At 47.1% G+C, this 71,937-nt stretch overlaps 2 protein-coding genes across 2 annotated transcripts; both read right to left on the bottom strand.

The window, feature by feature from the left end:
• Positions 1–19,426: 19,426 nt before the first annotated feature.
• LOC144607515 (uncharacterized) lies at positions 19,427–49,686 on the bottom strand. Its single transcript, XM_078424416.1, has 21 exons — positions 49,554–49,686; positions 48,587–48,884; positions 47,852–48,012; positions 46,943–47,222; positions 46,490–46,650; positions 45,537–45,816; positions 44,781–44,941; positions 43,905–44,184; positions 42,942–43,102; positions 41,702–41,981; positions 39,147–39,434; positions 36,043–36,203; positions 32,682–32,961; positions 31,728–31,888; positions 28,877–29,156; positions 27,916–28,076; positions 26,794–27,073; positions 22,575–22,735; positions 20,555–20,834; positions 19,596–19,756; positions 19,427–19,455 (listed from the first exon to the last, which is right to left on the bottom strand). Exons 1-21 carry the CDS (start codon positions 49,684–49,686, stop codon positions 19,427–19,429), a joined length of 4,437 nt encoding a protein of 1,478 aa, XP_078280542.1.
• Positions 49,687–49,822: 136 nt separating this feature from the next.
• Positions 49,823–63,065, bottom strand: LOC144607509 (uncharacterized). The gene is made up of 10 exons (XM_078424402.1): positions 62,959–63,065; positions 61,691–61,851; positions 59,762–60,041; positions 58,101–58,261; positions 56,759–57,038; positions 55,706–55,833; positions 53,341–53,488; positions 51,463–51,530; positions 50,300–50,579; positions 49,823–49,892 (listed from the first exon to the last, which is right to left on the bottom strand). Exons 1-10 carry the CDS (start codon positions 63,063–63,065, stop codon positions 49,823–49,825), a joined length of 1,683 nt encoding a protein of 560 aa, XP_078280528.1.
• Between the last annotated feature and the right edge of the window lie 8,872 nt (positions 63,066–71,937).

Here is a 71,937-nt window from a genome sequence, read left to right as displayed (position 1 = left end):
AGAGCCAGTGGATGTAGTGTACCTGGACTTCCAGAAAGTCTTTGATAAGGTTCCACACAGCGGATTGGTGGACAAAATTAGACCACATGGTATTGGGGGTAGGGTATTGACTTGGATAGCGAATTGGTTGGCAGACAGGAAGCAAGGAGAAGGAATAAGCGGACCCTTCTTAGAATGGCAGGCAGTGACGAGTGGAGTGCAGCAAGGCTCGGTGCTGGGGTCGCAGCTATTTACAATATATATTAATGATTTGGATGATTGAACTAAAAGTAACATAGGTGAATTTGCAGATGACACAAAGTTGGGTGGCAGTGTGAACTGCGAAGAGGACGTTAGGAGGTTACAGGGTGACTTGAGTGAGGGGGCAGATGCATGGCAGATGCGGTATAATGTAGATAAATGTAAGGTTATCCTGTGCACCTTCACAGACTCCTCTGACACGCTGCTCAAATTTGCGGATGACACAACCCTGATTGGACTGATCCAGGATGGGGAGGAATCTGCCTACAGACGGGAAGTGACACAGCTGGAGTCCTGGTGCTCTCGCAACAACCTGTAGCTCAATACTCTTAAGACAGTAGAACTGATTGTAGACTTTCGAACAGATCCCCCTCCCCTCCCCCCCACTCACCATCAACAACAACATAGTCACATCTGTGGAGTCATTTAAGTTCCTTGGAACCATCATCTCCAGGGACCCTAAATAGGGGGGGGGGGGGCACCAGCGACTCCACAGTCAAAAAGGCGCAACAGAGGATGTACGTCCTGTTGCAACTAAGGAAACACAATCTGCCGCCGGCAATGATGGTCCAATTCTATACTGCGATCGGTCAGTCCGTCCTCACCTTTTCCACCATGGACTGGTTTGGCTCGGCAACCAAGCACGACAACCGGATGCTGCAACGGATCGTTCGCACAGCTGAGAAGGTTGTTGGTTGCAACCTCCCCCCATTGACGAACTGTACACTGCAAGGGCCAGGAAGCGAGCGGGCAAGACCATCTCTGACCCCTCTCACCCTGGCCACAAACGCTTTGAAGCACTTCCGTCTGGAAGGCGACTCCGGACAGTCAAAGCAGCCACAGCCAGACATAAAAACAGCTTTTTTTTCCACGAGTGATAGTTCTACTCAATAACCAAAGTCTGTAGTCTCTTTTTTGCTCTGGTTAATTTTCACGCGCATGTTCAGACCGTAATGGTGTATGCTCATAGTTTTGATGTGTTATGCTTTATTCATAATTGTTAACTGTATGTTTGTGTTGTCGTTCGTGAGCGGAGCACCAAGGCACATTCTTTGTATGTGCATACTTGGCCAATAATCTTATTCATTCATTCATTCATTCATTCATTCATTCATTCATTCATTCATTCATTCATTCATTCATTTGGCGGCAAAACAAAGGAGGCAGATTATTATCTCAATGGTGTCAGATTAGTTAAAGGTGAAGTGCAGCGAGACCTGGGTGTCGTTGGACACCAGTCACAGAAAGTAAACATGTAGGTACAGCAGGCAGTGAAGAAAGCTAATGCACGCTGTCCTTCATAATGAGTATAGGAATAAAGAGGTTCTTCTGCAGTTGTATAGGGCCCTGGTGAGAACACATCGGGAGTATTGTGTGCAGTTTTGGTCTCCTAATTTGAGGGAAATGTAGGTCTTCTATCAAGGTTTGGTTCAGCACTGTATTTCAGTAATGTTCCCATTGCTTTACTATGGTCATGTGAATGGAGGTGCAGTGAACTCCTTCGTCTCTACTATCAAATTATACTGTTGCATCAGTACAATTCAGTCGTAGCCAACAGCCAAAGTAGAAAAATCAATAAATTTCATGGTATGAGCGCTGATTGAAAATGATCAGCCATGACCACAATGAATGGTGGTGCGGGCTCGAGGGGTCGAATGGCCTGCTCCCGCGCCTATTGTCTATTGTCTATTGTTACAGAATTTTGGATTTACGGTCATAGAAAATAAGTTTAAGCACCGTACTGACGCGTTAAAAGATTTGGATTGCACTGCTACTCATGATAGGACCTTTCAATATTCTGATAGCAAGGTGATACTCTTCAATCGTGTTTCATTATGTGTGCATTTAAGAGAGACTTGGACTTAGCTCTCTGGGATAACGGATTCAAGGGATATGGGAGAAAGTAGGAAAGGGGTACTCATTTTGGATGATCAGCCATGATCACGTTGAATGGCGGTGCTGGCTCTCATGGTGGAATGACCTACTCCTGCAACTATTTTCTATGTTTCTATTTAATCGCGACGAATGTAGGCCTTCTATCAAGGTTTGGATGAACAATGTTTTTCATTCATATTCGTACTGCTGTCGTGTGGTGAAGTGAAGCAAGATGCATCGAAATCTCTTAGTAATATGCTATCAAATCATACTATATATCAGTGCAATGGAGCCCCACATAAGAGCAATAGGTAAAGTAGAATTAAGACAACTGATTGCATAATATGTAGTGACAGTATTATATCAATAGCGTGCCACGAGCAACTCAAGGGAGGATCGCCCAGTAGTCTGTGAATGAGGAAATATACTTGATGCGTGTTTTAGTAGGTGGGTATTTTGTTGGTGCCTGGCTAGTGTTAATCAGCATAAAGTCTCCGGACGAAATAGATGACGGCGCGTGCAGCGAGTGTGACAGCGATAAACAGACAGGCTCATGTTCGAAAAAGTCGAAGCTCTAAGACTGGCGAGTAAACTAACAAGGAAAAATAGCAGATCGTTGGCAGAGGCGGTACGGGGTTTCAGTAAGCTCTAAGACTGGCGAGTAAACTAAAAAGGGCAAATAGCAGATCGTTGGCAGAGGCGGTACGGGGTTTCAGTAAGGTAGGGTTAGGGTTAGGTACACTCAGATTTCATCATCAGGAGACATGCTCAACTAGGCTGTGGGGTAGTGTACCATCAGAACCTCAACGGGAAGTTCAGCCTACCTTTTCCATGGTAGTACGGGAGTACTGAACCAAATATCTCAACCTCACACAGGTTCAAAATTTTATCCGGGCCTGGGATGACGACGTTCACATATCGACCGACAGACCCAACACAATTGAAGGTGAGTGTCGTCCCAGAAACCGATTCAACGATTCCACAGCTGAAATTATGAGGATTTAAAGGTGAAACGTTAATCTGTCGATCATGCGGATCCGGAAACGTGCTAAAGGTTATCGCAGGCCTGTGCGGGTGAACTGGAGACGTGATCATGATTTAAACCGGAGAGAGACACAACAATCTGGAGTAACTCGGCGCGGCAGACACCATTGCCGGAGAAAAGAAATAGGTGACGAGACTTTCCTTCAGCATGGTTTCTATCTGAGAAAGGGTTTCAACCGGCCCCGGGGTTATGTGGGGCACCCACATTTCACCCGGAGTTCGTATCCACTTGCTCGCGTCCCGAACAGATGGTTCGGAGCCGAAGACGATGCGAAAAGCTTGATAGCGTTGTGGCTCCGACCCCATCTCTGCGGGAAAGGAATATATGACGTTTCCGGTCCAGACCCTTCCTCAGACTGAATCCATTCTGAAGGAAGATCTTGGCCCGAGACGTCTCCTATTTCGGTTCTCCAGCAGTAGTGTCCGACCCGCGGAGTTACTCCAGATGTTTGGGTCCCTCTTGCGTTTGAATCAGGATCTGCATTTCTTTCCGACACGCAGGTGGCATGGACTAGATAGAGACGGCATTCACTCATAGGCATTGGTTACTTGAACATTGCCACTGCAATCCGAAAGTTCAATATTACATAACATGAATTAACTTCAATTACAGATTTATGCACTTCCTTTTACTAACCGCCATCGCTAAATCGATACGGCAGCAGCCCGTGCCTTTGGATAAGGGACTGCGGCACTGTAGCATTGTCTTGTGTATCTGGACCAGAGGAGCACAATTTTAATTTTATCTGCAGTGAAACCACACCATCTCGCTTTTTTCCCCCCACTCATGTTATCTTTGCTCGAGTAACAAGGGAATATGTAGAAGAAGACATCGCAGGTGAATAGATTCTGAGATTGCTTATGAACACTTACAGTCTGTTGAAATTGCCATCGTACTCCAGCGAGTCCCCGATACGGATCTCGGCTCCTTGGAGCTGCTCCGGGCAGCAGTCTGCTCTGTTGGTGATTCTTACATCTGACACGTTGTAGCTTTCCTTTAGATCCACTCTCCACCAAGGGTTCAAGGATTTCCTGGTGCGCGCGCATGAACCATTCCTGAAGTCGCTGTCGCTGTTCCCGTCATTGGCTCGCTCAGCAACTGCGCCTTCATCCGTGCTGGACTGGGTCGGACTTGCTCCCAACGCCACGTTTCCTGCGGGGACGGAAACATCTCACTGGGCCGAGAAGCAGGATGTATTTAAGAACGAGTTTGATGTGGCTCTCAGAGATAACAGATTCAAGGGATATGGGGGAAAGCAGGAACGGGGTCCTCAGTTTGGTTGATCAAACATCATCAAAGTGAATGGCGGTGCTGGTTCGAAGGGCGCAATGGCCGACTCCTGCGCCGATTTCCTACGTTTCTATTTAATAGCGACTAATGTAGGACTTCTTTCAGGGTTTGGATTAGCAGTGTATTTCATTCATATTCGTATTGCTTTAGTGTTGCGGTGAAGAGAGATGCATCGACATCTCTTAATAATATACAACCAAATCACAATGTATACGAGTGCAACGGTGCCACACACAAGCGCAACGGGCAAAGTCGAAACAAAACAAGAGATTGCATAATATGGTGTTACAATATTATATTTATAGGGCTACAGAAAATAAGTCGAAGTACCGCGCTGAGGCAGGTTAAAATGTTGCGATTGCACTACAACTCAAGGGAGGATCGTGCAGTACTCTGGTAACGGGAAGATAGGTTTCAAGTGTGTTTTAATAGGCGTGTATTTTGTTGGTGCATGGCTAGTGTTCATTGGCTTAAAGTATCCGGACGACATGGACGATGGCGTGTGCACCGAGTATGACAAGCATTTTATGAACAGACAGGCTCCTGTTCGGACAAGGCAAGATCCAAGACAGACGTGTAAACTAACAATGCGAAATAGCAGATCTTTGACAGTGACGGTACGGGGTTTCAATAAGATGGTTATGCTGAGCCTTCATCAGCAGGGGAATCGCTCAGCTAAGCTGTGATGCAGTGCACCACCAGAGCCTCAACGGGAAGTTCAGCCTACCTTTTCCATGTAAGTACGCGAGGTCTGAACCAAATATCTCAACCTCGCACAGGGTCAAAGTTTTATCCGTGCCTGGGATGATGACGTTCACATATCGACCGACAGACCCCCCACAATTGAAGGTGAATCTCGTCCCAGAAACCGATTCAACGATTCCACAGCTGAAATTATGAAGATTTATAGCTGAGACGCCACTCTGTCGATCATGCGGTCCAGGAAGCGCGCTAAATGTTATCACAGGCCTGTGCGGGTGAACTGGCGACTGGTCACAGCGATATGTGGGGCTCCCACGTTACCTGCGGCATCGCACGTACGTGCACTTGCACGTGTTCAGAACAGATGGCTCTGAGCAGAAGACGATCCAGATACATAGGTAGCTTTGCGGCTCCGACCCCATCTCTGGGGCAAAGGAATATGTGACCTTTCTGGTGGAGACCCTTCTCCAGACGGAATACAATCTGAAGGATGGTCTCGGCCCAAGACGTCACCTATATTCTTTACTCCGTGTCTGACCCGCGGAGTCACTCCAGATTTTTGTGTCGCTCTTCTGTTTTAAGCAGGATCTGCATATTCTTCCGACATATTCTTCCACACATTGAGCGGATAGAGACTGCATGATCTCTTACTCATAGACATTGGTTACTTGACATTGGTTACCTGCTATCCGATTGTTCAATAGTACATAACTTGAGTTAACTTCAAATACAGATTTATGTACCTCCTTTTATTAACCCCCATCGCCAAAGCGATCCGGCAGCAGCTCGTGCCATTGGATAAATGGACTACGGCTCTATATCATTGTCTGACGTATCTGGACCAGAGGAGTAAAATTTTAATTTTATCTGGAATGAAACCATTCGTAACCTGCAGCATCTCTCTTTTTTACCCAATCATGTTATCTTTACTCCTGTAACAGGGAAATATGTAGAAGAAGACACCGCCGGTGAATGTATTCTGCGATTGCTTATGGAAACTTACAGTCTGTTGAAATTGCCATCGAACTCCAGCGAGTCCCCGATACGGATCTCGGCTCCTTGGAGCTGGTCTGAGCAGCAGTCTGCTCTGTTGGTGATTCTTACATCTGACACGTTGTAGCTTTCCTTTAGATCCACTCTCCACCAAGGATTCGCGGATTTCCTGGTGCGCGCGCAAGAACCATGCCTGAAGTCGCTGTCGCTGTCACCGTCATTGGCTCGCTCAGAAACTGCCCCTTCATCTGTGCTGGACTGGGTCGGACTTCCTCCCAACGCTACGTTTTCTGTGGGGACGGAAACATCTCACTGGGCCGAAAGGCAAGATATATTTAAGAACGATATGGGCAGAAAGGAGGAACGGGGTACCCATTTTGGATGATCAGCCATAATCAAAGTGAATGGCGGTGCTGGCTCGAAGGGCTCCCGCACGTATTTCCTACGTTTCTATTTAATACCGACGAATGTAGGCCGTCCATCAGGGTTTGGATCAGCAGTGTATTTCATTCATACTCGTATTGCTTTCGTGTGGTGGTGAACATAGATGCAACGAAATCCCTTAGAAATATACAATCAAATCACACGGTACACCAGTGCAATGGAGTCACAAAGAAGAGTAACTGGTAAAGGAGAATTAAAACAACAGATTGCATAATATGGTGTTACAGTATTTTATCAATAGAGCAATAGAAAATAAGTCTAAGTACCGCGCTGAGGCAGGTTGAAATATCGCGATTGCACTACAACTGAAGGGAGAATCGTGCAACGCGGAGATACGCTTCAAGTGTGTTTTAATAGGTGTGTAATTTGTTTGTGCCTGGTTAGTGTTCATCAGTATAACGTCTCCGGACGAAACGGATGGTGGCTTCTGCACTGAATGGAATAAGTATTTCCTGAACAGGCAGGCTCCTGTTCGGACAAGGCGAAGCTCCATGACTGGCGCGTAAACCAACAATGCGAAATAGCAGATCGTTGGCAGTGACGGTACGGGGTTTCAGTAAGTTGGTTATACTGAGATTCGTCTGCAGGAGAATCGCTCATCTATGCTGTGAGGCAGTGCACCACCAGAGCCTCAACGGGAAGTTCAACCTACCTTTTCCATGTAAGTACTCGAGTTCTGAACCAAATATCTCAACCTCGCACAGGGTCAAAATTTTATCCGCGCCCGGGATGATGACGTTCACATATCGACCGACGGACCCCCCACAATTGAAGGTGAATGTCGTCGCAGAAACCGATTCAACGATTCCACAGCTGAAATTATGAGGATTTAAAGTTGAGACGTCAATCTGTCTAACATGCGAACCAGGCAGCGTGCTAAAGGTTATCAGAGGCCTGTGCGGATGAACTGGTGACAGGTCCCGGGGAAATGTGGGGCTCCCTCATCGCCGGTGGCATCGTATCCACTTGCACGTGTTCCGAACAGATGGCTCAGAGCAGAAAACGATCCGGATACACAGGTAGCCTTGCGGCTCCGATCACATCACTCGGCCAAGGGAATATGTGACCTTTCGGGTCGAGACGTGTCTTCAGTCTCAATACCATCTGAAGGCAAGCCTCGGCCCGAGATGTCACCTATTTCTTTTCTCTAGCAACTGCGCTTGACCCGCGCTATTACTCCAGCTTTTCGTGTCTATCTTCGGTTTAAAACAGGATCTGCAATCCCTTCTGACACGTTGGTAGCATGGACTGGATAAAGACTGCATGACTGCAAGGGCGGCACGGTAGCGCAGCGGTAGAGTTGCTGCTTTACAGCGAATGCAGCGCCGGAGACTCAGGTTCGATCCTGACTACGGGTGCTGCACTGTAAGGAGTTTGTACGTTCTCCCCGTGACCTGCGTGGGTTTACTCCGAGATCTTCGGTTTCCTCCCACACTCCAAAGACGTACAGGTATGTAGGTTAATTGGCTGGGTAAATGTAAAAATTGTCCCTAGTGGGTGTAGGATAGTGTTAATGTACGGGGATCACTGGGCGACACGGACTTGGAGGGCCGAAAAGGCCTGTTTCCGGCTGTATGTATATGATATGATATGATATATGATCTCTCACTCAGGCATTAGTTACTTGAACATTGCCACTGCTATCCGATTGGGAGGAGTTGGCTGCGCCTAACGGCTGCGGCTCTCTGGCAGTCTGTTGTCTTTTTTTCTTTTTTTTTGTTTGTGTCGGTGTTGGGATGGTTTTTGTTTCTGTTTTTGGCTGTGTATGTGTGGTGGGGGTGTGTGGTGGGGGTGTGGGGTGGGGTGGGGGGGTGGGGCGGGGGGAAACCTTTATTTTATTAGGTCTCTTCCCCGGGGCGCGGCTCGGCTGCGGGCCTTAACATTGCCGGCGCAGCTCGGCTGCGGGACGTTTCAGTGCCCGGTGCGGCTCGGCTGCGGGCCTTAACATTGCCGGCGCAGCTCGGCTGCGGGACGTTTCAGTGCCCGGTGCGGCTCGGCTGCGGGCCTTAACATTGCCGGCGCAGCTCGGCCGCGGGACGTTTCAGTGCCCGGTGCGGCTCGGCCGCTGGACTTAACATCGCCCGGTGCGGCCGCGGGACGTTTCAGTGCCCGGTGCGGCTCGGCCGCGGGACGTTTCAGTGCCCGGTGCGGCTCGGCCGCTGGACTTAACATCGCCCGGTGTGGCCGCGGGACGTTTCAGTGCCCGGTGTGGCCGCGGGACGTTTCAGTGCCCGGTGCGGCTCGGCCGCGGGACGTTTCAATGCCCGGTGCGGCTTGGCCGCTGGACTTAACATCGCCCGGTGTGGCCGCGGGACGTTTCAGTGCCCGGTGCGGCTTGGCCGTTGGACTTAACATCGTCAGCGCTGTTCGGCCGCGGGACGTTTCAGTGCCCGGTACGGCTCGGCCGTTGGACTTAACATCGCCCGGTGTGGCCGCGGGACGTTTCGGTGCCCGGGGCGGCTCGGCCGGGGGGCCTTCCATCCCCTTGCGGGGACTGTGCGTGTCGTTTGCCTCGGTAGGGGTCGAGCTGCCTGTCCGTGGGTGCGGGGGGAAGAGAGGGGAAGTTTTGTTGCCTCCATCACAGTGAGAGGGTGTTTGGAGTCACTGTGATGGATGTTTGTGTTGGGGTCGGGTGTCCTGTGTTCTTTTCTTTTTGCTGTATTTTGTGTGACTGCTGAAATTTCGCTCGGTGTTGTGCCGAGTGACAATAAAGTGTTGTTATGTTATGTTATGTTATGTTATGTTATTATTACATAACTTGAATTAACTTCAATTACTGATTTCTGTGCCTCCTTTTATTAACTCCTATCGCTAAAGCGACACGGCAACAGCTTGTGCCATTGGATAAATGGACTACGGCTCTGTAGCATTGTCTTATGCAGCGTATGCATCTATTATCTGCAATGAATCCATTCGTAACCTGCATCATCTCTCTGTTTTCATTGCTCCAGTAACAGTGGAATTTGTAGAAGACGAAAGTGCACGTGAGTAGATTTTGCGATTGCTGCTGAACACTTACAGTCGGTTGAAATTGCCATCGTAATCCAGCGAGTCCCCGATGCGGATCTCGGCTGCTTGGAGCTGGTCCGAGCAGCAGTCTGCTCTGGTGGTGATTCTTACATCTGACACGTTGTAGCTTTCCTTTAGATCCACTCTCCACCAAGGGTTCTTAGATTTCTTGGTGCGCGCGCATGAACCATGCCTGAAGTCGCTGTCGCTGTTCCCGTCATTGGCTCGCTCAGCAGCTGCCCCTTCATTCGTGCTGGACTGGGTCGGACTTGCTCCCAACGCCACATTTTCTGTGGGGGCGGAAATATCTCAATGGGGCGGAAACATCTCACTGGGCCGAAAAGCAAGATGTATTTAAGAACCGGCTAGATATGGCTCTCAGGGATAACGGATTCGAGGATTCGAGCCAGCAGCAGCAGCAATCAGCAGCAGCAGCAATCAGCAGTAGCAGCAGCAGCAAGCAGCAGTAGCAGCAGCAAGCAGCAGCAAGCTGTGTTGCTTGGGAAGTAGTGTGTGGGGATTGTGTGGGGATAGTAAGGAGTAAGACCTGTGTGATCTCCCGGACTAGTTTCGATCGCCTAGCTTGGGGTCGGAGAGGAATTTCCCGGATTTTTTCCCAAATTGGCCTGGGTTTTTTATCCGGTTTTTCGCCTCTCCCAGGAGACCACTCAGTTCTTTTGGATGGGCGGTTGGAGCGGTTGGAGTAGCGGCCGGGCGGTAGGTTTAGTAACCGAGCGCGGGGCTTTGTTTGGAGAGTATGACTGCCAGGGCAGTTTTTTGTTCTGGGTGTCAGATGTGGGGAATCTGGGAGTCTGATAGTCTTCCAGACATCCACATCTGCGCCAGGTGTGACGAGATGGGGCTCCTAAGGGACCGTATTAGGAACCTGGAGCGGCAGATTGATGACCTCCGTCTGATCAGGGAGAGTGAGGAGGTTATAGATAGGAGTTACAGGGAGGTGGTCACTCCTAGACCACGGGAGGTAGACAAGTGGGTCACTGTTAGGGGGGGCAAGGAACAGAGGCAGGGACTAGGGAGTACACCGGTGGCTGTACCCCTTGGAAATAAGTACTCCTGTTTAAGTACTGTTAGGGGGGACAGCCTACCTGGGGGCAACGACGGTGCCCGGGCCTCTGGCAAGGAGTCCGGCCCTGTTGCTCAGAAGGGTAGGGAAAGAAAGAGGAGAGCAGTAGTAATAGGGGACTCTATAGTGAGGGGGTCAGATAGGCGTTTCTGTGGACGCAGTCGGGAGACCCGGATGGTGGTTTGCCTCCCTGGTGCCGGTGTCCGGGATGTGTCTGAGCGTGTCCAGGATATCCTGAAAGGGGAGGGAGAGGAGCCAGAGGTCGTGGTACATATAGGTACCAACAATATAGGTAGGATAAGGGAAGAGGTCCTGAAAGGAAAATTCAGGGGGCTAGGAAGAGAGTTAAAAAAAAGGACTTCCAAAGTAATAATCTCAGGCTTACTGCCTGTGCCACGCGATGGTGAGAATAGGAATGGAGTGAGGTGGAGGATAAATACGTGGCTGAGGAACTGGTGCAGGGACCAGGGTTTCAAGTTTCTGTATCATTGGGACCTCTTCTGGGGGAAGTATGACCTGTACAAAAAGGACGGGTTGCATCTGAACCCGAGGGGAACCAATATCCTGGCGGGGAGATTTGCTAAAATAACTGCGGAGACTTTGAACTAGTACGGTTGGGGGGAGGGACTCAAACACAGATAGCTAATAGGCAGTGTGTGAGGCAGGAGGCAGAAAAGGGAAACACTCAGACCCAATATGTAGGAGAGAAGGAAGGGAAAAGAAATAAACTGAGAATAAGAAATGATGGGTCCCTTAAATGTGTATATTTTAATGCTAGGAGCATTGTAAGAAAGGTGGATGAGCTTAGAGCCTGGATTGACATCTGGAAGTATGATGTTGTGGCGATCAGTGAAACATGGTTGCAGGAGGGTTGCGATTGGCAATTAAATATTCCAGGATTTCATTGTTTCAGATGTGATAGAATCGGAGGGGCAAGAGGTGGGGGTGTTGCATTGCTTGTCAGGGAGGATATCACAGCAGTGCTTTGGCAGGACAGACTAGAAGGCTCGATTAAGGAGGCTGTTTGGGTGGAACTCAGAAATGAGAAAGGTTTAGCAACACTTATAGGGGTGTATTATAGACCGCCAAATAGGGAACGAGAATTGGAAGAGCAAATATGTAAGGAGATAGCAGATATTAGTAGTAAGCACAGAGTGGTGATTGTGGGTGATTTCAATTTTCCGTATATAGACTGGGAATCACATTCTGTTAAAGGGCTGGATGGTTTGGAGTTTGTAAAATGTGTGCAGGATAGTTTTTTGCAGCAATACGTAGAGGTGCCTACCAGAGAAGGGGCAGTGTTGGACCTCCTGTTAGGAAATGAGATGGGTCAGGTGACGGAGGTATGTGTTGAGGAGCACTTTGGGTCTAGTGATCATAATGCCATTAGTTTCAATATCATTATGGAGAAGGTCAAATCTGGACCAAGGGTTGAGATTTTGGATTGGAGAAAGGCTAATTTTGAGGAGATGAGAAAGGATTTAAAAAGAGTGAAATGGAAATTGTTGTTTTATGAAAAGGATATAATAGAGAAATGGAGGATATTTAAAGGTGAAATTTTGAGAGTACAGAGTCTTTATGTCCCTGTTCGGTGGAAAGGAAAGAATAATAATTTGAAAGAGCCGTGGTTTTCCAGGGAAATTGGACACTTGGTTCGGAAAAAGAGGGAGATATACAATAAATATAAGCGGCAGGGAGTAAATGAGGTTCTTGAGGAATATAAAGAATGTAAAAGGAATCTTAAAAAGGAAATTAGAAAAGCGAAAAAAAGATATGAGGCTGCTTTGGCAAGTAATGTAAAAGTAAACCCCAAGGGGTTCTACAGATATGTCAATAGCAAAAGGATAGTGAGGGATAAAATTGGTCCATTAGAGAGTCAGAGTGGACAGCTATGTGCTGAGTCGGAAGAAATGGGGGAGATATTAAACAATTTCTTTTCTTCGGTATTTACCGAGGAGAAGGATATTGAATTATGTGAGGTAAGCGAAACAAGTAGAGTAGTGATGGAAATTAGGAGGATTAAAGAAGAGGAGGTACGGACACTTTTGAAGAATATAAAAGTGGATAAGTCTCCAGGTCCTGATAGGATATTCCCTAGGACATTGAGGGAAGTTAGTGCAGAAATAGCAGGGGCTATGACGGAAATATTTCAAACGTCATTAGCAACAGGGATGGTGCCGGAAGATTGGCGCATTGCGCATGTTGTGCCTTTGTTTAAAAAAGGTTCTAAAAGTAAACCTAGCAATTATAGACCTATTAATTTGACATCTGTGGTGGGAAAATTAATGGAAAAGATACTTAGGGACAATATATATAATTATTTGGACAAACAAGGCCTGATTAGAAACAGTCAACATGGATTTGTGCCTGGAAGGTCATGTTTGACTAATCTTCTTGAATTTTTTGAAGAGGTTACCAGGGAAATTGATAAGGGCAAGGCTGTGGATGTTGTCTATATGGACTTCAGTAAGGCATTTGACAAGGTTCCACATGGAAGGTTGATTAAGAAGGTTAAATCGTTGGGTATTAATAGTGAGGTTGCAAGATGGATTCAACAATGGCTGAATGGGAGATACCAGAGGGTAACGGTTGACAATTGTATGTCAGGTTGGAGGCCAGTGTCTAGTGGAGTGCCCCAAGGATCTGTGTTGGGTCCACTGTTGTTTGTCATTTACATTAATGATCTGGATGATGGTGTGGCAAATTGGATTAGTAAATATGCACATGATACTAAGATAGGTGGAGTAGTTGATAGTGAGGTAGATTTTCAAAGCCTACAGAGAGACTTGGGCCTTTTGGAAGGGTGGGCTGAAAGATGGCAGATGGAGTTTAATGCTGATAAGTGTGAGGTGCTGCATTTTGGTAGGACCAATCAAAATAGGACGTACAGGGTAAATGGTAGGGAATTGAGGAATGCAGTGGAACAGAGGGATCTGGGAATAACTGTGCATTGTTCCCTGAAGGTGGAATCTCATGTGGATAGGGTGGTGAAGAAGGCGTTTGGTATGCTTGCCTTTATAAATCAGAGCATCGAGTATAGAAGTTGGGATGTAATGTTGAAATTGTACAGGGCATTGGTGAGGCCGAATCTGGAGTATGGTGTGCAGTTCTGGTCGCCAAATTATAGGAAGGATGTCGACAAAATGGAGAGGGTACTGAGGCGATTTACTAGAATGTTGCCTGGGTTTCAGCACTTAGGCTACAGAGAGAGGTTGAACAGGTTGGGTCTTTATTCTTTGGAGCGTAGAAGGTTGAGGGGGGACTTGATAGAGGTTTTTAAAATGTTGAGAGGGACGGACAGAGTTGACGTGGGTAGGCTTTTCCCTTTGAGAGTGGGGAAGATTCCAACAAGGGGACATAGCTTCAGAATTGAGGGACAAAGGTTTAGGAGTAATATGAGGGGGAACTTCTTTACTCAGAGGGTTGTGGCTGTATGGAATGGGCTTCCGGTGGAAGTGGTGGAGGCTGGCTCGATTTTATTATTTAAGAGTAAATTGCAATAGGTATATGGATAGGAGGGGATTGGAGGGTTATGGTCTGAGTGCAGGTAGATGAGACTAGGTCAGGGAGAATGGTCGGCGTGGACTGGTAGGGCCGGACAGGCCTGTTTCCATGCTGTAGTTGTTATATGTTATATGTTATATGAAAGCGGGAACTGTGCATGAATTTTCGATGATCGGTCATGATCAAAGTGAATGGCGGAGCTGGCTCGAATGGCGCAATGGCCGAATCCTGCACCTATTCTCTACGTTTCCGTTTAATACCGTCGAATGCAGGCCTTCTATCAAGGTTTGGATCAGCAGTGTATTTCATTCATATTCGTATTGCTTTCGTGTAATGAAGTGAAGAGAGATGCATCGAAATCTCTTTGTGATATACAATCAAATCACTTTGTACACCAGTGCAATGGAGCCACTCGCTAGAGCAACGGGTAGAGTAAAATTAAAACAACAGATTGCATAATATGCTGTTACAGTATTATATCTACAGAGCTATAGAAAATAAGTCGTGGTAGCACGCTGAGGCAGGATAAAACATCGTGAATCCCCTACAACGCAAGGAAGGATCGTGCCGTGGTCTGATAATGGGGAGATACGCTTCAAGCGTGTTTTAATAGGTTTGTGTTTTGTTGGTGCCTGGCTGGTGTTCATGAGCATAAAGGCACTGGACGAAATGGATTATGGCGTGTGCACCGAGTATGACAAGTCTTTCAGGAACTGACAGGCTCCTGTTCGGACAAGGCGAAGGTCCAAGAATGGCGTGGAAACTAACAATGCGACAGAGCAGGTCGTTGACAGTGACGGTACGGGGTTTCAGTAAGGTGGTTATGCTGAGGTTCAACAGCAGGGGAATCGCTCAGCTATGCTGTGAGGAAGTGCACCACCAGAGCCTCAGCGGGCAGTTCAGCCTACCTTTTCCATGTAAGTACTCGAGTTCTGAACCAAATATCTCAACCTCGCACAGGGTCAAAATTTTATCCGCGCCTGGGATGATGACGTTCACATATCGACCGGAAGACCCAGCACAATTGAAGGTGAATGTCGTTCCAGAAACCGATTCCACGATTCCACAGCTGAAATTATGATGATTTAAAGGTGAGACGCCACTCTGTCGATCACGTGTATCAGGAAGCGCGCTACGGGTTATCACAGGTCTTTACGAGTAAACTGGCGACAGGTCACGGGGATATGTGGGGCTCCCACGTTACCTGCGGCATTGTATCAAATTACACGTGTTCCGAGCAGATTGCTCGGAGCAGAAGACGATCCCGATACATAGGTATCACAAAATGCTGGAGTAAATCAACAGGTCAGGCAATATCTCAGGACAGAAGGAATCAGTGGCGTTTCGGGTCGAGACCCTTCTTCAGACTGATGTCCGTGGGGGCGGACAAAGAAAGGATACAGGTGGAGACAGGAAGACAGAGGGAGAACTGGGAAGGGGAGGGGAAGAGAGGGACAGATGAACTATCTAAATTTGGAGAACTCAATGTTCATACCGCTGGGCTGCAAGCTGCCCAAGCGATATATGAGGTGCTGTTCCTCCAATTTCCGGTGGGCCTCACTATGGCACTAGAGGAGGCCCATGACAGAAAGTTCAGACTGCGAGTGGGAGGAGGAGTTGAAGTGCTCAGCCACCGGGAGATCAGGTTGGTTAAGGCTGACTGAGCGAAGTTGTGGAGCGAAACGATCGCTGAGCCTGTGTTTGGTCTCGCTGATAGAGAGACGTTGGCACCTAGAGCAGCGGCTACAATAGATGAGGTTGGAGGAGGTGCAGGTGAACCTCTGTCTCACCTGGAAAGACTGCTTGGGTCCTTGGATGGAGTTGAGGGGGGAGGTAAAGAGACAGGTGTTGCATCTCCTGCGGTTGCAGGGGAAAGTGCCCGGGGAGGGGGTGGTTTGGGTAGGAAGGGACGAGTGGACCAGGAAGTTACGGAGGGAACGGTCTCTGCTGAACGCAGAAAGGGGAGGCGATGGGAAGATGTGGCCAGTAGTGGGGTCCCGTTGGAGGTGACGGAAATGTTGGAGGATGATTTGTTGGATACGCTGGCTGATGGGGTGGAAGGTGTGGACGAGGGGGATTCTGTCCTTGTTACGAATTGGGGAGGGGGAGCAAGAGCGGAGCTGCGGGATGTATAGAAGGCCCTAATGAGAGCCTCGTCTATAACAGAACATTGAGTTTCCTGGTTCCCTGAAGAATGAGGACATCTCTGATGCCCTAGTGTGAAACACTTCATCCCGTGCGCAGATGAGGCGTAGACGGAGGAATTGAGAGTAGGGGATAGACTCCTTGCTGGAGACAACGTGGGAATATACAAAATGCTGGAGTAACTCAGCAGGCATCTGCAGTTATTTCCCGCTACTCTGATACATAGATAGCTTTGCGGCTCCGATCCGATCGCTGGGGTAAAGGAATATGTGACCTTTCGGATGGACACTTCTTCGGACTGAATACAATCTGAAGGAAGGTCTAGGCCCGGGACGTCAACTATTTCTTTTCTCCAGCAAATGGTGTCTGACCCGCGGAATTACTCCAGATTTCTGTGTGGATTTTCGGTATTAACCAAGACACGTATGTAGCATTGACTGGATATAGACTGTATGATCTCTTACTCATAAGCATTGGTTAATTGAACATTGTCACTGCTATCCGATTGTTCAATATTACATAACTTGAATTCACGTCGATTAGAGATCTATGTACCTCCTTTTATTAACCCCCATCGCTAAAGCGATGCGGCAGCAGCTTGTGCCATTGGATAAATGGATTACGCTCTGTAGCATTGCCTTACGGATTTGGACCAGAGCAGCACAATTTTAATTCTAACAGCAGTGAAACCATTCGTCACCTGCAACATCTCTATGTTTCCATTGCCCAGTAACAGTGGAATTTGGAGAAGAAGAAAGCTCAGGTGAGAAGACTCTGCGATTGCTTATGAAAACTTACAGTCGGTTGAAATTGCCATCGTACTCCAGGGAGTCCCCGACGCGGATCTCGGCTCCTTGGAGCTGGTCCGAGCAGCAGTCTACTCTGCTGGTGATCCTTACATCTGACACGTTGTAGCTTTCCTTTAAATCGATTCTCCACCAAGGGTTCTTGGATTTCCTGGTGCGTGCGCATGAACCATGCCTGAAGTCGCTGTCGCTGTTCCCGTCATTGGCTCGCTCAGCAGATGCCCCTTCATTCGTGCTGGACTGGGTCGGACTTGCTCCCAACGCCACGTTTTCTGTGGGTCGGAAAATAGTTATGTTGAGACTTCATCCGCAGGAGAATCGCTCAACTAAGATATGGGGCAGCGTACCACCAGAACCTTAGCGGGAAGCACAGCCTACCTTTTCCATGTAGGTACGGGAGTTCTGAACCAAATATCTGAACCTCGCACAGGGTCAAAATTTTATCTACGCCTGGGATGATGACGTTCACATATCGACCGACAGACCCACCACAATTGAAGGTAAATGACGTCCCAGAAACTGAATCGACGATTCCACAGCTGAAATTATGAACATGTAAAGGTTAGGCGCCACTCTGTCCATCATGTGGATCAGAAAGCGCGCTAAAGGTTATCGCTAAAGGGTGAACTGGTGACAGGTCCCAGTGATATCTGGGGATCCCACGTTATCTCAGGCATCGTAACCACTTGCACGATTTCCGAACAAATGGCTCGGAGGAGAGGACGATCCGGATTCGCATGTAGTCTTGCGGCTCGGACAGCATTTCTGGGTCAAATGAATATGTGACGGTTCGGGTCGAGAACTTTCTTCAGACTGAATACAATCTGAAGGAATGTCTAGATCCGAAACGTCACCTATTTATTTTCCCCAGCAATGGTGTCTGAACAGCGGAGTTCGTCCAGATTTATGTGTCTATCTTTGGTGTAAACCAGGATCTGCAGTTCCTTCCGACACGCTGGAAACATTGACTGGATGGAGACTGAATGATACCTCACTCATACGCATTGGTTACTTGAACATTGCCACTGCAATCCGATTGTTCAATATTACATAACTGGAATTCACTTCAATTTCAGATTAATGCACCTCCCTTTTAATAACCCCCATCGGTTAAGCGATACGGCGGCAGCTGGTGCCATCGGATAAGTGGACTACGGCTCTGTGTCATTGTCTTCCGCATCTGGAGCAGAGGAGCACCATTTTAATTTTTTTTGCAGAGAAACCATTGGTAACCTGCAGCATCTCTCTGTTTTACCCACTCGTGTTATCATTACCAGTTACAGTGGAACGTGTAGTGGAAGACATCCAAGGTGAATAGATTCGGCGATAGCTTATCAATACTTACAGTCTGTTGAAATTGCCATTGTACTCCAGTGAGTCCCCGATGCGGATCTCGGCACCTTGGAGCTGGTCCGAGCAGCAGTCTGCTCTGTTGGTGATTCTCACATCTGACACGTTGTAGCTTTCCTTTAGATCCATCCTCCACCAAGGGTTCTTGGATTTCTGGGTGCGCGCACATGAACCGTTGTTAAAGTTGCTGTCGCTGTTCCCGTCATTGGCCCGCTCCGCACCTGCCCCTTCATCCGTGCTGGACTGGGTCGGACTTGCTCCCGACGCCACGTTTTCTGTTGGGAGGGAAAGATCCCACTCAGCCGAAAGGCAAGATGTATTTAAGAGAGAATTAGATATAGCTCTCGGGGATTACGGATTCAAGGGATAATGGAGAAGGCAAGAACGTGTACTCATTTGGTACCATCAACCATGATCGTATTGAATGGCGCTGCTGGCTTGAATGGCGGAATGGACGTTTTTGCCTATTTTGGACGTTTCTATTAAATACGACGAATGTAGGCCTTATATCAAGGATTGCAGCATTGATATTCATATTGTTTTCGTGTGGTGAATTGAAGCAAGATGCATCAAAAACTCATCTTAATAATACACAATCAAATCATGATGTACATCAGTGCAATGGGGCCACACGCAAAAGCAACCGATAAAGTAGAATGAAATCAACATATTGTATAATATGGTGTTACAGTATTATATCTACTGATCTATAGAAAATGTCCAAGTACCGCACTGAGGAAGGTTAAAATATCTCGATTGCACTACTACTCAAGGGAGGTTCGTCCAGTAGTCTGGTAACGGGGTGATACGCTTCAATCGTATTTCAATAGGAGTGTATTTTGTTGGTGCCTTGCTACTGTTTATCAGTATACGGTATCCGGCCGAAATGGATGACGGCGCGTGCACCGAGTGTCACAAGTATTTCTTGAAAAGACAGGGTCATGTTCGGACAAGGCGAAGCTCCAAGACTGGTGAATAAACAAACAATGGCAAATAGCAGATCGTTGGCGGAGACGTTGCGGGGTTTCAGTAAGGTAGTTATACTCAGAATTCATCACCAGGAGAATCGCTCAACTAAGCCGTGGGGCAGAGTACCACCAGAGCCTACCTTTTCCATATAAGTACGGGAGTTCTGAACCAAATATCTCAACTTCGCACAGGGTCAAACGTTTATCCGCGCCTGGGATGATGATGTTCACATATCGACCGACAGATCCACCACAATTGAAGATGACTGGCCTCCCAGAAACTGAATCAACGATTCCACAGCTGAAATTATGAGGATGGAAAGGTAAGACGCCACTCTGCCGGTCATGCGGATCAGGAAGCGCGCTAATGGTTATCGCAGGCCTGTGCGGGTGAACTGTTGACAGTTCCCGGGGATAGGGGGGCAGCCACGTTACCTCGGGTATCGTATCGACTTGCACGTGTTCCGAAGAAATGTCTCGGAGGTGAGGACGATCCGGATAATGGGTAGTCTTGCAGCCCCGACAGCATCTCTGGTGCAACGGCATATGTGACGTTTGGCGTCGAGACACTACTTTAGACTGAATGCAATCTGAAGGAAGGTCTCGAACCGACACGTCACCCATTTCTTTTATCCAGCAATGGTGTCTGACCCACGGAGTTACTCCAGATTTTTGAGTCTATCTTTGGTTTAAAGCAGGATCTGCGGTTCATTCCCACACGTTGGAAGCATTCACTGGATAGAGTCTGCATGATCTCTCATTTATAGGCATTGGTTACATGAATATTACCACAGCAATCCGATTGTCCAATAACTTGATTTACCGTCAATTACACATTTGCGCACCGCCTTTTATTAACCCCCTAAAGCTATACGGCAGCAGCTCGTGCCATAGGATACGTGGACTACGACTCTGTACCATGTCTTCCGCATCTGGAGCAGAGGAGCCCAATTTTAATTTTATCTGCAGTGAAATCATTCGTAAAATGCAGCATCCCCCTGTTTTACCCACTCATGTTATCGTTGCCCCAGTAACAATGGAATTTGTAGAAGAAGACAGCGCAGATAAGTAGATTCAGCGATTGCTTAAGGATACTTACAGTCTGTTGAAATTGCCATCGTACTCCAGTGAGTCCCCAATGCGGATCTCGGCTCCTCGGAGCTGGTCCGAGCAGCAGTCTGCTCTGCTTGTGATTCTTACATCTGACACGTTGTAGCTTTCTTTTAGATCGACTCTCCACCAAGGGTTCATGGATTTCCTGGTGCGCGAGCATGAACCATGCCTGAAGTCGCTGTCGCTGTCCCCGTCATTGGCTCGCTGAGCCGCTGCCCCTTCATCCGTGCTGGACTGGGTCGGACTTGCTCCCAACGCCACGTTTTCTGTGGGGAGGGAAAAATCTTACTGACAAGAAAGGCAAGATGTATATAAGAGAGAGTGACACCTTGCTCTCAGGAATAAGTGATTCAAGGGATATGGGAGAAAACAGGAACGGGGTACTCATATTGGATGATCAGGCATGATCATATTGAATGGTGGTGTTGGCACGTATGGCGGAATGGCCTACTCCTGCACCGATTTTCTACCTGTCGATTTAATACCGACGAATGTAGGCCTTATCTCAAGGTTTGGATTAGCGGTCTATTTCATTGATATACGTGTTGGTTTCGTGTGGTGAAGTGAAGCGAGATGCTTTACAAACTCTGCTGAGTAATAGACAATCAAATCATATTGTATATCAGTGCAATGGAGCCACACGCAAGAGCAAAAGGTAAAGTAGAATTAAAACAACATATTACATATGTCACGTGGCGGCGCCTAACGGCAGCGGCTGACTAGCAGTCTGTCCGTCTTTTTTTCCCCTTTTTTTGTTGTGTGTCGGTGTTGGGATGGTTTTTATATATATTTTTTGGTTGTGTATGTGTGGCAGGGGGTGGTGGTGTGGGTGGGTGGGTGTGGGGGGGGGACTTTTCTCTTCCTCACGGCGCGGGGTGCGGCTCGGCTGCGGGGCCTAACTTCGCCCGCTGCGACTCGGCCGCTGGACTTGACATCCCGGTGCGGCTTGGCCGCAGGACTTTACATCCCGGTGCGGCTTGGCCGCTGGAATTAACAGTGCCCGGTGCAGCTCGGCTGCGGGGCTTAACATCGCCCGGTGCAGCTCGGCTGCGGGGCTTAACATCGCCCGGTGCAGCTCGGCTGCGGGGCTTAACATCGCCCGGTGCAGCTCGGTGCGGGACTTTTCACCGCTGGTGCGGCTCGGCTGCGGGACTTAACATCGCCGGTGCGGCTCGGCCGCGGGGCTTGACAACGCCCGGTGCAGCTCGGCTGCGGGGCTTTTCATCGCTGGTGCGGCTCGGCTGCGGACTTGACATCGCCCGGTGCGGCTCGACCACGGGACTTAGCTGCGCAAATCTTGGTCGCGGGCCTTTCATCGCCCGGTTCGGCCGCGAGACGTTTCAGCGCCCGGTGCGGGGACTGTGCGGGTCGGTCGGGGACGAGCTGTCTGTCCGTGGGCGTGGGGAAGAGAGTGGAAGTTTTGTTGCCTCCATCACAGTGAGGGGGTGTTTGGAGTCACTGTGATGGAAGTTTGTGTTGGGGTTATGTGTCTTGAGTTCTTTTTTTTTTTCTATGACTGCTATGTAGTCAAATAAAGCTCTGTTATACCTGTTATACATAATATGGCGACAGTATTATATCTATAGATCTATAGAAAATAAGTGGAAGTACCGCGCTGAGGCAGCTTAAAATATCGCGATTGCACTACAACTCAAGGGATGGTCGTTCAGTAGTCTTGTAACGGGGAGATTCGCTTCAAGCGTGTTTCAATAGGTGTGTATTTTGTTGGTGCCTAGCTAGTGTTGATCTTCATAAGTTTTCCGGACGAAATGGATGACGGTGGTTGCACCGAGTGTCACAAGTACTTAATGGACAGGCTTGTGTTCGGACAAGGCGAAGCTCCAAGACTGGCGAGTAAACTAACAATAGCAAATAGCAAATCGTTCGCGGAGACGGTATAGCGTCTCAGTATGGTAGTTACACTGAGACTTCATCACCAGGACAATCGCTCAACATAACCCGTGGGGCAGAGTACCACCAGACCCTCGGCGGGAAGTTCAGCCTACCTTTTCCATATAAGTACGGGAGTTCTGAACCAAATATCTCAACCTCGCAAAGGGTCAAAATTTTATCCGCGCCTGGGATGATGACGTTCACATATCGACCGACGGACCCCCCACAATTGAAGGTTAATGTCGTCGCAGAAACTGAATCAACGATCCCACAGCTGAAATTATGAACATTTAAAGGTTACACGCCACTCTGTCGATCATGTGGATCAGGAAGCGCGATAAATATTATCGCAGTCCTGTGCGGGTGAACTGGTGACAGGTTCTAGGGATATGTGGGGCTCCCACGTTACCTCCGGCATCGTAATCACTTGCACGTGTTCCGAACAAATGGCTCGGAGGAAAGGACGATCCGAATACATAGGTAGTCTTGCAGCTCCGACAGCTCTGGGGCAAAGACATATGTGGGGCAGCTCTGGGGCAAAGGCCCCCAAACAGTAGCCTCGACATAGGGTGCAAGTTGAATCAGGAGCTAAAATTGGCATGTCACAAATGTAATGCTGTGGTGGGCATGGGAGATTTCAACATGCAGGTAGACTGGGAAAATCAGGTTGGTAATGGACCCCAGGAAAGAGAGTTTGTGGAGTGCCTCCGAGATGGATTCTTAGAACAGCTTGTACTGGAGCCTACCAGGGAGAAAGCAATTCTGGATTTAGTGTTATGTAATGAACCTGACATGATAAGGGGACTCGAGGTAAATGAGCCATTAGGAGGCAGTGACCACAATATGATAAGTTTTACTCTACAAATAGAGAGGGAGAAGGGAAAATCGGAGGTGTCAGTATTACAGTATAGCAAAGGGGATTACAGAGGCATGAGGCAGGAGTTGGCCAAAATTGACTGCAAGGAGGCTCTAGCAGGGAAGACTATGGAACAGCAATGGCAGGTATTCCTGGGAATAATGCAGAAGTTGCAGGATCAATTTATCCTAAAGAGGAGGAAAGATTCAAGGGAAGTCAAGGACAACATAAAAATAAAAGGGAAGAAGTGTAACATAGCAAAGAAGAGTGGGAAGCCAGAGGATTGGGACTCTTTTAAAGAGCAACAGAAGATAACTAAAAAGGCAATACGGGGAGAAAAGATGAGGTACGAGGGTAAACTAGCCAATAATATAAAGGAGGATAGTAAAAGCTTTTTTAGGTATGTGAAGATGAAAAAAATAGTCAATGCAAATGCGGGTCCCTTGAAGACAGAAGCAGGGGAATCTATTATGGGGAACAACTGTGCATTGTTCCCTGAAGGTGGAATCTCATGTGGATAGGGTGGTGAAGAAGGCGTTTGGTATGCTTGCCTTTATAAATCAGAGCATCGAGTATAGAAGTTGGGATGTAATGTTGAAATTGTACAGGGCATTGGTGAGGCCGAATCTGGAGTATGGTGTGCAGTTCTGGTCGCCAAATTATAGGAAGGATGTCGACAAAATGGAGAGGGTACAGAGGAGATTTACTAGAATGTTGCCTGGGTTTCAGCACTTAGGCTACAGAGAGAGGTTGAACAGGTTGGGTCTTTATTCTTTGGAGCGTAGAAGGTTGAGGGGGGACTTGATAGAGGTTTTTTAAATGTTGAGAGGGACGGACAGAGTTGACGTGGGTAGGCTTTTCCCTTTGAGAGTGGGGAAGATTCCAACAAGGGGACATAGCTTCAGAATTGAGGGACAAAGGTTTAGGGGTAACATGAGGGGAAATTTCTTTACTCAGAGGGTTGTGGCTGTATGGAATGGACTTCCGGTGGAAGTGGTGGAGGCTGGCTCGATTTTATTATTTAAGAGTAAATTGGATAGGTATATGGATAGGAGGGGATTGGAGGGTTATGGTCTGAGTGCAGGTAGATGAGACTAGGTCAGGGAGAATGGTCGGCGTGGACTGGTAGGGCCGGACAGGCCTGTTTCCATGCTGTAGTTGTTATATGTTATATATGTTATAACAAGGAAATGGCAGAAGAGTTGAACCGGTACTTTGGATCTGTCTTCACTGAGGAGGATACAAACAATCTCCCAGATGTTGTAGTGGTCAGAGGCCCTAGGGTGACAGAGGAACTGGAGAAAATCCACATTAGGCAGGAAAAAGTTTTGGGTAGACTGATGGGACTCAAGGCTGATAAATCCCCAGGGCCTGATGGTCTGCATCCCAGGGTGCTTAAGGAGGTGGCTCTAGAAATTGTGGACGCATTAGTGATTATTTTCCAATGTTCTATAGATTCCGGGTCAGTTCCTGTGGATTGGAGGGTAGCTAATGTTATCCCACTTTTCAAGAAAGGAGGGAGAGAGAAAACGGGGAATTATAGACCAGTTAGTCTGACATCAGTGGTGGGGAAGATGCTGGAGTCAATTATAAAAGACGAAATTGCGGAGCATTTGGATCGCAGTAACAGGATCGTTCCGAGTCAGCATGGATTTACGAAGGGGAAATCATGCTTGACTAATCTACTGGAATTTTTTGAGGAAGTAATTATGAAAATTGACAGGGGAGAGCCGGTGGATGTGATGTACCTCGACTTTCAGAAAGCCTTCGACAAGGTCCCACATAGGAGATTCGTGGGCAAAATTAGAGCACATGGTATTAGAGGTAGGGTACTGACATGGATAGAAAGTTGGTTGACAGACAGAAAGCAAAGAGTGGGGATAAATGGGTCCCTTTCAGAATGGCAGGCAGTCACTAGTGGGGTACCGCAATGCTCGGTGTTTGGACCTCAGCTATTTACAATATACATCAATGACTTGGATGAAGGGATTAAAAGTACCATTAGCAAATTTGCCGATGATGCAAAGCTAGGTGGCAGTGTGAACTGTGAGGAAGATGCTATGAGGTTGCCGGGTGACTTGGACAGGTTGTGTGAGTGGGCGGATGCATGGCAGATGCAGTTTAATGTGGCTAAGTGTGAGGTTATCCACTTTGGTGGTAAGATTAGGAAGGCAGATTATTATTTGAATGGTGTCAAGTTAGGAAAAGGGGACGTACAACGTGATCTGGGTGTCTTATTGCATCAGTCACTGAAAGGAAGCATGCAGGCACAGCAGGCAGTGAAGAAAGTCAATGGAATTTTGGCATTCATAACGAGAGTAGTTGAGTATAGGAGCAAAGAGGTCCTTCTGCATTTGTACAGGGCCCTAGTGAGACCGCACCTGGAGTACTGTGTGCAGTTTTGGTCTCCAATTTTGAGGAAGGATATTCTTGCAATTAAGGGCGTGCAGCGTAGGTTTACTAGGTTAATTCCCGGAATGGCGGGACTGTCATATTTTGGAAGACTAGAGCGACTAGGTTTGTATACACTGGAATTTAGAAGGATGAGAGGGGATCTTATCGAAACATATAAGATTATTAAGGGGTTGGACATGTTAGAGGCAGGAAACATGTTCCCAATGTTGGGGGAGTCCAGAACCAGGGGCCACAGATTAAGAATAAGGGGTAGGCCATTTAGAACATAGATGAGGCAAAACATTTTTAGTCAGAGAATTGTGAATCTGTGGAATTCTCTGCCTCAGAGGGCAGTGGAGGCCAATTCTCTGAATACATTCAAGAGTGAGCTAGATAGAGCTCTTAATGATAGCGGAGTCAGGGGGTATGGGGAAAAAGCAGGAACGGGGTACTGATTGAGAATGATCAGCCATGATCACATTGAATGGTAGTGCTGGCTGGAAGGGCCGAATGGCCTACTCCTGCACCTATTGTCTATTTGGCGTCGAGACCGTTTTTCAGACTGAATGCAATCTGAAGGAAGGTCTCGACCCGAAATGTCACCTATTTCTTTTCTCCAGCAATGGTGTCTGACCCGCGGAGTTACTTCAGATCTTTGCGCCTATCTGCGGTTTAAACCAGAATCCTCCGTTCCTTCACTGGAAAGAGTGTACGTGGTCTCTCACTCATAGGCATTGGTTACATGAACATTGCCACTGGAATCCGATTGTTTAATAATATATATCTTGATTTAACTTCAATTATAGATATATGCACCTCCTTTTAATAACCCCCATCGCTTCAGCGATACGGTAGCAGCTCGTGCCATTGGATAAGTGGATCACGGCTCTGTATGTTTGTCTTACGCATCTGAAGCAGGCGAGCACAGTTTTAATTTTATCTGCAGTGAAACCATTCGTAACCAGCAGAATTTCCCTGTTTCAACCACTCCTGTTATCATTGCTCCCGTAACAATGCTCCCGGAATTTGTAGAAGAAGAGAGCTCAGGTGAGTAGATTTGGCGATTGCTTAAGAATACTTACAGTCTGTTAAAATTGCCATTGACGTCCAGCGAGTCCCCAATGCGGATTTCGGCTCCTCGGAGCTGCTCCGGACAGCAGTCTGCTCTGTTGGTGATTCTTACATCTGACACGTTGTAGCTTTCCTTTAGATCCACTCTCCACCAAGGGTTCGTGGATTTCCAGGTGCGCGCGCACGAACCATGCCTGAAGTCGTTGTCGCTGTTCCCGTCATTGGCTCGCTGAGCAGCTGCCTCTTCATCCGTGCTTGACTGAGTCGGAGTTGCTCCCAACGCCACGTTTTCTATGGGGAGGGAAACATTTCACCGAGCCGAATAGCAAGATTTATTTAAGAGAGGTTAAGATACAGCTCTTTGGGATAACGGATTCAAGGTATATCGGAAAAAGCAGGAACAGGGTACGAATGGATGATCAGCCATTATGATATTAAATGGCGGTGCTGGCTTGAATGACGGAATAGCCTACCGTTGCACTTACTTTTTACTTTTCGATTTAATACCGACGAATCTAGGCCTTCTATCAAGGTTTGCATCGGCAGCGTATTTCATTGATATTCGTATTGCTTTCGTGTAGGGAAGTAAAGCTAAATGTATCGTAAACTCTTCTTAGTAATATGCTATCACGTCATATTGTATATGTGCAATGGAGCCACACGCTGGAGCAACGGACAAAGTAGAATTAAAGCAACAGTTTGCATAATGTGGTGTTACAGTATTACATCATTTAAGCCAAATAAAATAAGTCCGAGTCCTGCGCTGAGGCAGGTTTAAATATCGCGATTGCACTTCAACTCAAGGGAGGATCGTTCAGTGGTCTGGTCACGGGTAAGTACGTTTCAAAGGTGTGTACTTTGTTGGTGCCTGGCTACTCTTTATTAGCGTAAGGTCTCCGGACGAAATGGATGACGGTGTTTGCGCCGAGTGTCACGGGGATTTCATGAACATTCAGGCTCATATTCGGACAAGGTGAAGCTCCAAGACTGGCGAGCAAATTAACAATGGTAAATAGCAGATCGTTGGCCGAGACGGTACGGGGTTTCAGTCCGGTAGTTATATTCAGACTTCATCAGCAGGAGAAACGCTCAACTCAGCTGTTGGGCAGTGTACCACTGGCATCTCAACCTACCTTTTCCATGTAAGTACGGGAGTTCCGAACCGAATATCTCAACTTCGCACAGAGTCAAAATTTTATCCGGGCCTGGGATGATGATGTTCACATATCGACCGATAGACTCCCCACAATGGAAGGTGATTCTTGTCCCAGAAACTGATTCAACGATTCCACAGCTGAAATTATGAGGATTTAAATGTGAAACGCCACTCTGTCGATAATGTGGATCAGGAAGCGTGCAAAGGGTTATCACAGGCCTGTGAGGGTGAACTGGTGACAGGAGTCGGGGATATGTGGGGCTCCCACGTTACCTGTGATACCGTATCTACTTGCTGGTGTTCCGAACAGAAGGGAGGGAGCAAAAAACGATGTTGATACGCAGGTAGTCCTGCGGCTCCGAGACCATCACTGGGGCAAATGAATATGTGACGCTTCGGCTCGAGACCCTTCTTCACGCTGAATACAATTTGAAGGAATGTCTCAACCGAAACATGATCAATTTCCTTACTCGAGCAATGGTGTCCGACCCGCGGAGTTACTCCAGATTTTTGTGCCTATCTTCGGTTTAAACCAGAATCTGCTGTTCCTTCCGATACCTAGGTAGCATTGATTGGGTAGAGACTGCATGATCTCTCACTCATAGGCATTGGTTAGTTCAACATTGCCATTGGAATCCGACTGTTCAATATTACATGAATTAACTTAAATTACAGATTTGTGCACCTTTTATTAACCCCCATCGCTAAAGCGATACGGCAGCAGCTCATGCATTGGATAAATGCACTACGGCTCTGTATCGTTGCCTGACGCATCTGGACTAGAGGAGCACAAATTTAATTTTATCTGCAGTGAAACCATTCGTAAAATACAGCATCTCCCTGTTTTAACCATTCGTGTTATCGTTGCTCCAGTATCAGTGGAATTTGTAGAAGAAGACGCAGGTGAGTAGATTCGGCGATTGCCTAAGAATACTTACAGTCTATTGAAATTGCCATCGTACTCCAACGATTCACCAATGCGGATCTCGGCTCCCCGGAGCTGGTCGGTGCAGCAGTCTGCTCTGTTGGTGATTCTTACATCTGACACGTTGTAGCTTTCCTTTAGATCCACTCTCCACCAAGGATCCTTGGATTTCCTGGTGCGCGCGCATGAACCATGCCTAAAGTCGCTGTCGCTGTTTCCGTCATTGGCTCGCTGAGCAGCTGCCCCTTCATCCGTGCTGGACTGGGTCGGACTTGCTCCCAACGCCAAGTTCTCTATGAGGAGGGAAACATCTCACTGAGACAAAACGTAAGATGTATTTAAGAGAGAGTTTGATAGAACTCTCGGGGATAAAGAATTCAAGGGATATGGGAGATAGCAGGAACGGAGTACTTATTTTGGATGATGAGACATGATGATATTGAATGGCGGTGCTGGCTCGAATGGCGGAATGATCTACTCCTGCACCTATTTTCTACGTTTCTATTGAATACCGACGAATGTAGGCCTTCTATCACGGTTTGAATCAGCAGTCTATTTCATTGATATTCGTATGGCTTTTGTGTGGTGAGGTGAAGCGAGAAGCATCATAGAAACATCGAAACATAGTCACGGAGAAAATAGGTGCAGGAGGAGGCCATTTGGCCCTGCGAGCCAGCATCGCCATCCATTGTGATCATGGCTGATCATCCACAATCATAACCTGTCCCAGCCTTCTTCCCATATCCCTTGATTCCACTAGCCCCGAGAGATCTATCTATCTCTTTTTAATTCCTCCAATGAATTGGACTCCACTGCCCTCCGTGGCAGAGAATTCTATAATTTCATAACTCTCTGGGTGAAAAAGTTTCTCCTCACCTCAGTTTTAAATGGTCTCCCCTTTATTCTTAGACTGCGGCCACTGGCTCTGGACTCCCCCAATATTGGGAACATTTTTCCTGCATCCCAGCTTGTCTAGTCCTTTTATAATTTTATACGTCACTAGAAGATCCCCTCTCATACTTCTAAACTCCAGTGAATACAAGCCCAGTCTTTGTAAGTTTTCCTCATATGACGGTCCCTCCATCGCAGGTATTAACCTAGTGAACCTACGCTATACTGCCTCAATAGCAAGGACGTCCTTCCTCAAATTAGGAGACTAAAACTGCACATAACACTCAAGATATGTTCTCACCAGGGCCCAAAACAACTACAGAAGGAACTCTTTGCTCCTCTACTCAAACCCTCTCTTTATGAATGCCAACATGCCATTTCTTCACTGCCTGCTTCACCTGCACGCTTACTAACAGTGTATAACCTCACATTTATCGACAATATACTGCATCTGCCATGCATATTCCCACTCATTCACCCTGTCCAAGTCACCCTGCAACCTCCGAACATCCTTTTCACAGTTCACACTGCCACCCAGCTTTGTGTCATCCGCCAACTTGCTAGTGTTACTTCTAATTCCATCAGCCAAATCATTGATATATATTGTAAATAGTTGCGGCCCCAGCAGCGAGCCCTGCTGCACTCCGCTCTCCACTGCCTGCCATTCTGAAAAGGACGCGTTTATTTCTACTCTTTGCTTCCTGTCTGCCTACCAATTCTCTATCCATGTCCATGCCCTACCCCCAATACCATGTGCTCTAAATTTGCTTACAAACCTCCCGTGTGGGAAATTATCAAAGCCTTCTGAAAGTCTAGATACACTACATCCACTGCCTTCCCTTCATCATTTTCCTTGTCACGTCCTCAAAAAGTTCCAGAAGATTAGTAATGCTTCATAAATCCTTTCTGTCTTGGACCAACCCTTTTACCGCTATGCAAATGCGCCGTTATTACCTCTTTAATAATTGACTCCAGCATGTTCCCCACCACCGATATCAGGCTAACTGGTCGATCGCCGTTTTCCCTCCCGCTCCTTTCTTGAAAAGTGGGATAACATTATCTACCCTCCAAACCACAGGAACTGATCCTGAATCTATTGAACATTGGAAAATGATCATCAATGCGTCCTCGATTTTTGAGCCACCTCCTAGAGTACCCTGGGATGCAGACCATCAGGCCCTGAGGATTTATCAGCCTTCAGTCCCATCAGTCCACCCAATATTATTTCTCGCCTAATGGAAATTTCTTTCAGTTCCTCTACCCCTCTAGATCCTCTGTTTTCCAGTGCATCTGGGAGATTGTTTGTGTCTTCCTTAGTGAAGACAGATCCGAAGTACCTGTTCAACTCTTCCGCCATTTCCCTGTGTCCCACAATAATTTAACCCGTCTCTGCCTTCAAGGGGCCCACATTTGTCTTGTATCAAAAAATCTTCTTAGTAATATACAATCAAATCATATTATATATCAATGCTATGGAGCCATACGCAAGAACAAGTAGAGTAGAATTAAATCAACATATTGCATAATATGGTGTTACATTATTATAACTAGAGAGCTATGGAAATTAATTCCAAGTTCAGCGCTGAGGCAGGATAAAACATCGCGATTGCACTACAACACAAGGGAGGAGTGTGCAGTCTGGTAACGGGGAGATACGCTTCAAGTGAGTTTCAATAGATATGTATTTTGTTGGTGCCTGGCTAGTATTTATCAGCTTAAGGTCTTCGGACGAAATAGATGACGGCGCGTGCACCAAGTGTCACAGGGATTTCTTGAACACACAGGCTTATGTTCAGACAAGGCGAAGCTCAAATACTGGCGAGTAAACGCACATGGAAAAATAGCAGATCGTTAGCAAAGACGGTACGGGGTTTCAGTAAGGTAGTTATACTCAGACTTTATCAGCAGGAGAATCGCTCAACTAAGTTGTGGGGCAGTGTGCCACCAGAGCTTGAGCGGGAAGCTCAACCTACCTTTTCCATATAAGTACGGGAGTTCTGAACCAAATATCTCAACCTCGCACAGGGTCAGAATTTTATCCGGGCCTGGGATGATGATGTTCACATATCGACCGACAGATCCCGCACAATTGAAGATGAATGTCGTCCCAGAAATTGAATCAACGATTCCACAGCTGAAATTATAAGGATTTAAAGATGAGACGCCAATCTGTCAATCATGCGGATCAGGAAGCGCGCTAAAGGTTATCGCAGTCTTGTGCGGATGAACTGGTGACATCACCCGGGGATATGTGGGAATCCCACGTTACCTGCGCATCGTATGCACTTGCACGTATTCCGAGGAAATGATTCGGAGCAGTGGACGATCCGGATTCATAAGTAGTATTGCGGCCCCGACAGCAGCTCTGGGCGAAGAAATAAGTGACGCTTTGGGTCGAGACCCTTCTTCAGACTGACAACAGTCTGAAGGAAGGTCTCGACCCGAAACGTCACCTTTCTCTTCTCCTGCAATGGTGTCTGACCCGCAGAGTTACTCCAGATGTTTGTGTCTATTTTCTGTTTAAACCAGGATCTGTAATCCCTTCCAACACAACCATTGACTGGATAGAGACTGCATGATCTCTCACTCATATGCATTGGTTACTTGAACATTGGCACTGCAATCCGATTGTTCAATATTGCATAACATGAATTAAATTCAGTTACAGATTTATTAACCCCCATCGGTAAAGCCACACGGCAGCAGCTCGTGCCATTGGATAAGGGGACAGCGGCTCTTTATCGTTGTCGTTCGCATCTGAGGCAGAAGAGTGCAATTTTAATTTTATCTGCAGTGAACCCATTCGGAACCTGCAGCATCCCTCTTTTTTTTTAGCCACTCATGTTATTATTGCTCCAGTAGCAGTGAAAATTGTAGAAGAAGATAGCGCAGGTTAGTAGATTCGGCGATAGCTTATGAATACTTACAGTCTGTTGAAATTGCCATTGAAGTCCAGGGAGTCCCCGATGCGGATCTCGGCTCCTTGGAGTTTGTCTGAGCAGCAGTCTGCTCTGTTGGTGATTCTTACACCTGACACGTTGTAGCTTTCCTTTAGATCCACTCTCCACCAAGGGTTCTTGGATTTCCTGGTGCGCGCGCATGAACCATTCCTGAAGTCGCTGTCGCTGTTCCCGTCATTGGCTCGCTCAGCAGCTGCCCCTTCATCCGTGCTGGACTGGGCCGGACTTGCTCCCAACGCCAAGTTTTCTGTGGGGAGGGAAACATCTTACTGATCCGAAAGGCAAGGTGTGTTTAAGACAGAGTTAGATACAACTTTCAGGGATAACTGATTCAAGCGATATGGGAGAAAGCAGGAACAGGGTGTTTATTTTGGATGATCAGCCATGTTCATATTGCACGGCAGTGCTGGCTTGAATCGCGGAACGGCCTACGCTTACACCTATTTTATACGTTTCCATTTAATAGCGTCGAATCTAGGCCTTCAATCAAGGTTTGGACCAGCAGTGTATTTCATTGATGTTCGTAGGAAAAAAACTGCAGGTGCTGGTTTGAATCGTAGAGCACAAAATGCTGGAGTAACTCAGCTAGTCAGGCAGCATCTCTGGAGAGAAGGAATGAGTGATGTTTCGGGGCGAGCCCTTTCTTCAGACTGATGTCAGTGGAGGGGGCGGGACAAAGATAGGATGTATTCGGAGACAGGAAGACTGCTGCAAAAACTGGGAAGGTGGAGGGGATAGAGAGGAAATGCAGGAACTATCTGAAGTTGGAGAAGACAATGTTCATCCCGCTGGGGTGTAAACTACCCAAGCGAACTATGAGGTGATGTTCCTCCAATTTCCGCTGCACCTCACTCTGAGAATGAAGGAGGCCCAGGACAGAAAGGTCAGATAGGGAATGGGAGGGGGGAGTTGAAGTACTCAGGCACCGGGAGATCAGGTTTCTTAAGGCGGATTGGGCGAAAGAGTTCAACGAAACGACCGCCGAGCCTGCGATTGGTCTCGCTGATATAGAGAAGTTGACACCTGGAACACCGGATACAATAGATGAGGTTGGAGGAGGTGCAGGTGAACCTCTGCCTCGCCTGGAAAGACTGTTTGGGTCCTTGGATGGAGTCGAGGGGGGGAGGTCAAGGGACAGGTGTTGTATCTCCTGCGGTTGCGCGAGAAATTACCTGGGGAGTGTGTAGTCTGGGTGGGAAGGGACAAGTGGACCAGGGAGTTTCGAAGGGATCGGTCTCTGCGGAAATCAGAAAGAAGTGGAGATGGGAATATATGGCCTGTAGTGGGATCCAGTTGGAGGTGGCGGAAATGTTGGAGAATAATTTGTTGTATTCGACGGCTGTTGGCGTGGTAGGCAAGCACAAGGGGGACTGTATCCTTGTTACGAATAGAGGGAGGGGGAGCAAGAACGAAACTGTGGGATATTGAGGAGACGCTAGTGAGACCCCCGTTTCCTAAAGAATGAGGACACTTCGGATGCCCTAGTATGGAACCTCATCCTGGGCGCAGATGCGTAGGAATTGGGAGTATGGGATAGTGTATACAGGAAACTGGGTGGGAAGAAGTGTAGTCAAGATAGCTATGGGAGTCAGTAGGGATGCAGTAGACGTCGGTCACTAGTCTGTTTCCTGTGATGGAGATAGTGAGCTCCAGAAACGGCAAGGAGATCTCGGAGATGGTCCAAGTATATTTAAGAGCAAGATGGAAATTAGTGGTCAATTTTTTTGATGAACTCAGTGACTTCTGCATGGGTACAAGAGGTAGCACCAGTGCAGTCGGCAAGGTAGCCTGGAACAGGGATTGTTCAAAGAGGCATGTATAGCTAGGGCCCATGCGAGTGACCACAGCTACTCCTTGGATTTGGAGGACGTGGGAGCAGCCAAATGAGAAGTTGTTGAGGGCAAGAACCAGCTCTGGTAGTCGGAGGCAAGTATTGGTAGACGGAAATTGGCGGTCGAGGAGGAAATGGAGGGCGTTAAGCCCCTCCTGGTGGGGGATGGAGATGTAGAGTGGCTGGACATATACATTAAAGATGAGGGAGTGGGGGCCTGGAAAGCGGAAGTTATTGAGAAGCCGAAGAGCGTGTGAGGTGTCTTGGACATAGGTACGGAGGGATTGGAGTCGTGGTAGGTGCAAATTGGAGTCGTGGTAGGTGCAAATTAATTCTGTGGGACATGAACAGGCAGAAACAATGGGTCTGCCAGGACAGTTCTGTTTGCGTATTTTGGGGAGAAGGTAAAATCTTCTGGGGAACGATAAGGTCGAAGGCTTTACAAGGCAGAGAGCTTGAAGTGATGAGATCGGAGATGGTGTTAGAGATTAAGGCCTGGTGTTCGTCTGTGGTGTCATGGTCCAAGGATAATTAGGAAGAGGTATCTGAAAGTTGTCGTCTGGCCTCAGTCCGGTAGAGGACAACGCGCCTGACTACCACGGCATCTCTCTTTTCGGCGGATATGATAACTAAATCGGGGTTGCTGCAGAGTGAGCGGAGGTGAGCGGTTGAAGTAAGTCAGGGGAGTGGAAAATGTATGGCGGTTGATGCCGCACCAGCAGTTAGAAATAAAAAGGTCCAGTGAAGGTAGATGGTAGATGGGGGAGTCCAAGAGGAGGGGTTCCGCTGGGGACGGGAAAAGGGGTAATAATTAAATGGTGAGGACTCCTTTCCATGGACAAAGGCCCGGAGGCGGAGGCGGCCGCCGAAGAGCTCCACATCATGGCGGACCCGAAGCTCGTTGAGGTGGAGGCGGATATTCGTATTGCTTTCGTGTTGTGAAGTAAAGCGAAATGCACCGTAAACTCTTCTGAGTAATATGCAATCTAATCATACTGCATATATGTGCAATAGAGCCACGAGCGAGAGCAACAGGTAAAGTAGAATTAAAACAACAGATTGCATAATATGGCGTTGCAGTATTATATCTGTACAGCTCGTTAAAATATGTCCATGTAACGCGCTGAGGCAGGTTAAAATATCGCGATTATAACGGAGGATCGTGCAGTCGTCTGGTGACGAGCAGATACGCATCAAGCGTGTTTCAATAGGTGTGTATTTTGTTGGTGCCTGGCCAGAGTTTATCAGCAAAAGGTCTCCGGAAGAAATGGATGACGGCGAGTGTCACGGGGATTTCATTAACAGACAGGATCATGATCGGACAGGCGAAGCTCCAAGAATGGAGAGTAAACTATCAATGGTAAATAGCAGATCGTTGGCAAAGACGGTACGGGCTTTCAGTAAGGTAGTTACACTCAGACTTCATGAGCAGGAGACATGCTCAACTAAGCTGTGGGGCAATGTACCATCAGAACCTCAACCGGAAGCTCAGCCTACCTTTTCCATAGAAGTACGGGAGTTCTGAACCAAATATCTCAACCTCGCACAGGGTCAAAATTTTATCCGGTCCTGGGATGATGATGTTCACATATCGACCGACAGACACCCCGCAATTGAAGGTGAACGTCGTCCCAGAAACGGAATCAACGATTCCACAGCTGAAATTATAAGGATTTAAAGATGAGACGCCACCCTATCGATCATGATAGGCCCGGTGGCGCAACGGTAGAGTTGCTGCTTTACAGCGAATGCAGCGCCGGAGACTCAGGTTCGATCCTGAGTACGGGTGCTGTACTGTAAGGAGTTTGTACGTTCTCCCCGTGACCTGCGTGGGTTTTCACCGAGATCTTCGGTTTCCTCCCACACTCCAAAGACGTACAGGTATGTAGGTTAATTGACTGGGTAAATGTAAAAAATGTCCCTAGTGTGTGTAGTGTGTTAATGTGCGGGGATCGATGGGCGGCGCGGACTTGGTGGGCCAAAAAGGCTTGTTTCCACGCTGTATCTGAAATATGAAAATAAAAAAATATAATATCATGTGGATCAGGAAGTGTGCTAAAGCTTATCGCAGGCCTATGCGGGTGAACTGGTGAGAGGTCCTGGGAATATTTGGAGCTCCCAAATTTTGCATTGGCAAAGTGCAGAAGACGATACGGATACGTAAGTATCCTTGCGGCACCGACAGCATATCTGGGGCAAAGGATTATGTCACGTTTCGGATCGAGACCCTTCTTCAGATTGAATACAATCAGAATCAAGGTCTCGAAACAAAACGTCACCTATTTCTTTTCTCCAGCAATGGTGTCTGACCCGCCGCGTTACTCCAGATTTTTGTGTCTATCTTCTGTTTAAACCAGGATCTGCAATTCCTTCCGACACGTTGACTGGATGGAGACTGCATGATCTCTCACTAATATGCATTGGTTACTTGAACATTGCGACTGGAATCCGATTGTTCAATATTATATAACTTGAATTAACTTCAATTACAGATTTGTGCACCTCCATTTATTGACCCCATCGCTAAATCGATACGACAGCAGCTCGTGCCAACGGCTCTGTATCGTTGTCACAGGCCCTGTCCCATTTAGGCGCATTTTAAGACGACTGCCGGCGACTGTCATTGTCGTAGCAGGTAGCCGGAAAAAACCGGTGACTGGACCCCCGCCCCCCACACAACAATGTCGATGACAAGCTACAACCACCTACCACCTAATCGACGACGAGCTACGGCAAGCTACCGAAAACCGGCGACCCAATCGTCGTAATTAGAGCGTCCACCTCCGACCGCACCTACGCCAACCTACTACCACAGAGGCGACAACCTACGACAAACGAAGTCAACCTACGTCCACCCTCGACAAGCTACGACCAGCTATGGTCCTGAAGACAACTGAAGACAATTCACCTTTCACCCACTTTCCCTATAAAAGGTAGGTAGGGTTTCCAATCATTCTGCATCATGACTATTTGAAAGTGATGCCATGAGAAACTACTCTGAAATACAATAACTTCATACATCAATTTGCCGTCAAAATGTCAAGAATTTCCTTTATTGATATACAAAACAAAATGTTTTAAAAGGTTGATAAGAACATAAAACTGTGCATACAAAAATATTGTGGTGCATCGAAAAAGCTCGAAAAAATGGTGAGGAACCGAGTATTTCGGGTGCGATGTATTTAATGGGTTCTCTAGACCAGTCGAGTCTGCCAGAGAGCGATCGCGCCTAAACCCGTCCTTTATACCCATAGCTAAAGGCCGTCCCCCTGGACCGGTCCATGCCGAATGGTATGGCCCGACCATTAGGAGCCGCCACAGGACCCCCCCAGAACAAGAGGCACGAAACCCACTGGCGGTCGCACAACCCGACCCGACCGCGTACGAAACTCGGCCGACAGAGGGGCGCATTTGGAGGGACACATGGAGTGACAGGTGGTGGGACAAGTGAAGGGACCCGCAAAGGGGGGCGACCTCGCGATCGCGGCTGAGGTTGGTCGATGTCCAAGTGCGCCAGCTTTAAGCGGTCAATTGACACAGCCTCCGGTTGTCCCCCCATGTCCAAGACAAAGGTTGTCTGCCCATGCTCCAGCACACGGTACGGGCCCTTATATGGCCTCTGGAACGGCGTCTCTTGGGCGTCATGGCGCAGAAACACATAGGCCCGGACAACTGAGCGTTGAAGTCTAGGATGTTGGGCACGGGGTATCGGTCCGCGGTGGTAGCGACATTCAGCCACCGATAATCCTCACACGGTCTCCAGCCCCCATTTTCCTTGGGGACCATGTGGAGTGGGGACGCCTATAGGCTGTTGGAGGGGCGGATGATCCCCAAGGACTCCATCGTGTGGAACTCCTGCCATGTCAAACGTAGCTTATCGGGTGGCAGTCGGCGTGCTCGTGCGTGGAGGGGTGGGCCGGTAGTTATAATGAAATGGACCACCCCGTGCTTGGGGGTCGACGACCAGAATTGCAGGGTCATGATTTCCAGGATCTCCGCCAGAACCCGAGCGAAATAGGAGTCCACAGACGACAGTGGGCGTGCAACGGGCTCATCCAGATGCAACGCGATGGGCTCCATCGTGGCGGCGTGGACCAAGCGCTGTTGCCTGACGTCCACCAGGAGAGAATGAGCGCGCAGAAAGTCGGCCCCGAGCAACGGCTGGGAGACGTCGGCGATTGGGAACTCCCACGTGAAATGGCAGAAGTCGAAAACGATGTTAACCCATAAGTACGGATGTGGCTTGCGTTTCCCCCGCTTCCCAGAACAAATGTCCAGCAGCGAAGGGGGCAGGACGCTCAGTACCGCCCCGGTATCCACGAGGAAGCGCCCGCCGGAGCGCCGATCCCAGGCGAAGTGGCGGTGAATCTGGCTGGTCACCAATTGGCCGCCGCGGGGACTATTGGCAACCGGCCCCGGCGTTTCCCGGGAACGTGCACGGCTGGCGGCATTGTCGGGCTGCAGCACCCCAGCGCTTGTGGAAATAGCACCAGTGCCTCCTGTTGGTGCTGGCTGGAGCTTGCTGGTGCGGGACTGCAGGGGGCGATCTCACAGGCGTCCGGGGCGCAGCTGCCACTCCTTCCACAGCTTCCCCGCCCGACCGGAGAAAATCGGGCGCTGCCGGGTTGACGTCCGTGCGCACGCCGAGGGCCCGTGTGTCTGCGAGCTGCAGGCGGATGTCGGCCGGCAGCAGGTGCAGGTAGGTGTACTCGAACATCAAGCACGGCCTGTGCCCATCCATCAGCGCGACCATCTCTTTGAGGAGGCTTGATGGGCGCCGGTTGCCTAGGCCCTGCATGTGGAGTTTGGAGCAGCAGCTCCCTAAGGGCTTTATACTTATGGTGGGCCAGGGGGTCCTCGAGGAACTCTGTAACCTCTTCGCCCGTGTCCTGGTCAAGGGCTCCCACCAGGTAGAAAAAGCGGGTTTCGTCCGTCGTGATCCCCCTGCAGCTGGAACTGAGCCTCCACTTGGTGAAACCAAATGCGAGGCCGGGTGGTCCAGAATGTGAGCCGTTTGATGGAAACCACGTTGACAGATGTGGCCTGGTCGACCTGTGAGCCGGACGAACGGTCGCTTTCTATTTTGAGTCCATTTTGTCAGCAATGGACCGTCAGGGGTCACCAATTGTGGCGCGTCGAAAACGCTCGAAATGAAGGCGAGGAGCCGGGTATTTCGGGAGCGATGGGTTCTCTAGACCAGTCGAGCCTGCCAGAGAGCGATCACGCCTAAAGCCCCGTCCTATATACCCGTAGCTAAGGGCCGCCCCCCATGGACCGGTCCATTCCCGTGCCGAGGGGTCGGTAGTGGTATGGCCCGACCATTGGGAGCCGCCACAAACTTCAATGAATTTCAATAAACTTCAAACTTTAAAATTCAAGCTTTAAACAGAATACAAGTGCAAGAACATACAAAACCTAACATCATTTATGGACACATTACATTGATGGATGATCAGATCAAGTCCACAATTGGAATTCACCGAAGTCGCACTGGCGACAACCTTAATCACCAGGCGACAACCTGGCGACAAGCTACTTCACAAGGCGACAAGCTACTTCACAAGGCGACAACCTGGTGACAACCTACGACAGCGCCCACGTCAGGAGACGTCAAGCTACGCTCATTGGCGTCCAACCAGCAGGAGACGTCAAGCTCCGCTCATTGGCGTCCAACCAGCAGTCGCCAAAAAATCTCAAGCCTTCACAAAATTCAGCGACGACCATAAAAACGATACGACTCTTTGGAGAGTACTCACAACCATGCCCGTGACACCCCGGCGAACGTGCGACGACATACTTAAGGGCCACTTAGGCCATCTTTTTGGCGACTGTCAAAGTCGTAGCAGATCGCCGTACTTTTCTTTTACCCGACGATAATGAGCACGACAATGCCGAGTCAGGTCCAGATTACACCGTCTTCGGAAATATCGCGAAATTCCCAAGCTGTCAATGCTTTTCCGGCGTCCTGGTTTTCGCTGAAATCACTGACAAGTCGATAAGTACTTGAGAGTTTTGAACTATAACACCTTTTATGGGTTGCTTAAAATCCAAGCTTCACTGTAACAAGGAATAAACCGGATTGAATTCCAGTTTAATAACAGGTGTATTTTAAAAGGATTTAAGTGGTTAAGTGGAATTTTGTGAAAAGTGTGTGGGCATTCTTTGAAAATGTAAGGGAGATGTATATCTGGTTTCTGGGTTGCATATCTGGGTTTGGAGCTCACTATAAATGTAATGGCTGAGGCCAAAAACATCGCGAAAATTCCCACGTTATCAATGCTTCACCGGCGTCCTAATTTTCGCTGAAATCACTGACAAGTCGGTAAGTACTTGAGAGTTTTGAACTATAACATCTTGTATGGGTTACTTAAAAACCAAGCTTCACTGTAGCAAGGAATAAACCGGATTTACTTCCAGTTTACTAATAATCGTATTTTTAAAAATAATTTAAAAAGTGGTTCGGTGTATTTTTGTGAAAAGTGTGTGGGCATTCTTTGAAAACGTAAGGGAGATGTATATCTGGTTTCTGCGTGGAATATCTGGGTTTGGAGCCCATTTTAAATGCAATGGCTGAGGCGAAAAATATCCCGAAATTTCCCACGCTTACCTGACCGTCAAACTGTCGCCTCCAATCTACATGTCAAATGTCCTGACGGTAAATAAATTCGTTAAACACAAGCATTTTATGGTATGTTGTAATGACTTTACTCATTTTAATATTATGTTCTTCTAAATGAATCTCAAGAAAACCTATCAAACCTGGGGACAGCAGGCGACAGCGACCGCAATAAGTTACGATGTCTGGCGACAAGCCAGCTGTCGCCGAGAGATGTCAAACCGTTTGATTTCTCGGCGACGCGCTGAGATCCACTATGATCCACTACGATTTTGGAAGACTCCTCACGATCATGCCCGCGACACCCCGGCAAACGTTCGGCGACAGCCTAGTCGCCGGCAGTCGCCTTAAATCGCCTAAGTGGGACAGGTCCTTTACGCATCCGGAGCACAGGACCATAATTTTATCTGCAATAAAACGATTCGAAACCTGCAGCATCTCTCTGTTTTACCTAGTGTTATCATTGCTCCAAAAACAGTGGAATTTGTAGAAGAAAGCACCACAGGTGAATAAATTCTGGGATTGCTTATGAATACTTACAGTCTGTTGAAATTGCCATGGTACTCCAGCGAGTCCCCGATGCGGATCTCGGCTCCGCGGAGCTGGTCCGAGCAGCAGTCTGCTCTGTTGGTGATTCTCACATCTGACACGTTGTAGCTTTCCTTTAGATCCACTCTCCACCAAGGGTTCTTGGATTTCCTGGTGCGCGCGCATGAACCATGCCTGAAGTCGTTGTCGCTGTTCCCGTCATTGGCTCGCCCAGCAGCTGCCGCTTCCTCCGTGCTGGACTGGGTCGGACTTGCTCCCAACGCCACGTTTTCTGTTGGGAGGGAAACATCTCACTGAGCCGAAAGGCAAGATGAGAGAGTTAGATAGAGCTCTCAGGGATAACGGATTCTAGGGATCTGGGAGAAAGCAGGAACCGGGTACTCATTTTGGATGATCAGCCATGATCACATTGAATGGCGGTGCTGGCTTGAATGACTAAATGGCCTAGTGCTTTCTACGTTTCGATTTAATACCGAGGAATCGAGGTTTGGATCAGGAGTGAATTTCATTAATATTCGTATTGCTTTCTGAAGTAAAGAGAAATGCATCGTAAACTATTCTGAGTAATATGCTATCAAATCATAGTGCATATAAGTACAATGGAGTCACACGCAAGAGCAACAGGTAAAGTAGAATTAAAACAACAGCTTGCATAATATGGTGTTACAGGATTATATCTGTAGCTATAGAAAATAAGTCGAAGTACCGCGCTGAAGCATGTTAAAATATCTCGATTGCACTTCTCCTCAAGGGAGGATCGTGCAGTCGTCTAGTAACGGGGAGATACCCTTCAAGCGTGTTCAACAGGTGTGTAAGAAAATAACTGCAGATGCTGATACAAATCGATTTATTCACAAAATGCTGGAGTAACTCAGCAAGTCAGGCAGCATCTCGGGAGAGAAGGAATGGGTGACGTTTCGGGTCGAGACCCTTCTTCAGACAGGTGTGTATTTTGTTGGTGCCTGGCTGCTGTTTATCAGCATAGGGTGTCCAAACGAAATGGATGACAGTGTGTGCACCGAGTGTTCGGGGATTTCATGTCACCTAGACAGGCTTATGTTCGGAAAGGTGAAGCTCGAAGGCCGGCGAGTAAACTAACAAAGGTAAAGAGCAGGTCGTTGGCCGAGACGGTAAGGTAAGGTGTTATTTTCAGACTTTATCAGCAGGAGAATCACTCAACGAAGCCGTGGGACAGTATACCACCAGGACTTCAACGGGAAGTTCAGCCTACCTTTTCCATGTAAGTACGGGAGTTCCGAACCAAATATCTCAACTTCGCACAGAGTCAAAATTTTATCGGGGCCTGGGATGATGACGTTCACATATCGACCGACAGACCCCCCACAATTGAATGTGAATGTCGTCCCAGAAGCCGATTCAACGATTCCACAGCTGGAATTATGAGGATTTAAATGTGAGACACCACTCTGGCAATGATGCGGATCAGGATGCGTTCTAAAGCTTATCGCAGGCCTGTGCTGGTGAACTGGTGACAGGTCCCGGCGATATGTCGGACTCCCACGATACCTCTGGCATCATATCCACTTGCACGTGTTCCGAGCAGATGGCAAGGAGGAGAAAGCGATCCCGAAATATAGGTGGTCTTGCCGCTCCGAGAGCATCACGGGGGCAAAGGAATATGTGACGCTTCGGGTCCAGACCCTTCTTCAGACTGAATACAATCTGAAGGAAGGTCTCAACCGAAAAATCCCAAATTTCCTTAATCGAGCAATGCTGTCCGACGCGCGGAGTTACTCCAGATTTCCCTGCCTATCTTCGGTTTAAACCAGAATCTGCTGTTCCTTCCGACACATATGTACCATTGATTGGGTAGAGACTGCATGATCTCTCACTTATAGGCATTGTTAAGTTAAACATTGCCATTGGAATACGACTGTTCAACATTACATGAATTACCTTCAATTACAGAGTTATGCACCTCCTTTTATTAACCCAATCGCTAAAGCGATACGGTTGCAGATATTGCTATTGGATCAGTGGACTACGGCTTTGTATCATTGTCTGATGCATCTGGACTAGAGGAGCACAATTTTAATTTTATCTGCAGTGAAACCATTCAGAACCTGCAGCATTCCTATTTTTTACCCACTCGTGTTATCATTGCTCCAGTAACGGTGGAATTTGTAGAAGAAGACTGCACTGGTGAGTATGGCGATTGCTTATGAATACTTACAGTCTATTGAAATTGCCATCGTCGTCCAACGACTCCCCGATGCGGATCTCGGCTCCTCGGAGCTGCTCCGGGCAGCAGTCTGCTCTGTTGGTGATTCTTACATCTGACACGTTGTAGCTTTCCTTTAGATCCACTCTCCACCAAGGGTTCAAGGATTTCCTGGTGCGCGCGCATGAACCATTCCTGAAGTCGCTGTCGCTGTTCCCGTCATTGGCTCGCTCAGCAACTGCCCCTTCGTCCGTACTGGACTGGGTCGGACTTGCTCCCAATGCCACGTTTTCTGTTGGGTGAGAAACACCACACTGAGCCGAAAGGGTAGATTATTCAAGAGAGAGTTAGATATACTGTAGCTCTCTGGGATAACTGAATCGTGGGATATGGGGAGAAAGCATGATTTTGGACGACCAGCCAAGATTATATTGAAATGCGATGCTGGCCGAAGGGCCGAATAGCCTACTCCTGCACCAATTTTCGTTTCAGGCCGATACTCGAAATGTCACCCATTTCTTTTCTCCAGAGATGCTGCCTGTCCCGCTGAGTTACCCCATCATTTTGTCTCTATCTTCAGACTCTTCAAAAGTGTTTCACTGGGATTGGTGCGCAGCTGGTGTTTATCAGCGTAAAGTCTCCGGACTCATTGGATAATGGGTTGCGTCTTTAGTATCTCATGGATCTTATTCATGTCCAGGATTATGTTTGGACAATGCTAGGTTCAACGACTGATGATTAAATGAGAATGGGGAAGAGCAGAGCGTTGTGAAAAACGGTACACGTCTTCCGGAAGGTAGTTACACGCAGACCTTATCAACGGGAGACTCGCTCAACAAAGCTGTGGGGCTGCGTATAACCATAGCCTCAGCGTGGAGTTCAGCTTACCTTCTCCAAATGGGTACGGAAGTTCTAAACCGAAGATTTCGACCTCGCACAGAGTCAAAACTTTATCCTGGCCTGGGATTATGATATTCACATATCGACCGACAAATCCATCACAGTTGAATGTCAATGTCGTTCCAGAAACTGAACTCACGGTTCCACAGCTGAAAGAGATGCGGATTTGAAGGTAAGAATCCACTCTTTCGATCATGCGGATGGGGCACGTGCCAAAGGTTATCTTGAGCTAGTGCCGGTGAACTGGTGATATGTTCCCGCGATGTGGGGGAGGTGGGGGGGGGACACCCACGACTGCTTTCAGCATTCTGCTCACTTGCTCCGATCCCGAGCAGTTAGCAAGGAGTAGGAGAGTAGCCTTATTGGGGTAGGGATGCATATTTTCTCACGCATTAGAATTGGTTACACTGAACATTGCCACCCCAATCCGATTGTTCAATAATACATAACTCGAATTAACTTAAATTACAGGTTTATTCATGTCCTTTTATAGACTCCACCGCTATCGTAGGTCTGAAACGTCAGCATTTCATGTCTTTGCATAAATGATCAAAGGATTTGTGTCATTTTCGCTCGCACCTGCATCAGCGGAGCACAGTTTTAGCCTTTTCTGTAGGAAGATCAGTTATCACCTACAACGATGCTCTGTTTCCCACTCATGTTACCATTGCAAAAGTAACAGTAGAACTTGCAGAACATGACACCGCAGCTGAATAGAGTCGATGTTTGCTTCTGAATACTTACAATCTGTTGGAATTGCCATTGTTCTCCAGCGAGTTCCCGATGCGGATCTCCGCTTCTTTTAACCAATCCGAGCAGCAATCTGCTCTGTTCGTGATTCTTACATCTGACACCTTGTAGCTTTCCTCGAGATCCACTCTCCACCAAGGGTTATTGGATTTCCTGGTGCGCGCACATGAACCATGACTGAAGTCGCCGTCACTGTTACCGTCGTTGGCTCGCCCCGCACCTGCCCTTCGATACGTGCTGGACTGGGCTGCCGGTACTCCCAACGCCACATTTTCTGATGGATGGAAACACCTCACAAGGAACAGATTTATTACCGACCGGCGAAGCCCTTCCAACAAGGTATGGATCAGTAGTGTATTTCATTGATATTCATATTGCTTTAGTTGGTTCAAGTAAAGCGAGATGCAAAAGAAACACTTAATTGTACTATCCAATCAAATCATATTCTACATCGGTCCTTTGAAGCTGCATGCAAGATAAACAGGTAAATTGAAAAAAACAATAAATTGCAAGATATGGTGTAACCGTGTTATAGCTTTGGGACTATTGGAAATAAGTCCAAGATCGAACTGTAGCAAGCCATAAGATCGGAATTGCACTACGCCTCAACGGAGAACCCTTCAGTGATCTGATAGCGGGAAAATACCCTTCAAGAGTATTTCAAAAGGTGCATTCAATTCATTGGTACGTAACTGGTCTTTATCAGCATAAGGTCTCTGGACTGAATAGATGACGTCGTGTGCGCCAAGTGTCACAGGGAATTCCTTTACAGACAGAATCACGTTTGAGGAAGGTTTGGGTCCAAGAGTGGTGATTAAACAAAGAAGAAGAGTGCACAGCGTGTTGAGAGAGACGGTAGTCATTCTCAGACTGCATCTCTGGGAGTCTCCCCCAACTAAGCCGTGGGACTGTGTCAAACCAGTGCCTCGGCGGGAAGTTCAGCCTACCTGTTCCAAGCAAGGACTGGAGTTCTGAACCAAATATCTCAACCTCGCATAGGGTCAAAATTTTATCGTGGCCTGGGATGATGATGTTCACATATTCACCGACAAGTCCACCACAATTAAAGATAAATGGCGACAAGTTAACTGAATTGACGGTTCCACAGCTGAAAGAAAAGATGTTTGAAGCTGAGCCTGAACTAACTCGATGACGGCGGAAGAGACAATGTGTCAAACGGTATCGTAGGCCTGTGCGGGTGAACGGGTGACACGTTAAAGCGATGTGGGGAGGGGAGGGGTGGGGCGCACGCCTATCTGCGGATTTGTCTGCAGAGAGATCAATCTTAACCTTCAGCTTCTCTGTTTCCCACTCGTGTTATCACTGCAACAACAACAGTGGAACGTACAGAACAAGACAACGCAGGTGAATAGAGTCGTCGTTTGTTTCTGAATACTTACAGTCTGTTGGAATTGCCATCGTTCTCCAGCGAGTTACCGATGCGGATCTCGGCTCCTTGGAGCTGGTCCGAGCAACAGTCTGCTCTGTTGGTGATTTTTACATCTGTCACGTTGTGGCTTTTCTTTAGATCTACTCTCCACCAAGGGTTCTCTGATTTACTGGTCCGCGCGCATGAACCATGCCTGAAGTCGCTGTCGGTGTCACCGTCATTGGCTCGCCCCGCATCTGCCCCTTCATCCGTGCTGGACTGGATAGGCCGTGCACCGGACGCCAAGTTTTCTGTTGAGTGGGACACACCTCTGTGAGCCGTAAGGGAGATATTTAACGCCCACAGATGTAGGCCTTCTATCATGATTTGGATCAGCAGTGTATTTCATTAATATTCGTATTGTCAAGTGACGCGAGATGCAATGACAACCCTTGTTTGTACTATACAATCAGAACATACTGTGCGTCAATGTAATTATGCCGCACACAAGAACAACAAGTATAAAAAACACAATAGATAGCTTTACAGTTATCGGACATAAATCCAAGAAACGCACTGAGGGAGTTTAAAAGATCGGGTTTGCAATAGAGGGGGGGGCGGTTCAGTTGTCCGAGAGCAAGGAGATGCTCTTCAAATGTGTTTCAATAGGCGGGTAATTCGTTGGTGCGTGGTTAGTGTTTATCAGCATAAAGTCTCCGACCGGAATGACTGAAGGCGTGTGTACCAAGTGTCTCGGGTATTTCATCCACAGATAGTATTATATTTGGACAATGCAAGGGTCCTAGGCTGGAGAAGCGCCTTCATGAAGGTACACGGCATCATGAAGATGTCTATTTCGCATAGCTTATCAGTGGGAGAATCGCCCAACTAAGTTGTGGGGCTGTGCACAACCAGAGCCTCAGCGGAAAGTTCCGCTTACCTTTTCCAAGGATGTACGGCACTTCTGTACCTAAGACCTCAACCTCGCATAGAGTCAAGATTTTATCCTGGCCGGGGATGACGATGTTCACGTATCGACCGACAAATCCATCACATTTAAAGATAATTGTCGTCAAATTAATTGAATCAACAGTTCCACAGCTGAAATAGATGAGGATTTAAAGGTGAGCCTGCACTAACTCGACCACTGCGATCGAGGATGCGTGTTAAACGTTATCGTGGGCCTGCGCGGGTGAAGTGGCGACAATTTAATGGGATGCGATGAGCTACCGCTTCTACCTCCAGCATCCTTGTCGCTTCCCCTGTCCCAAACTGTTGACTTGGAACAGGACAGGGTGCGGATATATTGGTCGCCTTGTCTAGGTAGCGACTTCATGTTCCCTCACACATGGACATCGGTTACCTGATAATTGCCAATGCAATCCGATTGTTCAATATTATTTTTATTTAATTAATTTATATTACAGGTATATTCGTCTCCTTTTATTGAACCCGTCGCTACATGCCACTGAATAAGTGATCTGCGGCTGTGTATCACTTTCTCTCGCATCTGGATCAAGCGTGTAGGGTATTACCTATTTCTGCAGTGAGATCAGTCTTAACCTGCAGCTTGTCTCTATTTTCCACTCGTGTTATCATTGCAACAGGAAGAGTGGAACTTGCAGAAAAAGATACCGCAGCTGAATGGAGTCTTCGTTCGCTTCTGAGTACTTACAGTCGGTTTGAATTGCCATTGTTCTCCAACGAGTTCCCGATATGGATCTCGGCTCCTTGGAGCCGGTCCGAACAGCAGTCTGCTCTGTTAGTGATTATTACATCTGACACATTGTAAATCTTTATTAGATCGAGTCTCCACCAAGGTTTCTTGGATTTCCTGGTGGACGAGCATGATCCACGCCTGAAGTCGGTGTCGCTGTTACCGTCACTGGCTCGATGAGCATCTGCCTCTTCTTTCGTGCTGGACTGTGTCGTGCGTGCTCCGGACGCCACGTTTCCTATTGGGCGGGAAGTACCTGAATGAGGCGCAAATGAGACATTTAATTCCGACGGATGTAAGCGTTCTGTCAGGGAATGTATCAGTCGTGCATTTCATTAATATTCGTATAACTTTAGTATGGTCAAGTGAAGCGAGATGCAGTGAAACCCCATCTTTGCACTATGCAATCAAATCATACCATACAACAGTTAAGCGAAACCGCACACAAGAGCAACAGGTGAAGCAGAAAAGTATAACAGATTGCATTTGTGACAATGTGATGATATGGTGTTTTTGCTTTACGGTTTTGCATTTAAGTCCAAGAACCGCATTGAGGCAAGTTGAAAGGTCGAGATTTAACTATTACTCAAGGAGATGCGTTCAGTAGTCTGAGTGCAGGGAAATACTATTCAAGCGTGTTTCTATAGTCGAGTAATAGGTTGCGGCGTATCTGCTGTTTCTCAACATAACGTCTCCGGACGAATATTGAGGGCGTGTGCACTGTGTCTCAGGGATTTCATTCATACTCAGGATTATGTTTGGCCCAACACTGGTGATTAAACTAAGAATGGCAAAGAGTAGAGCGATGGGAAAGACCGTTCTGGATTTTAGGAAGGTAATTATCGTCACACTTTATCAGCTGGAGACGCTCAACTAAGATGAAATGATGTATCCACCCAGTGCTACAGCGGGAAGTTCAGCCTACCTGTTCCAAGTAAGGAAAGGAGTTCAGATCCGAAGATATCAACCTCGCACAGGGTCAAACTTTTATTTTCGCCTGGGATGATAATGGTCACATATCGACCGACAAGTCCACCACAATTGAAGTTCAACGTCATCAAGGAAACTGAATCCACGGTTCCACATCTGAATGAAATAAGGATTTAAAGGTGAGACTCCATTATGTCGATAACTGCGGAAGGGAAAGCTTGTCAAACGTTATCAAAGGCCAGCGCTGGTGAAGAGGTGACAGGTTCATGGGATGTCGGGGGCTCTCACTGCTATTCCCCGTATCCCCCCACTTGCTCCTGTCCCGAACAGGTAGCTAGGAACAGGAGAGGATCCGGATACGTCGGTAGCCTTGTCTTGGTAGAGTGTGCATGATCCCTCACCCATAGTCACTGGTTGAACATTCCCGTTGGAATCCGATTGCTTAATTTTGCAAAACATGATTTAACTTAAATTGCAGGTACATCGATCTCCTTTTATTAAACCTGCCATTAGAGTTACGTCAGCAGCTCATGCCGCTGGATAAGTGGACGACGGCTCTGTATCATTTTCTCTTGCATCTGGAACAGCGGTGCACAGATTTTTTTTTCTTTAGTGAGACCAGTCTTAATCTACGGCATCTCTCTGATTCCCACTCATGTTTCCATTGCAACAGTAACGGCGGAAATTGCAGAACAAGACACCGTAGCTGAATAGAGTCGGCGTTTGCTTCTGAATACTTACAGTCTGTTGGGATTTCCATCGTTCGACACAGAGTCCCCGATGCGGACCTCGGCTCCTTGAAGCCGATCCCAGCAGCAGTCTGCTCTGTTGGTGATTCTTACAGCGGACACGTTGTAGCTATCTATTAGATCAACTCTCCACCAAGGGTTTTTGGATTTATTGGTTTGCGTGCAAGAACCATCCGCGAAGTTGTTGTCGTTGTTGCCGTCATTGGCTCGCTCAGCACCTGCTCCTCGATACGTGCTGGACTGGGTCGGCGGTGCTCCAAACGCCACGTTTACTGTTGGGTGGGGAAAACCTCACTGAGTCACCAGGGAGAGATTTAATGCCGAAGGGTGCAGGTTAACCGGGTAAAATCAGGTTGGTACTGGAACCCAACAGTGGGAATTCAGACAGTACCTCCGAGATGCTTTCCAAGAATAACTTGCAATGATGCCTATCGGAAATGCAATTCTGGCTTTAGTGTTCTGTAATGAACCGGGTTTGGTAATGGAGCTTATGATGAAGGAACCGCAAAAAGGTGACGAGCACAATAAGATGAAGATTCAACCTGCAATTTGAGAGGAAGAGGATGAAATCAGGTGTGTCGGTATAAGAGTTGAGCAAAGAGGACTACTGAGGTATGAGGATATTGACTAGAAAGGGACCATAGCAGGAATGACGGTGTAACAGCAATGGTACAAATTTCTAGGAATAATTCGTAAGATGCCCGATATCTTCATTCCAAAGTGGAAGGAAAATACTAAGGGGAGAATTAGGTGACAGTGGCTGACAAGAGAAGTCAAGGACAGCATAAAAGTAAAAGAGAAGGCATTGATTATTGCAAAGATTAGGAGGAAGCGAGAGGTTTGGGAAACTTTTAAAGAACAACAGAAGTTATCTACAAAGGGCAATAAGGGGAGTAAAGATTAAATACGCAGGTAAATTGGGCAATAATATACAAGAGGATAGCAAAAGTTTATTCGGATATATCGAATAACAAAGAGGCAAGAATGGAAGTTGAACTGCTGGAAAATGATGCAGGAGAAGTCATAATGGGGATTAAAGAAATGGCAGAGGAATTGAATAACATTTTGCATCAGAACTTTACAATGGAAGAAACCAGTAACCTGCCGGAAATTCTAGAGAGTCGGGGGGGGGGGGGTTAGTGAAGTGACTACTACTAAGGAGGATGCGCTTTGGTCTGAAGGTGGATAAGTCACCTGGACCGGATGGACTGCAGCCGAGGGTTCTGAAAAAGATGGCGTTAGAGATTGTGGAGGCATTTGTCGTGATATTTGAATAAATATTTGAGTCAGGACTGGTTCCAGACGAGGGAAATTAGTAAATATTACCTCGCTGGGCAGGAAGGGAGCAAAGCAGAATAGTGGGAACGATAGGCCAGTTAACCAAACTCCAGTGGTTGGTAAGACAAGATTTCATTCTTAAGGATGAGGTTATGGAGTACTTAAAAGTGTATAAGCGGAAATAAGCAGACGTTAGCACGGTCTTGTGAAGCGGATATCTTACCTGACTTATCTACTGGATTATTTGAGGAAGTAAATAGCAGGACCAAGGAATGTGAGTGGATGGTGAGCAGATTTTCAGAAACCCTTTGATAAGGAGCCGCACGGGAAGCTACTTCGGACGATGAGAGACCATGGTATCAAAGGGAAAATACTAGCATGGATAGCAGATTGGCTGAATGGCAGATGGCAAAGAGTGGCGATAAATGGTTGGCTGCCGGTGACTAGGAAAGTTAAGCAGGGGTCGGTGCTGGCACCGCTACTCTTCACGTTGTATGTTAATGATGCGGTGAGGGGATTGAAGAAGTTGCAGCCAAGTTTGCATATAATACGAAAACAGGAAGAGGGTGGGTAACGTAGAAATAGCAGAGATTCCGCCGACGGACTTGGACGGGTGGAGAGAGCGGGTAGAGAAGTGACAGATTGAATACAGTGTAGCAAACTGTGGAGTCATGCATTTTGGTGCTAGGAATAACGGCTTAGACTGTTTTCTAATGGGGAGAGAATCCAGAAATCGGAAGTGGAAAGGGACTTGGGAGTGATCGTACAGTATTCCAAAATGTTATTTTCTCACTGAAAATAAGCATGTAGGTCCAGCAGGCAATGAAGAAAGGTAATGGCGTGTTGGCCTTCATCAGGAATGGATTTGGGTATTGGAGTAAAGAGGTCCTTCTGCAGTTATATAGGGCCCTGGTGAAACCACATCTAGAGTATTGTGTGCAGTTTTGGTCTCCTAATTTGAGGAAGCATATCCTTGCTATTGAGGCAGTGCAGCTTAGGTTCTCCAGCTTAGGTTATCCAGCTTAATGGGACTGTCTTATGAGGAAAGATTGGAAAGACTGGGCTTGGCTTCACTGGAATTTAGAAGGGTGAGATGGGATTTTATAGAAACGTAGAAAATTATAAAAGGACTGGACAAGCTAGACGCAGGAAAAAAATTCCCAATGTTCGGGGATTCCAGAACCAGGGGGCAAAACCTAAGAATAAAGAGGAGGCCATTTAAAAAAGTGAGAAAAACCTTTTTCACCCAAAGAGTTGTGAATTTGTGAAATTCTCTGCCACAGAAGGCAGTGGATGCAAATTCACTGGATGAATTTAAAAGGGGGTTGGATAGAGCTCCAGGGGCTAGTAGAATCAAGAGATATGGGGAGAAGGCAGGCACAGGTTACTGATTGTGGACGATCAGCCATGCTCACAATGAATGGAGGTGCTGGCTCGAAGGGCCAAATGGCACCCACCTGCACCTATTGTCTTATGTTTCTGTGCTTCTATGTTTCTTTGTTGGCTCGAAGGGCCAAATGGCCACCACCCGCTCCTATTATCTATGTTTCTATGTTTCTATGTACAATCGAGAGTAATGACGACAAAGACAATGCTTGCACTTCTTTTAAGAGGAATAGAATACCAAAATAGGGATGTAATTCTGAGGCTCTAGTAGGCGCTGTTTCGGACCGCATTTTGAGTATTGAGCGCAATTTCGGGCCCCCATTTTTGAGGAAGGATGTGTTGGCTCTGGAGGGTCCAAAGGAGCATTACGAGAATAATCCCAGGAATGAGTGGGATGACGGTACAGGGCTCGATTCGCTGGAATTTAGAATGAGGGGGGACCTCATCGAAACTTGCAGAATCGTGAAAGGCTTGGATAGACTGGATGTGGAGAGGATGGTTTCACTAGTGGAAGGGTCTCGGCTCAGAGGTCATTGCCGCAGAATTAAAGAACGTTCCTTTAGAAAGGAGATGTGGAGCAATTTGTTTAGTAAAAGGATGTTGAATCTGTGTAATTAATTGCCACAGAAGGCCGTTGAGATCAAATCAATGGAAGTCTTTTTAAGGCAGAGATAGATAGATTCTTGTTTAGTACGGCTGAGTAACATTCACCCGGACGGTATGAAGAGCATTTTAGGCCACAGATTGACCAGTGGCATTGGGAGGGAAAGCAATCAAGTCTGAGATAACGAGCTAAACCAGTTTTTTAACGGATTTTATGGAGGGGCCTCTTCCCACCTGCTCCCTGACAGACTCTCCCCCTCAACCCCCTGATCCACTTTCGTTGCGCTTTCTTTGTCGCACCTGACCATCAAGACTGAGCAAGTGAGGAATGAGCAAAACCATGGGGCCCGAGGTTACTCAAAGTATATACCAGCCAGTTGTGCGGAGTACTCCAGCATATCTTCATCCTGATCTGAAGCCTGGGGAGGGTGCCTGTGATTTGGAAGACCTCCTGCCTGGTTCCTGTACCAAAGATAGCGCGTCCCAGCTACTCCAATGACTACAGATCGCTGAGGTTGACCCCACGCATCACGAAATCCCTCGAAAGTCTGGTTCTTACTCACCGGCGACCCCTGCTTAAACGCTACCTGGATCCCCTGCACTACGCTTACCTAACAAAAGGTGGGGTTTGAGGACGCCACTATCCTCCTGCTCCGTCGTTCCTATGCTCACCTGGATAACCTGGGAACCACTGAGCAAATGAGGATGTATTTTTATTTACTTCTCCAGTGCTATTAGCACCATCCAGCTTGCACTGCTACGGAGCAAACTGACGAAGATGCAGCTGGATGCTCCATTGGTGTCCTGGATCACCAACTACCTGACTGACCGACCACAGTATGTCACCCTAGAGAATTGTGCCTCGGACATGGTTGTGAGCAACACAGGCCCCCATAGGGGACGGTCTTCTCTCCCTTCCTGTTCACCATCTGCACATCTGTTTCCAGCTAAAATTCGGACTCCTGCCACCTGCAGAAGATTTCTGTTGGCTCTGCAATTGTATGCTGCATCAGTAAGGAGAGGGAATCTGGCTGGTGTGGGCTGGTGTGGGCTGAATCACCTGCAGCCAAACACCGACAAGACGAAGGAGCTATTGGAGGATATCATTTTTCCCTGTGGCTGTCAAACTGTACAACCCACCTCCCCCCTTTAGTCGTGAGGTAGACTGTTTCTCCTTCCCCCCCCCCCCCCCACCCTCCCCCCACGCCCCCTTCCACAATCTTTGCACATCCCAAATCATGGACTTTCCACTCGTCAATTTAATTTCATGTTTCATGTATCCTGTTATGTTTTATGACTGTTGGCAGACCAATTTCCCTCCTGGGGTAAAATCAAGTGCTATCGTGTCGTATTATATCGTATTAATGGTGACGGGGACAAGGCAGGAGAAAGGGGTTAGGATGGAGAAAAGATAAGCCATGATTTAATGGCGGAGTAGATATGGTTGGCCTAATTCTGCTCCTCTCTCATGTGAACTGATGAGCTTATCGATGTGTGCCTTCCATGAATGTTTGAATCGGCAGTGTATTTCATTGATATTCGTATTGCTTTAGATGAAGCGAGATGCAGAAAAACATTCTTTATGCTACACAATCTGATCATACTGCACTTCAGTGCAATGATGCCGCACAAGAGCAACAGGAAAAGTGGAGAAAACAACAGGTGGTAAAATATGGTGTTATTGTGTTACAGCTTTATGGCTGTAGAAAATATGTCTAAGAACCGCAGTGAGGCAGCTTGGTATTGAACTCAAGGGAGGACCGTTCATTAATCTAACAGCAGTGAAATACTCTTCAAGCCTGTTACAATCGGCATGTAATTAGTTAGTGCATGGTTGGTCTTTATCAGCATGTCTGGAACGAATGGATACGAGCATGCGCACCGAGTGTCTCAGGGATTTCATTCACAGGCGGAATCATGTTTGTTCAATGCGAGGGTTCAGGATTGGCTGGGTAAACTAAGACTAGCAAAGTGTGGGGTATTGAGAAAGACGTTATTGGGCTTCAGGAAGGTAATTTACTCCATACCTTATCAGCGGGGATGGCTGAAGTGAAATGCGATGCTGTGTGCAACCAAGGCCTCAGCGGGTAATTCAGCCTACCTGTTCTAGGTAAAGACCAGAGTCTTGAACCGAAGATCTCAACCTCGCATAGGGTCAAGGTTTTCTCCAGCCCTGGAATAATGATGTTCACATATTGACCGACAAATCTACCACACTTGATGCTCAATGTCGTGGAAGCCGATTCCACGGTTGCACAGCTGGAAGAGACGAACATTAACTTGTGACACTCCACCAGCTCCATTTCGGCGGTTGAGGCAACGTGTCAAACGTTATCGTGTGCCTGCGTCTAATTTAATGTCACGTGTACCACTGTACAATGAAAGTTTTTACTTGCGTGCTAACTGGTCAACGCAAAGTTAATACATTTATTTCAACCGGGCCATCCACAGTGCACATGATACATGATGAATGGAGCATCGTGAAAAACATTTAGTGTAAGATAAAGCCAGTAAAGTCCGATCAAAAGTGGTCATATGGTCTCCAGTGAGGTAGATAGTAGTTCAAGATTGCTCGATGGTTGTTGGCAGGACGGTTCCGTTACCTGGAGGGAAGAAACTGTCGCTGCATCTGGAGGTGCGCTTTCACATTTCTTTCTCTTTCAGGGTTTGGCCTGGTCAACTGGTGACATGTTTATGGGATGTTGGGTTGGGAAGGGAGGTGGGGGTTTGCTCTCTCTCGGGGCTCCTTCCGACATCCTCCCCACTTGCGCCTGTCCCTAACAGACAGCTCGGAACAGGAGAGGGTCCTAATACGTGGAATGTGACTCCTTGAGCCCTCACTCGTGGGCATTGGTTAGCTGAACATTGCCACTGCAATCCGATTGTTCAATGTGACACAACATGAATGCAGTTAAATTACAGATATATTCATATCCATGAATTGAACCCACTGAGGGACACTAGCAGCTCATGCCAGAGGGTAAGTAGTCCACCGCTATGTGTCATTTTCTCTCGCATTTCGATCGGCGACGCACGTGTTTATTTTTTTTCTGCAGTGAGATCAGTTTTAACCTGCAGCTTTTATCTGTTTCACACACATGCTATCACTGCAACAATAACAGTGGAACATGCAGAACAAGACACCGCAGCTGAATTGAGTCGACGTTTGCTTCCAAATACTTACAGTCTGTTGGAATTGCCATCGTTCTCCAGCGAGTCCCCGATGCGGATCTCGGCCCCCTGGAGCTGGTCCGAGCAGCAGTCTGCTCTGTTGGTGATTCGGATATCTGACACTTTGTACCTTTCCTTTAGATCCACTCGCCACCAAGGGTTCGTGGATTTCCTGGTGCGCGCGCATGAACCATGCCTGAAGTCGCTGTCGCTGTTCCCGTCATTGGCTCGCTCAGGACCTGCCCATCCATGGGTACTGGATTGGATCGGCGGTGCTCCAGCCGCCACGTTTTCTGTTAGGTAAGAAACACCTCATTGAACCGCAATGGGATGTAGGCGCTCTATCAAGGTTTGCATCAGTATTAGTATTGCATTAATATGGTCAGGTCCAGCGAGATTCAGTGGAAACACTTGTTTGTACTATACAGTCAAATCATACTGTACACCTGCGCAATGAAGCCGCCCACAAGACTTACAGTTAAAGTGAAAATAAAACAGTAGATTGCATGGTGTAAGAAAATAACTGCAGATGCTGGTACAAATCGAAGGTATTTATTCACAGAATGCTGGAGTAACAGCGGGTCAGGCAGCATCTCGGGAGAGAAGAAAAGGGTGACGTTTCGGGTCGAGACCCTTCTACATGGTGTAGTGATGTAGATTGATAGCGTTACGGCTTTAGAAAATATGTCGAAGGACCGCACTGACGCAGGGTAAAAGATCAGGTTGTCACTGCAACTGATAAGTTATATCAAGTGCAGACTCGACAATCGTTTCGATGAACACTTCAGCTCAATCCGCCTAGACCTACGTGATCTCCCGATGGCTAAACACTTTAACCCCCTCCCATTCCCATACTAATCTTTCTGTCCTGGGCCTGCTCCACTGTCAGAGAGTCCAACGCAAATTGGGGCACAGGTAAATTGGGGGCGGGTACAACAGATTTTATGATATGGTGTTGCCGTTTAATGCCTTTACCACGATAGAGAACGTCCAAGGACCACACTGTGGTGGGTTAAAAGATTGGAATTGCACTATAACGCAAGGGAGGACTGATCAATAGTCTGCAAGCGAGTAGGCACCCATCAATAGGGTTTAAATAGTTGTGCAATTCTTTGGTGCGTGGCTATTTTCTATCAGCATAAGGTCTCTAGACTAAATGGACGAGGGCGTGCGCACCAAGCGCCTGGGGGATTTCATGCAAAGGAACCAAAATTGGTGATTTACCCAAGAATGGGGAGTGCAGGGTGTTGATAAATGCCGTATTGGGCTTCAGACCGTTATCCTCAGGTTTTATCAGCATCAACTAAGCTGTGGGGCAGCGTATAACCAGTGTTTCAGCGGAGAGTTCAGCCTACCTTCTCGAAATATGGACGGGAGTTCTGAACCAAAGATCTCAACTTCGCACAGGACCAAGGTTTTACCACGGCCTGGGATGATGATGTTTACATATCGGCCGACACGTCCACCACAATTAAAGGTAAATGTCGTCCCAGAAGCCGAATGAATCGTTCCACAGCTGTAAGGAATGATGATTTCCGTGTGAGAGACAGTTACTGCGATCGTTCGGACTAGCGCCATTCGTGAGCCTATGAGTTCACCCCGAGCCTGTCCTGGTGAACGACTGGCAGTTTCACGGAATGTCCGTGGCTCCCAGGGCTACTTCCGGCAACAGCCCTAAATAACTATGTTTTGAGGAGGCAGTGAAACCGGGACAGAGCCCAAATTCACAGGTGGACTGGGCTAGATGGGGACGGTAATGTATCCCTTTGCTCAGCAATCCAGCAGTTATCTTGAAAAATTATAAGCGCGAGGATATGCTTTCATGCTCATTATTTCAAACTTTGATTGTTTTCTCTGGCATTACGGAAGTCGAGGAAAGTCATGATTCAATTTTAGGAAGTGATGTGAGACATATCAGAACCTATCCTTCCTTGGGTGAAAATATTATCGGCTTGAAGGAAGAGCTTTAAGGTGAGAGGAGGGACGTTTAAAGGAGATGTGTACAGCAGATGTGTCTGGAACGCGCTGCCAGGTGTGATCGGTTGGTTTGTTTAGTTCATTGGCACGTGTACCAATGTATACTGAAAAGTATTTTTGTTGTGTGCTAACGAATCGGCGAAAAAACTACGTAATTACAATCACACCGTCCACGGTGTACAGATACAGAATATCAGGATTTTTTATAAAATGCGAGATAAATTTCAGTAAAGTCCGATTAAATATAGACGTAGGTGGTAATGTCGGAAGGAACTGCAGATGCTGGTTTAAACCGAAGTTGGCCACAAAAAGCTGGAGTAACTCAGTGGGATAGTCAGCGTTTCTGAAGTGATGGTATAGGTGACCTTTCCGTCCAGACCCTTCATCAGACGTAGTTGGTAGGTCAGGACCACTCCTTTGTTGGTGTTAGCATGGTTCCTGATAACAGCTGGAAAGAAACTGTCCCTGAATCTGGAGGTAGACGGTTTCACATTCTGTGCCTCTTGCCTGTTGGAACAGGGCAAAGGTGGGAATGGCCTGGGTGAGACTCGTTCTTAATTATGCCGGTGACCTTTCTAATGGAAGTAGATTGGATGACGACCATTAGGGGACTTTTTAGATAGTATCATGAACATGCGGGGATGGAGGAATATGGATCACGTGCGGCCGGAGGAAATTAATTTAACGTGGCGTCAGGTTCGGCAGGGACATTATGGGTCGACGTGCCTGTTCTTGTGCTGTTACTGTACTATTCTGTCTTCTATGGCACTCAACGTGACTTCATATTGGAATTGCAGATGTGTTCATCTGGTTTAAGTTAACTCCCCGCTGCCGTAGAGTTAATGTTGGAGACCCTACGGCTGAATAAGTAGCCTAAGACTCTCCCTCATCTGTGGATTAGACCTGCGAAACCTGCTCTACAGTAAAATAAATCACAACTGCATTAGAACTGATGGTCTTCAATACAACACCATAAATGGAACTTCCAGAGCGCGATACAATTGCTAAATAGAGTCGGCGTTTGTCTCTGAATAGTTACAGTCTGTTAGCATTGCCATCGTTCTCCAGCGAGTTCCCGATTCGGATCTGGGCTCCCGTCAGCAATTCCGAGCAGCAGTCTCTTCGGTTGGTGATTCTTACAACTGACACATTGTGTGGTTGCTTTAGATCGGCTCTCCACCAGGGGTTTGTGGATTTCATGGTGTGCGTGCAGGAATCACGCATGAAGCTGCTGTTTCTGTTGCCGTCAATGGCTCGCTCAGCACCTGCCGACTCGAAGGTGCTGGACTGGATGGCCTCTGCTCTTGGCGCCACGTTCCCTATTGTGAAGCGTCAGACGTGGTTTATTATCATTTGTCCCAAAACGGAATAATACCATTCTTACTTGCACCAGCGCAACAATTATGCAAACATAGTATACAGTAATTATGACAATAAACAACAAGAATGCTTAGTAAATATAGTACTCAGTATAAACAAACAGACAAACAAACAATAATAGTGCCAAGACAAAAATAACCCCCGCCCCCCGCCCCCTCCTCGACCGGACCCCAAGTATTTTCGGAGCTTGTTTGGAAGTTGTGGTATTTAATAGCCTGATGGTTGTTGGGTAGAAGCTGCTCCTGAACCTGGACGTTACGGCTTTCAGGTTTTCATACTGTACCTTCTTCTCAATGGAAGACGTGAAATGAAAGCGTGGTGTGGGGTTTTAAAGACGCTGGCTGGCTTTTTGAGGCAGCGACTCTTGTAAATCTCTTCGATGGCGGGAAGGTGAGTACCCTTGACGGCTCGGGCATTGTTCATTGAGGCCCAATTAATAAATCTCACGCCAAGCGGTCACGTAGCTGGCATTTCATACCACATTATAACATCGTACCATCGTTTATGTCGACCATGCGCTCGTTGTTTTCGCTCTTCGGATTATGTATCGCGTGATGGGAAGGAACTAGGAAGGGATGCTGTCTCAGAGCGCTGCAGCTCCGGATTCGATCCTGACTTCCCATGTTGTCCATGTGGAGATTACGTATGACGGCGTGGGTTTATCCGGGTTTCATCTCACATTCCACAGCCGTGCGGGTCTATAGGTTAATTGGCCTCTGTATATTGACCCCAGTGTATAGGGAATAGATGAGAAAGTGAGGTAACTTTGAACTAGTGTGAACGGGTGAACTATGATCGGCGTGGACTCGATGGGCTGAAGGGCCACTTTCCATCTTGCATATTTGAATCCACCAATGAATATGAGCACAGGACACTGCAGTCGGGCATCACGTCCACTTGACACCGACGGGAATGATGCAGATAGGTGTACGAAACAGTTAATATCCGCCGACCCCTCAGCGTGCAAATCTGGCGGCGATGAAGGAGAGCATTCCGGGCTGTGGAAATTTTTTTACCAGGGTCCTGATGAGCGGTGAACTTCAGAGCTACCGAATGTGTGCCGGAACGTCGAGCAACATCAACATGTCCACATTAGTCTGAAGAAGGGTCTCGACCCGAAACGTCACCCATTCCTTCTCTCCCGAGATGCTGCCTGACCTGCTGAGTTACTCCAGCATTTTGTGAATAATCAACATGTCCACGTTGGTCTGCTGCGGGCAATGGTAGGAGTTATGGCCTTGTTATTTTCAAATGTCTTTCTTCCAGAACATCTAACTGTGCTCTCGCTATTATACCCCCGGCGCTGCGTGACGGTGCATTCTTTCGGTTGTTTTGAGGTGAGTTTAGATGCTAGGTTACAGAGGTTGGCGGACTCACAGGGTCCACCCACCGCACCGTCCCGTTTTTGGTTCACTTGATCTTGTTTGTAACTATGGACTGCCGTTCTCTGCAGAGCCACAATTAACACTCTTCAAATCTGTTTGAATCCGTGTGTGATTTATTTGGTGTGTGTGGCTAGTTTGTACAGCGTAAGTACCTCTGGGTGAGGACGTATACGACCACAACCCTGAAGCTGAATCGAACCTACCTGCATCTGGCAATGACGGGAGTTTTGAAGCAAAAACCTGAACCTCGCACAGGGTCAGGGTTTTGGCAGGTCCTGGGATGATGACGTTTATATATCGGCCAGTGAAACCGCCACAGCTGAAGACGTATGTGAATGCAGAAACTGATTTGACGATTCCACAGCTGAAATAAATGGAAGTTGCACGATGAGTAGAAAGCGGCTGAGACAATACAATCTTCTAAAAACATCGGTTTCGGGGAATGTGTGCGTTTGGTAGCTGCTGGTTGCTGCTGGTATCAGGTCATCATCAGCCTGCGCTGTGGAATCGGTGGCAACATTTACAAGGGCATAGGGTCACCAGGTTAATCCCCGGTATGGCGGGACTGTCATATGAGGAAAGATTAGAAAGACTGTGCTTGTATTCACTGGATTTTGGAAGGATGAGAGGGGATCTTACAGAGACGCATCAAATTGTAAAAGGACTGGGCAAGCAAGATGCAGGAAAAATGTTTCCAATGCTGGGCCAGTCTTAAAATAAAGGGCATTTAAAACTAAGATGAAAAGAATCTTTGTTTCGCCCAGAGAATTCTGAATTTGTGGAATTCTCTGCCATAAATGGCAGTGGAGGTCAATTCACTGGATGAATTCAAAGATTTTTAAAGGGGATAGTGGAATCAAGGGATATGGGGAGGAGGCAGGCACATGTTACTGATTGAGGATGCTCAGTCATGATCACAATGAATGGCGGTGCTGGCTCGAGGGGCCAAATGGCCTCCTCCTGAACCTATTTTCTATGTTTCTATGTTTCTATGAGGCAACACGGTGAGTCCCGGCTTCATTCCGCGTTCTCCCTGTATTACAGGTGCAGTAAACCACTCGAGGAATTGCAGAACTATGAGGTCTGCTATTGAGGTGTACAAAATATGATAAATGGACTTTCGGGATGAAATCTGGAGAGTAACAAAGAGACCTGATACACCCATGGCAGAATAGGTTTGGCGGTATACAGGAAGGTTTTAGAAGTGGTCTCAAAGTCGTAACTAGGGAGGGAATAGTTCGCATTAACTTTAGGAGCGGCTGTTCTCGCGTGCAGCCACTTGAGTCTGCTTTTATAATGCAACAGGTGTTGGGAGTTAATGAGCTCGACACCAGGCACTTTAAAACCGGAGATAGACCCAGAAAGCTGGAGTAACACAGCGGGACAGGCAGCATCTCTGGAGAGAAGGAATGGGTGATGTTGCGGCTTCTTCAGACTCTGAAACTCATAGAAAGCGGAAGCTGGAGGAAACCTTTCCGAGACGTTGGGCTCTAGAGGAGCGGCCATTGGAAGTGTCTGCGACAGTGGCTGAGCGTGTTCCAGGTGCAGGGAACCTGGGGCGGTGTGGCCTGACGCCATGAGCCTTCAACGAGGGTACGGATTTGGTTTGGTCCGTGTATTAGTTCGCGCAGTAATATGCTATTCCACCAGGCTATGGAAGATCAAGGAGCCTTCCCACGTCCCCGGTGACAATAGTTGAGGAATTATGCCCAGCTACAGCTAGCAACTGCCTAGAGGTGCGGTTGGATGAACTCGCGATGACGCTGAGATGAAATCATCATCGATCAGGTCTTTCGAAGGTGCTCTCACCTCGTATTCGGTAACAATTCTGGGCAGGTGTCTGGCGTTTTAGTGGGAAAGCCTTTGGGAACTGTGCTCACGACTTCTCAAGTATTGAGATATTTAACCTGGACATTGTGTGACGATACCGAATAGGGAGGGATTATTACAACACTGTTGGGCAGGAATCAGAGGGACCAAATTGGGAGTAGTTGTTATTCGTTAACATTTCACGACCAGTCTATCAGCGTTCCGATCCGGCATATTCCATAAAAGGGAATGGTCGTGGAGGGCAAGATAATGAAATCTCGGATTGAGTTGTAAATTAGCTCGAAATCAAAAAGGACGGATGACACTGATCAACAACCGGATTGGTTAGAGATGGAGAAAGAGGATTGTTTACCATTTGATATTGGTGCGATCCTCTTAGCTCCAATAAATTTAAATAAAAAAACATATGGAGGTAATCCCATTATACACAGTGTTATCCGTACCTGGAAACTATTAAATCTTACTTTAAAACTGAGGAAATTATCTGCTTTCCTCCCTATTGCGAATAACCCTTCTTTTAAACCGTCTGTCTTAGTTACAGGATTTGCTCAATGGAAAAGTTATGGAATTAAAAGGGTGGGAGATCTTTATCATAAGGAAACTTTTCTTTCTTTTCAGGATTTACAGCAGAAGTACGGATTACATGTTAATAATTATTTTAGATATTTACAACTTAGAGATTATGTAAAAGTACACAAGCAAGAATATAAGTTTAGATGTCCAGAAACTCTTGATGTATGCCTGAATCGACATTATAATTCAAATAAATTAATATCATTTATTTATAATACTCTCCTAGATACTGACATTCCGTCATCAGAATCTTATAGACGAGCATGGGAGGACGAATTGAATCAACTTATAATGCAAGATATATGGGATGAAAGTTAACAACATATACACCAATGTTCATTAAATACTAGACATTCCTTAATACAATTTAAAATAATACATAGATTACATTATTCGAAGACGAAATGAAATATGATTTTTCCTAGTATCTCTCCTACTTGTGATAAATGTCAATTTCAAGAAGCTAATTTAACTCATATTTTCGTAACTTGCACAAAAATGCAAAATGTCTGGTTGGAGATTTTTTAAATAGTTTCTAAAGTTATCAACAAGCAATTGGATATGGATCCAAAATTAATTATATTAGGATTATCAGAACATACTACAAACTTTACAACAAGTCAGGTACATTTTCTTGATTACAGCTTAATAACTGCGAAAAAATTAATACTTAAATTTTGGGAAAAAAACAATAACCCCCACAATTAAAATGTAGACTACGGAAATGACAGAGACCCTGCATTTGGAAAAAATAAGATTTGCCTTAATTGACAAACCTGAGTTATTTTTTTAAAATATGGTCTCCATTTATTGAATTTTTAGAAAAGTAAATGGGTTTGGCACAGGACTAAAATAAAAAAATTAAATTAAAAGTTGAAACTTGAGTTTAGGGTTGGATGTACAACTGTGGTTATTGTCTCCCGGATCTACCCCCTTTAATTTTTATAGTTATACCTTTTTTAAATTTTCTTATTCTCTCTTTCCAATAGTTTATAGTTTTTTTTTTCTTTCTTCTTTATTTTTTATTTTCTCTCTTTAAAAATTAAAAATTGAAGCTATGTAAGAACTTTGTAACAAATTTGTCTTTTATTTCTATTTGTACATATGCTTTTCAACAAAAATAAATTAAAAAAAATAAAAAATAAAAAAGGACGCGTCTGTAAGGCATAGGAAGATGAACGCAGACAGGACCTTTCAGGGACATAAAGTTAGTACGAAAGACATCAAGCATTGAATTACAAGGACCAGGATGTAATTTGTATGTGACTGAACAAAAATGCTTCATTGAACATCCAAGGCTTCTTTTATGAGGTAAATTAAAAAATAAGGCACCGTTTGCAATTACATTCTGTTGGAATTGCCGTTGTCCTCAAGCGAGTTTCCAATGTGGATCTCGGCACCGATGAGCCGATCCGAGCAGCAGTCTTTTCTGTTCGTGATAGCTACCATTGATATGGCGTAGGTTTCATTTAAATCTACTCTCCACCATGGGTCATTGGTTCGGTTGGTGAGTGTGCAGGAGCCATAAATCCAGTGGCTGTGGCTGTTGCCGTCATTGGCTCGCCGAGCGCCTGCTTTTTCTGCCGTGCTGGACTGGATCGCCGGTGCTCCGAGCGCCACGTTTTCTGTTGGGTAGAAAAATGAAAATGGGTAAATCCAATGGTAGTCTGCCTTCTGACTTTTTCAGTCAGAGAGTTGTGAATCTGTGGAATTCTCTACCTCAGAAGGCAGTGGAGGCCAATTCTCGGAATGCATTCAAGAGAGAGCTGGATAGAGCTCTTAAGGCCAGCGGAGTCAGGAGATATGGGGAGAAGGCAGGAACGGGGTACTGATTGAGAATGATCAGCCATGATCACATTGAATGGCGGTGCTGGCTCGAAGGGCCGAATGGCCTCCTCCTGTACCTATTGTCTATTGTCTATTGTCTTCTTTTCGTTGTCCCGTATGTTGAGTGGTTGCAGTAGGTGGAGCAATAATGACTGGGGTCATATTATGGCCGCGCTAGTGCTGGGCTGAGGAGAGGAATCCTTAGAGATTCTCCATCTTTGTCCTACCCATGCTCCTGCCCTCGCGGCTGCCTCTGTCGTCAGTTTATGGCGGAGACCTATGTTGTATCTGGTTGCATCTGGTTTCTTCCTTCTCGACGTTCTTAATGATATCGGAGTCAGGGGGTATGGGTAGAAGGCAGGAACGGAGTACTGATTGAGAATGATCAGCCATGGTCACATTGAATGGCGGAGCTGGCTCGAAGGGCCGAATGGTCTCCTCCTGCACCTATTATCTATTGTCTATTGTCTATTGTTTGACCGCGGGTTCTGGCCGTTACCACTACATTAAAAATAGTACACATTCATACAGTACGGTAGCAGGACCATCAACCAACTCGTGAGCTTTCACCCCATTTGGCCCACATCCCTCTAAACCGTTCCTATTCATGTAGCTTTCCAAATGTCTTTCAAACTCTGTTATTCTTCTGCCTTAACCGTTTTATTTGGCAGCTCGTTCCGTACATCCACCACGCTTTGTGTGAAAATGTCGCCCTTTATATTACTATTACATCTTTCCATTTCCATCTTACACCTTTGCCTCCTAGTTCCCCTAGCCTTGGGGAAAGACTCCGTGCATTCTCCCTATCACCGTGGTTTTATGCGCCTCTATCGTCAAGTCTCCTGCGTTGAATGGAATAAAGTCTGAGCCTGTCCAACCTCTCCCTTCAGCCCAGGCCCTTATTTCATGGCAACAGAAACACGTCAGCGCCACGCCAAATTTGGCATTTGGCGTGGAAGGTTTGTTACAACATTGATATACCATTATATAATATGGTGTCTTCATGGGTTTGGTCGTGCGGGTCAATATTCTGAATCTGTTTTGGCTAACTTTTCTCCGAGTCTATACGCCATGGTACGCGCAGCGCGTGCCCGCGCGGACGCTCGCCCACCTCCAACCGTTACGACTCCAGAGGGTATGTTGAAGCCAAGCACCTCAACCTCGCACAGGGCCAGATTTTTTTCAGGCCCGGGGATGAAGACGTTCACATATCGACCGATGAAGCCGTTACAATTGAAGATAAATTTCGCCGTTTCAGAAGCTATTTGTACGATCCCACACCTGAAAGAGGGGACATTGTCAGGGTGAACAATTCACATGTAAACCAGATAACCTTGTTTGCACTTTATTTCCGGGGTCACCTGGATTTTACCCGAGCAGACGCACCCGCCCCCTACCCCCACCCCCCACCCCCACCCCTATCCTCCCTTTATATCCACTAGCTCATTTTAAGACGATGAACGTGTTCCCATGCGTGCACTTCTCTCGGCAACTAGCCTGATCAGCTCAGTATTTGGTTCTTAATTTAGATTTACAATGTCTACTGCCTTGTTTTTACTTTCTCGCCAGAAACCGCTTAGGAGTTCCAGCGATCATAGGTGAATACTTACAGTTTGTTAGAATTCCCGTTGTTTTCCAATGAATTCCCGATGCGGATCTCGGCGCCTTGAAGTTGTTCCGAGCAACAGTCCCCTCTGTTGGCGATTCTGATTATCGACACGATGAACGTTTCCTTTAAATCGACCCTCCACCATGGGTTTAGTGACTTTTTGGTTTCCGAACAGGAACCCAGCCTCGCGTCCTCATTGTTATCGCCGTCAATGGCTCGCTCAGCAACTTTTTCCGCGGCCGTGCTGGACTGTAACGCCATTCCTCCGAGAGCCTGGTTTGCTGTTGCGAAGGAAAGTTATCCACTCGGCAGCAAAAAAAAATTAAGGCTACCCCTTCAACCGCCTCCCATCCCGCTTTATTTGTTGAGAAATGTATTTGCTTATCCGGTGGAACTAGGCACCGGGCTGGGACTGCGAGCTGTTCTGGGAATGGTCCTGCCTTCCTCTTTGTGTCTCGGTGCTGTGCACAATTGGTGGACCTGACACTATCCTGACAATACCGGCTGTGGTCACATGTATTCGTGGGGAATACAGGAAGTGACGCCACTATCCGCCTGCTGCAAGCGGAAGTGGTCGAATCACAGGGCCTTCGGCCCATCGAATCCTCACCGGCCAGCGATTAGCACATGCGTACTACCCTATACACCAGGGAAAATTAACATTTTTTTTAACCGGTCGATTAACCGACAAATCTGTGGGATTAAACCTTAGCACCAGAAGAAAACCCACGCGGTCACGGAGAGAACGTACAAACTCCGTATAGACAAAATCTACCGCTCCGCTACCGTGCGCCACCGAGTTATATTATTCTATAGGGGGTGAAAGCCTCTATGCGGTCTGAGTCACAGTATGCAAGAGCGTGTGCAACAAGGTATATTAGCCCACCTTCAGATGTACAGAGGGGCTCAGGGGGGTTCCAGCCAAACACCTCCACCTCGCACAGAGTTAGTGTTTTATTTTTTCCTGGAATGAAGATGTTCACGTATCGACCCGCAAAACCATCGCAGCGGACGGTTACTGTTCCGGTTTTCGAAATGGAGCTGACGATCCCACAGCTGAAAAATAATAAACAGTCTCAGGCTGGCAGTCAGTGGCTGTAAATCTGCAATCAGCTGGAGCCGGGGCCATCACAGAGCAGGTAGCTGCATATCTAGATCCTTGCCCGTTGTGGGGTCGACGGGTCGCCGTCATGGACTCGGTGATGTGCTGGCATCGTATGATATGATTTTGATGGCTCTCGGGCCACTTCGAAGGGCAACCGAAGCCTACCCTTCGGCGTGGCAGGGTGGCGTAGATACCCAGACCAGGTACGGAAAGAAGGGTTGTGTATGAAGGAACTGCAAATGCTGGTTTAGACCGAAGATAGAGATATAAAATCTGAACAAGGGTCTCGACCCGTGACGTGACTCATTCCTTCTCTCCAGAGATGTTGCCTGACCCGCTGAGTTACTCCAGCATTTTGTGATACCTTCGTTAAAAAGTTGGAGTAACTCAGCAGATAAAGCAGCATCTCTGGAGAAAAGGAATATGTGACATTTCGGCTCGAATCCCTTCTTCAGACTGAGAGTCGGGGGAGGGGGGCACTCGAGGTATGAGGTCTGAACAAATCAAAGCCAGCACCGATGACGAATATTCCATTGTGAGTTAGGGGACGGAATAGGCAGAAGTAAGGCGGAGAGCGAGGAGGGAAGGTTGGTTTAAACTGTACATATTTGTATGTAAGGCGCCTGACGAGTAAAGCAGATGAGCTTAGGACATGGATATGTACGTGCGACTGAATGGTTGTTGCCATCACCGAAACCTGGTTAAGAGACGGGCAGAACTTACACCTCAATGTTCCGTGATACAGGTGCATCAGGATGGTAAAAGAGGAGGGCGGGTTGCGTTATTGGTGAAGGAGGCTGCCACGGCAGTAGTCAGAGGTGACATTACGGACTGTTCATTCAGCGAGGCTTTATGGGTGGAGCAGAGGAATTAGAAAGGAATGACACCTTGTTGGGGGTGTACTACGAACCGGTAATTAGAAGAACAAGTAGGCCAGGAGACCGCAGACAGCTGCAGTTCAAATAAGGTTGTTATAGTAGGGGACTTTAACTTTCCCAATATTGACTGGGAAAATCAAAGTGAAAGGTTTAGATGGGGTTCATTTTCTCAAAGGTTCTTAGGAGAGTTTCTCCAGCCAAATGTAGATGGACCCACACGTGAGAAGGAACACTTGATCGAGTCTTGTCAAATTGGGAAGAGCAAGTGAACGAGTGTTCGTGGATGAGACTTTTTGGACCAGTGACCAATGTTCGATTAGGTTTAAGAGAGTTATGGATAAGGAGAGAGAGGGCCCGTGTGTTAAAACGCTAAATTGGGGTAAGGCCAACTTTGAGAGTATGAGAGAAAGTCTCGGTAAAGTTGATTGGAGCAGATTGTTTGAGTGGTAAAGAGGCAAACCTGGGGAAACTTGGCTAACGGGAGACATTGAGGCATTCAAGTTAACGAAAGGCCGAATGGGACAGATATACGTAAATGGCATCAAGAGTATCCCTGGAGGAGTTTCGGGAACTAGAACATTAGAAGGGCAAAAGGGGGCCAGGAGATAGCTCTGGTGGATCGCATTCAGGAAAATCCCCAAATATTTTACAAATAGGTAATGGGGAAAGGGGGAACCGGAGAGAGAGTGGGACCCCTCAGGAATCAATGCGGTCAACTTTGTGTAGAGCCACAGTTGATGGGAAAGGCCCTCAATGAGTATTTCTCGGCTGTATTTACCGAAGAGAAGAACAGGAGGAGAGAGGAACTTCGGGCAGTCAATGGAAGTGTCTTGAGAAACATAGAAAAATAAAAACATAGGTGCAGGAGGAGGCCATTTGGCCCTTATGAACAGCAACGCCATTCATTGCGATCATGGCTGATCATCCACAATCAGTAACCCGTTCCTGCCTTCTCTCCATATCCCTTGATGCCACTAGCCCCCAGAGCTCCATTTAACTTTATTTTTAATTCATCCAGTGAATTGGCCTCTACTGCCTTCTGTGGCAGATAATTCCACAAATTCACAACTCTCTGGGTAAAAAGCTTTTTTTCTCATCTCAGTTTTAAATGGCCTCCCCTTTATTCTTGGACAGTGCCCCCTGGTTCTGGACTACCCCAAAATTGGGAACATTTTCTTTTGCATCTAGCTTGTCCAGTCCCATCCTTCTAAATTCCAGTGAATACTAGCCGAGTCTTTCCAAACTTTCCTCATATGATAGTCCCGTTATCCAGGGGATTAACCTGGTGAACCTACGCTGCATTGCCTCAATAGCAAGGATGTCCTTCCTCAAATTAGGAAATCAAAACTGCACACAGTACTCCAGACGTTCTCAATAGGGCCCTGAACAACTGCAGAAGGACCTCTTTAATCCAATACTCAGTTCCTCTCGTTATAAAGGCCAACATGCATTAGATTTCTTCACTGTCTGCTGTACCTGCATATTTACATTCAGTGCCTGGTATACAAGGACACCCAGGTATCGTTTCACGACCCTTTTTCCCAATCTGACACCTTTGAGATAATAATCTGCCTCCTTGTTCTTGCCTCCAAAATGTATAAACTCACATTTATATCCATTATACTGCATCTGCCACGCATCTGCCCACTCCGTCAACCTGTCCAAGTCACCCTACAACCTCCAAGCATCCACTTTGCAGTTCACACTCCCACCCAGCTTTGTGTTATCTGAAAATTTGCTTGTGTTACTTTTAATCCCATCATCTAAATCATTAATATATATTGTGAATAGTTGCGGCACTCCACTCGCCACTGCCTGCCATTCTGAAAAGGACTCGTTTATTCCTATTCTTTTCTTCCTGTCTGCCAACCAATTCTCTATCCATGTCAACACCCTACCCCTGATACCATGAGCTCTAATTTTGCTCAGCAACCTCCCATGTGGGACCTTATCAAAGGTTTTTTGAAAGTCCAGATACACTACAACCACTGGCTTCCCTTCATCCATTTTACTTGTCACATCCTCGAAATATTCCAGAAGATTAGTCAAGCAGGATTTCTCCTTCATAAATCCATGCCGACTTGGACCAATCCTTTCACTGCTCACGAAATGCGCCGTTATTACTACTTTAATAATTGCCTCCAGCATCTTCCCCACCACCGATGTCAGGCGAACTGGGCTATCATATCATATCATATCATGTCATATATATACAGCGCGGAAACAGGCCTTTTCGGCCCACCAAGTCCGCGCCGCCCAGCACATTAACACTATCCTACACCCACTAGGGACAATTTTTTACATTTACCCAGTCAATTAACCTACATACCTGTACGTCTTTGGAGTGTGGGAGGAAACCGAAGATCTCGGAGAAAACCCACGCAGGTCACGGGGAGGACGTACAAACTCCTTACAGTGCAGCACCCGTAGTCAGGATCAAATCTGAGTCTCCGGCGCTGCATTCGCTGTAAAGCAGCAACTCTACCGCTGCGCTACCGTGCCGCCCTATAATTCCCTGTTTTCTTTCTCGCTCCTTTCTTGCAAAGTTGAATAACATTAACTATCCTCCAATCCACAGGAACTGATCCTGCATCTGTAGATCACTAATGCGTCCACGATTTCTCGAGC

Source organism: Rhinoraja longicauda, chromosome 2, assembly GCF_053455715.1.
Source record: "Rhinoraja longicauda isolate Sanriku21f chromosome 2, sRhiLon1.1, whole genome shotgun sequence".
NCBI lineage: Eukaryota > Metazoa > Chordata > Chondrichthyes > Rajiformes > Arhynchobatidae > Rhinoraja > Rhinoraja longicauda.
Note: the sequence above shows the minus strand (reverse complement) of the source record. Positions and strands in the feature narration are given on the sequence as shown.

Bases quoted from the DNA above. Each gene is read 5' to 3' on its own strand.
- LOC144607515 (XM_078424416.1), bottom strand. From the start codon at position 49,686: ATGACGTTGAACTTCAATTGTGGTGGACTTGTCGGTCGATATGTGACC. The intron at 44,942-45,536 runs GTAAGTATTCAG...CATCTCTTTCAG, and splicing joins AATGGCAATTCCAACAGATT to CTGTGGAACCGTGAGTTCAG. The intron at 44,185-44,780 runs GTAAGCTGAACT...CTCACCCAACAG, and splicing joins TCCGTACCCATTTGGAGAAG to AAAACGTGGCATTGGGAGCA.
- LOC144607509 (XM_078424402.1), bottom strand. From the start codon at position 63,065: ATGGCGTCAGGCCACACCGCCCCAGGTTCCCTGCACCTGGAACACGCT. The intron at 53,489-55,705 runs GTTCAAGACTCT...CTCTGAGCCGAG, and splicing joins ATGCGAGGTTGAGATCTTCG to ACCCTTCCACTAGTGAAACC. The intron at 49,893-50,299 runs GTAAGTATTCAG...TCCTGTTCCTAG, and splicing joins GATGGAAATCCCAACAGACT to CTACCTGTTCGGGACAGGAG.